Consider the following 71,657-nt stretch of genomic DNA (forward strand, 5'->3'; position numbering starts at 1 on the left):
TATATCAAACACTAGACAAACACCTGCTGGTAGGTTTAGACATGCATCTGCATCAAGCAATGGTATCCAGACTATGTAATCTACTGCAAACTTTGTTAGATCCATAAGAAATGTGATGTATCATAGTTTTGTTTGTTTTACTGCCCTTATAGGTGCAGAGGGGAAAACATATGAAGTAAGTAAATGAAAAAAATACCTCAAATGCAACCCTGCAGCTTAGTTACTGGGTGCCACAAAGTCAACCAAATACAACACAGCTGTGCTCACACAGTCAAATCACTAGGGAGTCACACACAACACACACAAAAGACTGGTCTTAATAAATACCCACAGTGCCCTCTACTGGGGACAGAAAATGCACCTTTAAACTTTGTCATGGGCGATGCTGAAAATGAGTTCCACTTTAGGAAACAGGTGCTCACATCAATAAAAAAATGTGATGTTCCTACATATAATTGCACTACTCTGACCCTCAGCCACACTCAGAGAAACGAATGTAGAATTCAAGTGCATGAACTTCTGGAGATATCTGGAAAAAAGTTAATAAAATAATTTAAATTATGGTAGAGGTTTATCGTAAATAGTTTACTTTCCATAAGTATGAAATTTAGTTGGAAACTTATTTTGATGTCAGTGAGGCTCAGTTTGTGCATTCACGAAAACTGTACAGCAGTAAGACCTAAGTCTTAAGTTCTATACAGCTACAGAAAGATCCACATCACTAAAGGGTAATGTGGACTGTAGCGATGTTTAATGAGGTTCCTGTTGTATAATGTGGAAGTTTTCGAGTAAGTTTGCTTGAGCCTACTTTACTGCACAATTCAACAGAAACTACAGTAGGACACATAGATGAAAAGACTATATTTACAGGTTTCTTTGCTGAAACTTAATTTGAACACAGCGGTGCGGCTAACAAAATAAGTGATAATGCATATTGATGCTAGTAGGCAACTGCACAGAACACAATATTCAGACAGCACAATGTGTGGTCCGCTCTAGCTGAGTAACCAGCTCACTCAGAGGAAGGGAAGCTGATGTGTTGGTGAACATAACTATACTTTGACAAGACATCAATATACATAAGTCTATTTTAATGCAGGGCCTGTCTGACAGCTGCTGCCAGCACAGCAGAAGCAAACATCCCCCCAGGACAGGGTGTTTCTCAGACGCTTTAATCTTAGATGTACGAAATGTGCAAAATTATGATCTTATGGAAATCATGCAAATAATCACACTGCCATCCTCCATTAGTTTGTGACGGCTCTGCATTATGCAATGCAATGCATAGTGTTCTGTCCACCCACCACTATTGCATTCAGAATGTAGAGTGATGGTGTGTATGTCTAATAAATACTGCAGAAGGATACATTTGGACCATCTACCCCACTGCATAAATCAAGACGCTTTCCAACCCCACATTATCAAGACTTCACTTGGCTACATGGTTGGCCCTTCTGCTCCCCGGCAACTGTCAGTGGTTACTCATAAACGTCTTTGTAACTATAGCTTGACGTTTGTCTATTTGTTCTCTGGATTTAAGTCTGCACCACACTGCATCACGGAAAAGTCTATTAACGAGGGACAAGCAAAATACCTACCTACCTCACTTCATGTCTTTTACATAGCCGATCTCTTTACATACACAGTGGAGTGATTTAAGACGGGTCAGAACCAAATTTTGCTGTTCATTGTGAAGTGGTTGTTACAAGCCAAACTAAATTACTAGATAATCCTATAAGACAACGCATTAACACGGATGCACAGCTTATTCGGTAGACTACTGTAACACCTGCAAGTTAAACATGAATTCCTTGAGTTAGTTAGGTTTTGCGCTTAATTACACAAACAGGACTATTTACTAAATCCTCGATGTAGCAAATAAAGTCCTACCCAACCCCTATAAAACATTGCACCAATGTGACAAGAACATTAATAAATTTTTTCTTGCACAGTGTTTTATTTATCTGACCTGTAAAGTATACAACTTGACAGTTAATTAATAAAATCTATTTCCCTTGCTGGCACAATGATGTGAGCAAAATCTGTACTACTCTTATTAAACATTAAAATCACTTTACAACAATTTTGGACACAGTTAGTTAAGTTACGCAGCTAGCTTGAAATGCTGGATCCCGTTGCATTCATCCAGTTATGGGGAAAAGATGTTCTTGTACATGACTGCACAGCATCAGTGTAAAATGAAACAAGCCACTGAACAAGTGTGAAATGCGATGATTACCCAAGTTTAGCTAACTCACCAACATGGGCTAAGCTAAGAAGAAGTCACATTAGGTCGTTCGTAGTGGAGCAAGTTACTTTTCACATTTAAAACCTACAGGTGTGTTTAGTATTTAAATTACCAAATTAAAAATGTACAAAAAACAAAAAGTGTAATAAAAATACAATCATCAAAAAAAATAAAAAGAATGCTCGCTGTCTTAGTGAGATTTTACCAACTTGCCAGAACAGTGCTAACCGACTGTAATCCACTAGTTAGGTGACCTGATCTAAACTAAGCTGGTTTAAATGCTGAGCTGGAGCTTGAGAACTGCTGCTAATGAAATCAGTCAAAAGCTATTCTCAAGTGGAAACTGAAACATGCCCACCATCAGGAGAATTTAAGAAGAACCATACTCAATGCCTCTACACTTCTGGATGGATGTAGTAAGTTGGTATTCGGTGTAAACTTGTGGACTATATCAAAAAAATAAAAAATTAAAAAATCATGGAAACATGGACACAGCCTGATGTGGTTATTCACGGGGGTGAGTTGTGTCACTTTATCAGTTTTGCACTGCCTCACAGCTTGATGTTTGCTACTTTAGAGCTGAACACTTGCATCATTCAAGTACAAGTGGGTGATTTAAGTATTTTTAACCCAAGGGCAGGCTCAGACTGTGGCACCCTGTTGGCTTTTTCAGCAGTTGTAGATGAGTACAAAGACACTGCATATCTGAATGATGGGCAGGAGCCTCCACTGACTAATTTGGACCACCAGGGAGCCAATGTCAGTCTGCACAAGAGCAGTAAACTGGAATATCTGCTTTGGCCTTTTGCATAAACATAAATATTTAATACCCTTTGTGATTAATTACTGAAATGTTTATTTTTTTATTTTATGACTCATGTTTTGCACTTACTGTAAGAGAATCATCATAATACTGAAAAATGTTTCAAACATTGAAGTGACATTGTGACAGATAGCAGGATGGCCTGATGCTTTAAATAAATTAAACAACTAAAGGAAGGTTTAACAACCTATTTACAGATGTATATAATAAACCGTCAATGTAAAACTGCTTATCTTGTTTGGCTCCACAACATCCTATGGTAAATCAGGGTCTCCTAAAGCCTAAAGACTGCCCTTAATATCAGACTCTCTTCGTGAGCCACTTGTTCACAAGATGGGTAACATACACACAGTGCATGAAGTGTTTGCTAAGAGCAGCGGACAACCAGGTGGACAGCAAACTGCAGCACTAAGCTGAAAGTGGTTGAAAGCTGCAGAACTCCAGACCCGTGTTTTGATTTCCAGCACAAAGTTTGATTCAAATTGAATAAAGAAAAATGACTATTCCACAGTATGTGGGAATAATATATTGAAACATGATGTCCTCAGAATTTCCAAAACAAAGGCATTATTTTGCTATGAAATATGTAGTCCAAATAGAAATGAAAGCTTTGAAGGGTTCACATTCAAATTTGAAAAAATAAAGTGCATAGTAAAAATCTATCACAACAGTGTGCGAGTAAAAAAAAAGAACCCAATTTAATTTTCCTGCAGCTGCACTGCTCTACATTTAATGATTTCCCTTAGTTTCAGTCAATGTTTGGGTTAAATCCTGTACTAAGTCACATTTGACGAGGGAGGAAGCAGCCAAATGTATAAACGTTCAGTCTGCTGAGAAGTGGAACTAAGACTTTTTTCAATGTGGGAATTCAAACTGGGCTTAGCCCCTCACAAGCACAGAAATGGAGGTGGAAACCTGAAAAACTGAAATCAAACTGCATGGCAATCGTCTTGACTTTCTGTTTCAAGAGCTGTAACTAATGCTACATTCAAAGTCAGATGGAAATTGGTACCTGTAATCACTACAACACCACAAAATCTTTTGGTCAAAGTTGGTATGATTCAAAGCAATATTAGTCAGACATGCAGCATTTGAAGAAACCTGTGTTATTGCTGTATTTAACTCACTAAACCTTGAATAATTATGTTCTAAAATGGCTGAAAAGAGCAGATTGTATTTATTTATTACAGATTTGCTTAAATATAAGGCACATTATCTTAAATAACGTGAGATGATTTCATGACTTATTTAAGTTGCTTATTGTGTTGCTCTCCTTTTCAATATACTGTATTGTACTTATTATATTACATATTTTATTTTACCATGGCAAGTTCCCGCTCTAAAACTTGAGAATGCAGAGAATGCATATAACTGACACATAAAAGACAGGAAAGATTGTAAACATGTCTTCAGATAAATGTCAGATTATTTGATAGGAAATGGGACATTGTATTTCAAGGAGTTTAAACATGTTAAAATACATATTTCTGCAGAGTGTTGACAGACATGACATGTGTTGTCATGTTGATGACACAAATGAAACTAAAACTCCTCAGGGTTGAGACAAATTTGTTTTCTAGTTGGTGTTTCTGCTTCACGAGATATTACGATGCATTTATCAAAGTCAGAAGTCAAACCATTTCTTAACATTTCTGGAACACAGCACATCTGCTGAGTGAGGAACAAAAGTGCCTGCTTTAAACCTCTTTGGGGAACTGGCTCCCTATTGATGTTTCGGAGCACAGTTTAGCAAAACATTAGCATTCACCGCTGATGCATGACAGCCAGTGCTATTTTTCTTTAGCACATGAATTTGAGCAGTGTGAGATGTCAGTTTCTATTTGACAGCTCATTTGTCAGTTCTTCTGTTAGGCATCATCCTTTCAGTGTACAAGACACACACACCCTCCACCTGTCCTCTCAGGTGGAAACATCTCTGGACCTTCGCCCACAGTCAGTCTGGCCTCCACTGCCAGACCTCCTACACGCATCCACAGAAATACACACACAATAGCTGAGAGGAAACAATGACTGCTGAAACGGATTTTTTTACTCTCCCATGTGAGCGGACACCGGCTTTGTCCACTGAGGCTCCAGCCAATTGTTTTAACCTTTCAGTTGGTTTGTAACCTTATCGCGTAAACCAAAGAAGGCTCTAAGATCCGTGCAATGATTGATTGGTTAAACATTTTTGAATGCGGCATTTGTTTACTGTTGCAATTCAATGTCTCCCTGTCCCACTTTTATAATTTTTTTTTAATAAGAGAAAGGAAATTTGTGATAATAAAGATCCTATCATCAATAAAATCTTCAACTGGCAGAATCCTGTGAGACTGGCAAAGTGACAGACCCTCTCCTGAAACACTACAGAAATGTGTGTTTCTTCCTTAAAAACCTATTAGTGTTTGATCTCCTCTTGTGCCTTCTCCTCTTTCCATAATTGTTTTAGAGATAACGTCCTAGTGTACCTCAAAGAGAGAAGCTGGACAGAGGTGTGTATTTATTTTAGTATGGTGAGCAATGTGGTCTTCAGAGAAGCTGAGCCTCACATCACATTCTGGAGAAGGTTTTGTCTTGTTTTGATCTTTATTTATTCAGGGTAGCTTTGCTTCTACTTCTCTTCTGCACCGGTAACCCCACACACAAGTCTGCTTCTTTAAACATATTTAGAGCTGGCATGGAAAAATGCACAATTTTGTTTAGCTTAGTTTACCTGTCAGTTAAGATAAGCATAGAACACAGTTAGGCCATAACATCCCACCCTGACCTTCACACAGCCAGTCCTTTATTGGTTACTGTATCCCAGGGCCTTTCCATAAACTACAAAACTTGGTTTTAAATCAACCTCTTCAATGGTCCCCTGAAACTAAACATGATTGAACCCCAGCAGTGGACTAAAGCTCCAGGACCCACATGGCCATGGGCAAAAATTACTGGAAGTCTAATATCGTCAAACGTAGGCTGACAACAGACCAGTCATTGCTGAGAAAATCCCACAGAGACAGGGAACACTGTTGGAAACTATTCAAGAATTTATGATCTGCATTAGCTGCAAACATTGATTTTTGAAGAATATATTCAGATGTGTGATGACGGAGGGATGTGTACTGTAAGTGCGGCAGCAGTTTCATGTAAATAATCTTCTTTTCCATATATTTCAATCAATTCAATCATCAATCAAATGTTTTATTTTCACCACACATTGCCAGAACTACATACCATAATACATTTAGTAAAGCTTTAATTTAGCATGTGCAGTGTCTTTTAAATGGAAGCATTTCACCCACACCAGTTTAGATTTATTCCATGTACAATAGATGTGATATGAAGACTACACCCTGACCTCACCAGCAGCCCCAGTTTACTAAATCAGCACTGATGTGAAAGTTAACCAGCACCTCAGATGATTTGTGACCTCATTTCCGGTTCTAGTTATAGCATGTCTGCACTGTCACATCTCATTGCCCTCTGACTGACTCATAACTCCAACATGTGTCCTCACCAGAGATTCCTGTTAAAACACATCCGGTTACAGGAGACTTTCCAAAGACTAATACAGACACTTTGGCTTTCCTCATGCTTCATTTACAGAGGACCTGTTGTTATGTTGTACTGACTGCCCTCTGTTAAACACAACCTCCAGCCCAACAATGAGTTCTCCAATTAGGGAGTTGGTGTAAAAGCTTGGAGTACGGCTAAGGCTTCTCAGTTTGTCTTTCAGACAAGATAGACCTTTGAACTATTACAGAAAATGGCTATATTTTTAACATACGCATCTTAAAATATAAATTTAAAGGCTAGGTTAGTTATTCAGTACAATAAATGTAAGACAAAAGCACAACTTTATACATTCAAATATGAAATAATCAACCCCCGTCCACCTTTCTGGTCACCGCTGGTACCAGCACCATAATGACTCCTTTGCAGATGTTTGATAAGACTCATTCTCTTACCCTTGAGACTTCAGTGTGTGAAAACCCTTTTTGTAAAGACAAGAGATGATTGACTGTGTGTTGTTGTACTGGCATCGTTTTTCCTTTGAGTTTTGAATTTCATTTAACTGCAACATCTCTGAAGCTGAGTTGACTTTGTCTCAGTTTTACATGCTGTTCTACATGCTCTGAAAAGTACTGGCAGTTTTTGCTGTGCCAAAGCTCAGCATAGAGCAACTGAGGAAATAAGGAAATCGAAATAACAACAGCACAAATGGCGATATTAGCTTCTATTATGTGGTCTGTTAGAGCTCAGGCAATTCTATAACATCCTGTACTCACTTTTTTTAAGAAAGTTTTTCTTTTAAGTTTTAAAATTTCACCAAACTTCACCAGTTGCATCCAGTATCTGATATTGATACTTAAGGTGATGTATCATCTGTACTTTTTCTTCTCCTTGAGCTATCTATTTCTTGTCTTGCTATCACACGACAGTTTTCATTGTTTTACATAGTCATGATCTACACATGACCCAATGTTTTTTTTTTTTATGTCAGTCATAAGCCTATAGCAGTGCCCCTTTAGCAACCTACACTCAGGAGATTTTAGGGACTCTCACAGCAATGTTTTTAAAAATCTGACTCATTGTGCCAAGCCATACCTTCATGAGTCAGGAAGGAATTGCTGGATTTCAACCCAGCATTTGTCACATCACCTTTGCTAACTTTCTCTCTTTGCATTGTATGTGGACCTGCACATTGTCCTCACACCGCGGCTCTTGACCTTCTTCAGCAAACCTGCTTTTAGACCAACACCAACATTCTTTTACTTAGAGGAGGAAGAGAAACCCCAATACAAACTTTCAACAACATGCTGTTAAATATTCAGTAAATTTAAGTGTTAACCCTGATGCAAGCAGTTATCTGCATAAACAAATTGTGAGTTTTACTGTTGTGGAAAGCATAAGGATCATTAGGAGCATGTGGCTTTTAGCCCAGCTGGAGGAGCCCGTCATTTGAAGCAGTAAAGCACCTGAATTAACATCAAAACTCACTGTTATTTGCGTACATATGAAACCTGAAATAAACACATCATGACTAAAAATGTACATTAACTTTTTCTTTCCATCTTCATTTAAGGGCATTTTGTGAAAAGACTTGATTAAAATATATCATGCTGCAGTCCCTGTATTACAATTTAAATCGCTTCCTAATAGACACTCTTGTTGCAATAATTGGAACAAAAGTGCAGAAGTGATCATGAGTGCTGGGGGGCTTAATAAGTAAATGTTAATGTGCTGCATCCATAAATTAGAACAGTTCCTCCAGTGATTGCATATGCACAATTTAAGTATCTGCTTTTGCTGCTTACATGGTAGAGTCTCCAGACCCCCTGTTAAGTTCACATTTTAAAAAGGCAACACTACTTGATTGCAATGTTAATCTCAAGCCTGCTGATTTATTTTGGTGGTAGTCAATTTTTGAAACAAACAAAGAGGATGGTAAAAGATTTTAATCAGAGCTCCACACAAATAATCACCTCTCAAAATTAACCAGTCAGCAGCCAGTGATTTTTGATTATACGTGTACTTCTTCGCACACTGAAGTAACAAAACTCAAGTTTGTCAAGGATGCCCTTGATAAACAGAGCATGGTCGTCTATAAACTTTTTAAAATCATATTACATTCTAGCAAATATATTACACTCATGTCAGCAGTAATTTTACAGTTCGGTAAAGTTAATAAAAAAGCATTATAAACTTCTGGCATGACAGCATTTTCCAAGGTGAATCAACAAGCGTGATTAGCCTCTCTCTAATGCTGCTGACACCCAATGATGCACAAAGGCTTGAGGACAAATATATAAAAATCTATCTCTCAAAACTATTTAATGAATGTCCCTTATCTTCACTTTTGACATTGTATATACAGTAACTCAGAGGCAGTGTCATCATGCATCAAGCTGCATCCTTCATCACTGACAGTAAGTGGACAGAAACGCAATGAAGATTAACTAGAGAATAATTTGGTTTTTAAAGCTGCGGTTGAGGTCTTTGTGTGGAAGGACGATCGAGTTGAGTATAATCACTTCAGAAGGGATGGTCACATTACAACCTGAGGGGACAGAGCGAGGCTGTGTTTAGTCTGTGCCATGTAGTACTGAGACATTACATTTTCATTGCAAGTCCCACTCCAAGCATACATGACGTGATTCATTTTATTAACAAGTAGTTAGCTCATGTTGAAATTTCAAGATCATAATTAGAAGAAACTTAATGCACTGTTTTAAAAGATGATATCTGGGAAGCTTTGGTGCAAAAAACATTAAATATATAGACTGATATGTAATGCAAATATTTCGTAATACTTCTTTCACATTGGCTAGAACATTTAAAGACAGATGCAAAAAAATATATGTTCAGCTACTATAACTTAACTTTTACTTTCTGAGGAAATGATTTTAAATTGCTTGACTGCGTACACTCACCAAGAATAGTAATGGAGGGTGTGAGTTTTCCATCTCTGAAGAGAGTCTCACTGTCAATCTTTGCATAGGGATCATTGGGGTTTGGGTCACTTGGAGTTCCTTCTACTCTCGCCCACTTGCCGACGGTGCTATCCCATCCCACAATACTGTTCAAAACACAGCAGTGATCCTTCAGGAAAAAAAAGGGTTCGGGTTAACAAAAACATTTTGAGAAGGTATTTTTTTTTTTTAAATATTAATATTCAAGACTTCATCTGCAGAGAACACTTTGAAGCATCAAAGAGTTTCATGTCTGCAGATACGCTGTATTAGACATACTATATGTGAAATAATACCATATGTGAAATAACCGTGGACATGGTCCAATCAGAGCACTTACAGCTCCAGATTAAAAACAAGGGTTGTTTATATGGAGGTGCACCTCAGCTAACAAATTGTCCTTGTAGACAATATGAAATGAAAGTCAATAAGTCACCCATGGTCTAAATTCATTTTAGAGGCCCCAAGTCATCATTGGAGACACGGGATTAAATTACGCCTGACTCCAAATCGTTAAAAATGACATCTTTGTGAGAGGCACAGGCAACAATATTTCTGGTATGACAGTAGAGCTTAAAAAAATCATTTCAGGGAAGTCATTGTAGAAGTGTGGATAATGTTAGTAATAAAATGATAAGATGTCACTGACATTAAATGGGCAGATAAATTTGCCTTCAACATGATTAGTTTGAGGGTCACTTTAATTCCAAGCTTGATTCTGTGTACTGCAAAGGGTAGTTGGGAATATACACTTGTAGTTCTTATTTGGCCATTGTTGAAAACCTCACCTTAAACTTTAGGGAGTAACTTTCCATATTATTGAGAAGAGCATATAAAATATTCATTTGCATTGTCAATTTATACAGATGGTGGAAGCAAAATTGCAGAGTTGCAAAGACCTGTAGCTCTTTCTGTTTTGTCTTGTACTTTTATCTTGTACATATTGTGGACTACAGTATATTCACCTGTAGATTTGCACCATGGAGGATGATGGATTCTCGAACTCTGACCCCAGCACCAATACTCACTCCAGTGCCAATTGAAACATTGGGACCCAACTGCACAGAGAAAAGACGAAATTATCCTAAGTGTTTGCTACTGCACAACCTCAACTGGTAAACACTAAATTAACTTAAACTCTCCATTTCGGAGGGAAGACCAATGACTCGACGTAACAAGCAGATCTGTATCTCACTTTTTTCTAATAACATATTTTTCACAAGAGGGTGTGCTGTTGATTAACTATTGTGTTCAGTTTTGAACAACCAAGGAACCCTTACCATTGCAGTGGGGTCAATATTGGCAGTAGGATGAATATAGACATTACCTGGGGAAATGAGAAGTATAAATAAACTTGTTTGCATCAATATGAGGAAGGAACATCGCTACTGCTACTAGGTTAATGAATCTTACCACTTATATTGGGCCCTCCCTCCTTATTTGAAGCCAGCCTTTCAGGATGAGTTGTGTGATACTGATTGAGGTACAATCGACTGGCATAAATTGCAGACCTAAGAGGAAAAAAAAAGGATTTTTGATTCATTAAGATTTACTTCATCAATGGAATTTAATGTTTCTGTAAAACAAATTGTAAGTACTATTTAAACTACGTTTGACGCCGGTCTTTATGCAAATCAAGTGTCACTTTTCTCCTCTGACTTTTGACAGGCTTTACATTTTGGCATGATAAATTTTGTCCTGTTGAATCGGATAGTATTTGTCATATTCACTTACCCTGCAGATTTAATCTGGCTCCAGAAGCTAAGTGTTTTATAGACATAGAGTTTGCCCTGTCCTGCCATGGCAGTAAAAATGTCCTGCTCCAGCCTGATGGCCTCTGCTCTGTGCCAGCCATTAGTTGGCTCCTCTCTGCAAGAGACAGATCATCAATTTATGGTACCAAGTTACAAAACACAACCAAGGAAACTGTAGATTACATTCAATTGAAATTAAATATTAAGACATTTGGGTTTATGAATTGAAATATACTAGAACCTAACGATTGCCTGGATTTAGGTCAATTTTCGGTGTAATGTCAAATATTAAAATGAACTCAGGTGTGGTAGTAATTATATCAGCATATCTTTCTTATATATCTTCTTATTCTTATATATCAAAGAATCAAGTGAAACAGTATTTTTAAAACCAAGGCTTCCAGTCTCTCTTAAGTCTCAGCCTCAAAGTGCATTTACAGTATGATAAACTGAATACTATGTGGATGTTGACACTCAGCTAAGGGTTCTCCTTCTACAATCATAAATACTGACAGGATATGCTGACATATGTTGAAGTCTATGGAAACCAGCTATACTTTCTTTTCTTTCGTGTTGTAGTTTTTTTTGAGAATCTCCAAATATTCAGCTGAGTGAAAAAAAAAAAACAACCCAGTGGCTCCATTACCCGTGACGTCTCTTGAAGCCGAAGAAAACCATGAATTTAATGCCCTACAATCCAGGCTGCAGAAAGCTATGAGTGCACAAAGCTAAAATGCATCACTCATACTAACTTTGATGGTGTCAATGCTGGGTTGAAACTAAGGCTGATTACCTAGTAGTGATCCAAAACTTAAGTGGAAGAGTCTATGTGTTCCATATTAATCAGGATCTCTGGTGCAGCATATTATGAGAGTCCCAAGATGAAACTATGTTAAATATTGATGAAAAGAATATTTGAAAGGATTGCACCCATAATGGAAGTTTTACCAAAAAGGAGATGTGAATTCAGGCAAAGTAGCCTCAGAGAGATAACACTTATCATTTCTATCAAGTATCTCTGATGTGGAGAACAGTTTTGCTGACTCAGTGCCTGGCTTGATTTAAGTGCTACTGATGTTAGCAGGTGAATTATGCATAGCGCGGTTTGACCTTTTCCAATATATTTGCAAATGTGTCCTTGTCATGCCAAATGTTAGCTCTACTAAACCATGGTAAATGTGAACACACAAATCAAATCAAAGTTCCAAAATTGTAAAATATAAAACAGACCTCATGAGACAGGAACCTGTTTCTACTGTTGAGCTCAGCTGGTCATAGCAACAAACCCATAGAGCACGAATTCATGACTATGACTAAAATTCATGACTAAAATTCTCACTGGTCAACTTTCTAGCTAACCTAAAGGATTAACAGGGGCAACATAAAAGAAAATCTAAATAGACAATAGAAAGTAAACAAATAAATCCTAGATGCAAACAGGGAAACAACCTTTGTTCAAAGGTAATGAAATCTGCCTACGGGCACCTTTTAAGCACAGTAAATCTGGTATATCTAACTTTTCAAATCCCTGCAAAACCTAAATGTTAAAAACAATAAGAGATTGTGTTCCACATGGTTTCTTAGTTCTGAGAAAGATTTTATGTACAGATTAAACAAATAGAGATGCTGGCAGGTGGATTTTTTTAATTAGTAGTCAAAATGACTACTTCTGACTAAGCTAACCTGCTCCTGTAGATTCTAATGTATCAAAACAGACATGGGAGTGGAGTCACTGTTCTCTACAGTTAGATGTAAAGGTTTGCATCCAAAAAGTAAAACATTATTTTAAAAATCAACAAAATATCAGCAAGTAGAAATGTTCCTTCATCAGAATTAAGTTATAGTTCATTCTTAAGGGAACTGATGTAATTGTGATTATTTTACTTTAAAATGTGTAAACACTCACTGAACATTCTTTTACTTTTGATGAATAGACAACATATATACAGAACTAGCTGGATGTGCATTCTTATTATGTTATAGTTAAGTTCCCTCAAAATTAGAGGATGCAAACTTTTGCACCCAACTTTAATTCTTAGCAAGAAAGCAAATCAGTTTTCCAACTGATTCCTACAGTGTTACTACTCTGACAGACAATGACAATCCTCAACAGTGTCCATATCTATTAGTATATAAAAAGATATTATCAAGCTGTTTCCAAAATAAGGAGTGCATAGTTTAGCCTAAAGTGGCACAGAAGAGGGGAGCAGGCCACATCGACAAAGCATCCTATGCAATCTTGGCATTATCCTTCTACAGCTCTCAGTCAAAGTGCTCTACAGCCACACCGTGCAGCTTAAATGTACCTACTTACCCATCATATGGATATCTGATGAATGTGTACGGAAACAATCATGGAAGGAATGAGAAAGGAAGATGAAAAACAAATGAAGAAAAGAAAAGAGTAAACGGCATTCATATGCAGTGCCACAGACAGATCTCTGTGCGTCAACTCACAGCAACATGTCCTGCTGATTCTTCTGGAAAACGGTGCCAATATGTTGAAAGATGTCTGGGTTAAAGAGGTATATACCACAGTTGATGATGTCGCTAACAAATGTGCTTGGCTTTTCCACATAATGCAAGACCTGGATTAAAAGAGGAGTAGCTGTGATTGCAGGATCAAACAGGGTTAAATGACTATTTGTGGAACACTAGAAGACTTGTAGACCTCATTTGTTTTCTCGTTTTCAACAATGCAGCCATAATTCAGGGACTGCTTTCTGTTTGCCTGATAAGAAAAGAATGGAGGAAGGGTGGTTATATTTGTTGTATTGTTCTAACATAAAAAAAAGCATTTTGATAAATATTTGATCATTGTTGTAATACACTTCTGAAGTACTATTACAGATTGTGCCAGCTTCCAGTATTAAAATCTCACCGTTGTCCCAAGGATAACAAAGCTGTTTGGTTCACCGTGTTCTTTTTGGAAGCTGAGCATCTCTCTGAGAGGAAACGCTGAACAGACATCAGCATTCAGAACAAAGAACGCTTCTGGACTGCCAGAGACAATCTGATCTCTGAAGTGATAAATGCCCCCTCCGGTTCCCAGGGCTGCATACTCCTGCAAATACCTGTGGTGCAGAGTCAGGAATAACAGCATACCTGCAGTCACAAAGCAGTGGTGGTGCAGCTTAAAACGAAAAGTACAAACTCAAGTACTTTTACATTAAACATGTACCTTTTCTTAGCTGCCATAACCCATAGAATAAACAGTTGCTTACACATGTAACTGCTACAGTATGAATGTCCAAGAGCATTTTAGTAAGATTGTCATGAGCTCCCTCTTTTTTTCTTTACGCTTTGTTTACCTGATGGAAATCTTGAACTCCTGCTGTGCATTAAACAGGAATCTGGTTAGTTCTTCATTCGGCTGATAAAAGCCAATGAGCAGAATCTCCTTCATATTCGGTACCTTTCACAAAAAAGATGTCAATTATTGGACCAAATTCATTAAAAGGCTGTAACACAGGGCACTGTGTTCTCTGTGACACGGGGCACTCGCAAAGACATTTTAACACAAACTTGAGAGCACATGCTCTTATACTACTTTTACACTTGGTTAGGCAAGAACACGTTAATTAGAGAACACCAACATGAAATTTAATTTAATGACGACTAACATACAAACACACAAAGACATTTTTACGTTAGTAAACATGTATTGACTTCTTTACCTCTAAACAATTTACTTTAGCTTGTACAACTGGGTAATACATTTACTAATATTTTACTGCACATTGACAACTGTATTCCAGTGACACTTACTTTGGCACATGCTTCAATATGGTGTTGCAGCATGGGCACACCAGCTACTGGAAACAGGGGTTTGGGAACTTCAAAGGACAGCGGCCTGAACCTCGTGCCTGCAGAGAAATACAAATCATTAGCTGCAAATCAAAAGAAACTATGAATTGCTCTGTATGCAAAGCATACCAAAGATCAATATGTATTTTAAATTGCCACTTGTAGTGATTGGCAATGCATTAGAGCTCTGATATTAGATTAATAGAGGTGCAATAATTAGAAAATGAACTGATAATGAATTGATTGTTCACTCTGTTATTTCAAAAATTGGGAAATGAAGATTCTATTATTTAAAATATTTTTCTAGTTTCTATTTTATATAACACTGAAGTGAATATATATATATATATATATATATATATATATATATATATATATATATATATATATATATATATATATATATGTGTGTGTGTGTGTATCTTTAGCACAAAACAAAACATTTCAAGTGAATTGAGATTGCATCATACCTCCACTACTACAGGAATAACCTTTAAAAAGGTCTTTAAAAATTGTCTAAATAACGTTAGTTATGTTTTTGAAGGAACTTTAATATGTTTAATCATACAAGACTTAACTATCAGTTGAAGTATTAAATCTACCAGTTGGGTAATAATGCTACACACAGTTGTCAAGCTGTTCTCTGAAAAGTTATGACGATATTCTTCAATGTTGTGGTAATAAAATATTGAACGACTATCTTTGTTTGTAATGTGTGATTACTGTGATTGTGCCACGTCAGTGATGTAAACAAGCTTAACAGGTCTCTTAGCATTAGCGGGCTTCTCTTTAAAGTCACACAACGAACTCTGAAAACAGGACAAAAGTGATGTTGTTTTCTTACCTTTCTGAGGGCCTCCAATCAAAATAACCGCCTTCAACATCTTAACTGAGGAGCTGTGATATGTGACAGCTGCAACACCTGCCTGAACACTGCTGCAACTGTTTGGGGACTGTTTCCGCATCCACTTCCTACTTGTGACGTAGACGGGACCGCCTTAAAAACACGGAATGGAGCAGTGGGGCAGAGACGGAGTGGCTCTGCGTGTCTGTGCGGCCAAACAACCCCAATGGGCTCAGTCAGTCTGTTAAAAATGTGTATGCATTATTTAGCTGAATAAATTACAGAACTGAAAAAAAAAAGTCTTCACTTGTCACAACAGGAAAATGTGTAACCAAAGTTAATGACAGCTCGAAACCAAAGTAACAGAATTTTCATTTTGTTTTATTTTTGACCTTTAGATGTGACTTGTTAAAATGTCTCACTTGAGAAAACTCGATAAAAGAAATACAGCAGTAATGCCAATGGACCTAGAAGACACATTGTTTAAGTGTAATCTGTCATCATATATGCATAGTTTTTGTCAAAAGCACTATACAGTGGGGCAATTATGACAAATCTATATATTCAATTCAATTCAACTTTATTTATATAGCGCCAATTTACAACAAAGTCATCTCAAGGCATTTTACATAAATCAAAAGATTTAAAGTCCAGACTACACAATTATGTAGAAGCAACCCAACAAATCCCCCTTGAGCAAGCCCTAGGCAACAGTGGAGAGGAAAAACGCCCATTAATGGAAGAAACCTCCAGCAGAACCAGGCTCAGGGTGAGCGGCCATCTGCCTTGACTGGTTGGGGCGAGTGGAAAGTGAAGGGAGAAAAGAAAAAAACAACGAAAAGCAACAACAAAACATTATACAGGTTGGTAGGACACAAAATGAATAGCATACAGTGGTGACAAATAAATGTATAGAGAAAAAGAGGAGGGGAGCTCATTGCACTTGCGGGAGACCCCCAACACTCTAAACCTATAGCATCTTAAGTAGGAGCTAGTTCAGTTTGAGTGAGCAGTTTTAATTATGAGCTTTATCAAAAAGGAAGGTTTTAAGCCTAGTCTTTAAAGTAGAGATGGTGTCTGCCCCCCGAATATATAGACTCCCTATCTAAAAAGTAATTTGATAAACTAACGAAACTATGAATTAGATCAGCATTTCCAATACTTGGTTGAAAATAGTTTGCTGTCAATGGCCTGTGCATAGCATATAGTACACACTTTACACATTTTTCTCACACAACTATAATCTGGTCTTCCTGTTTTTAAGATTTTCCAATGGTTTACTTCTTGTGATAAACCTTCTCTGTTGACATCTTCCCCTGATAGTTGATAATGCTACTCCCAGAGGGGTTTTCTTGATCAGGCTGACTGTTGTAAAGGGGTTTTTCTTTAACAGGAAAGAATTAATCCTTCTTCTACCAAAGTTGTTTGCTGTGGTCCTCCAGCGTTTTTTTTTTTTTTTCAAAGAATGTAGCAAATAGATTAAAAATAGTTTTGGCCACGCCTTATGTTTTGCTCTCTCTCCGATAAAGGGGTTGGTTTTAATATTTCAGCCTAATGGTGTTGTGCCTCAGTGACAGTAACAGATCTCCGGACTTCATATTGACTATAGATAAAAAAAGATTCCTAATGCAAAAATACAACACTTGAATTGAATTGAAGGGCCGTATTTGTTTCCAAATGACCTTAGATTCAACTTTTTTGCCGCTGTTGAATTGAACATATTGTGGAGAGTGCAGCTACAGAGCCATACAAACACAGTTAGCATCCAAGCAGAAGTGCAAAGATATATTATTTAACGATACAGTAAGGTACAGATATGAGTAAGTGTAATAAATGTTGTCATAAGTATATGTAAGGTCAAACAACATATGTACTGTTTTTAATATATAGTAATGGACACCTGGGCATGAGCAGGTGAGGTCAATTGTCACTCTTTTTAAAGCCTCTAAAATTACAAGGCTATTTATAAAGAGTCTTAGATTATCTGACAGTCTACACTTGGGGGTATATCTTGTTTTATTTCAAAGCCATTGCATTTGTGTGCAGAGCAAAATGACGAAAACTGTCACTTCCAAATAATAGTGGACCTGACTGTATACACACAATACATTAAATGTGGCACCTGAGGTGGATCCAGGACACAACAGCTCATAATCCTAGTTTGTTCTTCTGTCATATTACACTGGCTTGTCAACAAAGTTTAGTTCACCTATTTCTGGTCTTTTCAATGTTTATAAAGTAGGTTATACTTTTGAGTTGAGGAAAGTTCTAGCAGTGCGAAAAATAACTCAGCTGTCAGTTTAAAACATTCATAAAGACAACAAATAACCCATCGACAGCTCTAATGGAGGAGTTTACTTTCATATTTCCTCATTAAAACGTAACCTGAAGTAAAACAGTCTCCCGAGTGGTGGTGTTCGTAACTCAAACATATGCAAATAGGATGCGAATCTGCATCAAACAAACACAACAACATTTTAGTCAACAATCACCAGGGGATAAGGTGCTTTGGTACAAGCCCTTCTAGAGGAGCAACGGAGAGATATAAAGAGGTTTTACATCTCCTCAAAAGTTTAAAGGTTTATTCCTTTGCATGATAGTTTATCTTCACCTAAACAGAGGGTACATTAGACTTCCCCTAGAAAAAGACACAAAATACAAAAGAAATATTCAAATCTGCATGGGAAGAAAACCATGTTTATTATACTGAAATTATTTCCCCCATCTGTATTGTTACAGTATAATAAATCCTACAATATATTAAAATATATGCACGTTAGTTTACAGCTTACAAAAACATTCCTTCTTTTGAAAAATGGATTCTCACATTAGAAAAAAAACAAAGATCCTAAAATTTCATTATATTCAACATCATGCATCTTTAGCACAAAATAAAATCAACTGCAAAATACAGTGCACAGTAATACAGCAATTCAGTCTTGTGGCAAAAATTACAATGCAATACCAGTCAAATCCTTCACATGCGCTGCTGATCACACCCAGTAGTGACCCTACTAAGGAAAATGTAAAAAAAAAAAAAGGTTTAAACAAACAAACACACAAAAACATCTCGACTAGAAGAAGTTTTTTTTTTTTACACTTGGCTCACTAGCAGATAAATTATTGTTTTATCACTAAATTACAAAATAGTGTTTTCGCTACCAGAGAAAAGCTACATGTTTTAGCAGGGGGCTGCATGAACTTAAAAATGGCATGAAGGTGAAACATCAGAATAAATGTTAGAAACTGTGGAGATGATGTAATATGCAAACAAAGAATAAAAACAAACTAAAATATTAGCACAATTTTGATAGTAAGTTGATTTAAAAATGGCCAATACTGAATTAAACCCTGGCAAAACCCTGACAGTGTTAGTGCTAGTAGCCAAACCACATGCACCATAAAGTTAGAAACACATTTTTTTTTTTACATCTCACAAAAACCTTGGCTCTTCAGGAGACTTATTCAAATAAAAGTCTAGCATACAAAGTTTGTGCTCACACGAAGTACAGATGCCGGAGTATTTGTGTGATTTATTTAAGTGTAGAAAAATCCCTAGTATTCACAAGCAAAATACTCAAGTCCAAAACTCAATGTCTCCACGAACAAAGTACATATGTACACTTTAGCAGCAACAGAGACAGCGTACCAAAAGGTTTTCATGAAAGACACAAAATATTGTTAATTACTTGTCCTAAAATAAATAAAGGTGAGGATACCTAGCTCTAGCATGAACTATGATGAACGCCTATGATCTCACCCTGTGAGAATGAGAAATCTCTTTATACCTACCTGAAGAAAACAGGAATGCAAATCATGCACATCTACATTATTGTTCATGTCTCTAAGTTAAAGAGGCAATAAATGAGCATTGCTCAGTCTTAACACAAATTGCTTAAAATTACTTAATGCCCCTTAAAAGTCCTCAAAAAGGTTTTTTTTTTTACAGTACCTTGGAGCACAGCTTATAATATTTATCTTGGTTTTCACAACTGCACACTGGAGCTTTTGCACTGCTGCCCAGTACAGATCACTCCTCTGTTCCTCAGTGTTTAGTGGACCACTCACACTATCTCCTGTTATAGACGTCTTTGCGCTTTCGCAGCTCCTCTAGCACTCGAGCCCTGAACTGGGTCCAGTCTTCATTCTGGACCTGTTGGATACCAAGGGCCAGGTGGAGCTCCATGGAGTGGCTGCGCAGGAAAGGATTGTACTGCTTTTCTTCTCCAATTGTTGAAGGACTCTGAAAATGAAGTGCATGCCTTCATCAAACGCAAAGTATCTCATCACAACGATTTACAAACCATTCAGAGATTTTCCAATAATGATCATCATTAACAAGTCATCCTTGGTCAACAAGAATCTCCACAGACATTTAATGACAAGGTAGTTAAAAAAAATAATGTAGTATAGCTGATGTTTGGTGAAGAATAATTTTTCACAGTAGTTCATGTACTAAGTATCTCTGCCATAAGGGACATTTTCATTGTTTTATTGTTTGTATAAGTGATTCTTCACCATAACCCTACAACTGTACAGATAATCTGCTTATCATTAAAAAACAAAAACAAAAATCAAAATCTATCAAAAACAATATCTGAAGAATTAAACTACTCACATGTCATGCACCAATCAAGCAACACAATACAGACAAAACAATACACCCAATCATTTAAGAAGTTTTGGGTAAGGTGTCAAAATTCATTGAGTTGTAAACATGTGAAACTGCCTTTATTGCGATGCTCTACTGATCTACTGATGTCAAGATAAAAACTAATCTAAATTCTGGATAGGAACTTCAGTGAACAGTGAACCTTTGCGCTGCTGCAGACGGTATCACAGACGAGACTCGACTGTGAGAGCCAGAAAGAGGATGAAGCGAGAAGAAAGCGAGCGCTCAGGGCACTGACAACACAAACACTGTATGTAGGCGATAAGCCCTCCTTACCAGGTGCTGGACAACATGAATCCCTTCTGGGATGGCATGCTCGAGAGGCATAACAATAGTGATATATCATTCTCACCGTGCACAGCTTCTGGCCCCGCTGCTGCAGCACCCACTGATATTTGTTTTCCCTGGCATCATTGCGTGGCTCAACCTCAGCAGCAAACAGCAGATTGTCTTCTGCATACTCATGACCTGAAGAATAGCCAGTGGACACAAAATAGATAACATTAAAAAAATGCTAAAAAATCCTCTGGAAATGCTTAAGACTCTATAGTCCCTCAATACCCTGACAATACTCTAAGTGCATTGGTGAGATGATTGGGTCCAAAATTCCCCCCTACTCACCCTATATAGTGTACACTAAGATCACTCAATAGTTAGCAGTCACTTGACATTTCAGACACTTGCTAACAATTGTCACACTGCTTTGTCACCAACAGCTGTTTAAATTGTACAACAGTAATTTTACAACTGGCTCCTTGTTCCCCTTCGTATAGAGTACTAACTCCTCCTTCACAATTATCACTGTCTGTACGGAGATGCCCCCGCCCCACATACTTCACTCCGCAGGCCATCTCTAAAATCTTACTGTCTTCGCCCACCCAGGACAAAACTCAAAACAATGGGGGACAGGGCATTTGAGGCCACTGCTCCCCATCTGTGGAAAGCCCTGCCAGTCCACCTTAGGGCTCCACAGACTGTGGATGCTTTTTAGGGAATCATATTTTAGCTAATTATTTTGTTATATGTTTTTAAATTATTCTATTGTCTTGTCGTCATTGATATTTTTATAGTTTTTTCTATATCTTCCTCGTAGAACTTTGAGATTTGCTTTAAATGTATAGTAAATTATAAATAAAATTGATGAATATTATTATTATTACAAAATGGTGATCACACTATATAGTGAGTAGAGATTAACTAAACTGAAAAAAATGAATACAAAGACACTGCACATTCCACAGCAACCACATCACACAAACACTGACCTGTTTGATACCAAGTCTCTGAAAAGTGAGAACATTTTCTTACCAGGCCATAATAAAGTGTCATCACTTAAGGACCCAACAGTGTCCAGAGATGACAGCATAGTTGTTGCACTGCCTTCAAACATTCTCCCTGAAAACAACAACAGTGGGTTTAACTGATTTCAAGTAATTCCAAGTTCATTTCATTATACATTAATATTCTTAGAGACATGCAAGTGTCGCGCAATTCAATTCTTATTAGTAAAAACAATCATTTAAATACCAGTCAGATTACATAACCAAAAACGTGCATAAATTGCAGGCTTGAACAGCATAGAGTATGATTTGCACGTTGTTATAGCTTTTAGCTGAGAAGACAGTGATGTGTGCTTATTGTTTACTAGATAGGCTAAAGTTGACTGCATTTGATGAGTAAACTCAAATCATCAGAGTTGCTTTGTTTGGCCACGAAGTTCTACTCTGGTCTCATCTGGCCAGATTATGGCCACAGTCTGACTTGTTCATATGGCCCTGAACAAACTCTAAAAGGGCAACAATGTTTTTTTCTGGAGATCAGTATCTTCTTCCTTGCAGCTCTGTCATGCACACTAACATTGTCAATGTTCTCCTGATGGTGGACTATAGTTTATGCCACTTCAAGAGCGGCCTTTTCCAAGACTTTACACCTTGGGGCTCCTCCTCCCGGGACCATTGCAATGTCCCAGAACTCACAAGGAAAGCCAATTTCCCAATGACCCCTTCAAAGACTTTCCAATAATACAGTAACTTCTTTTACTGATATGTTTAATTTCATTCACTTTCTCACATTTTAGCTCATATTTATGAAAAAATATAGACAAATGTAAATGGTACATAAACTTTCAAACAACTGTATGTAAACCATCTGGTGTCTGCACAAATAGGATTCTCTCATAAAATGGGCCACTTCATTGACTAAGAAGGTAATGAATTGGGAGTTTGATTATGTTAAATAAACATTATGCTGTTGTTACAGTTAACATAAAATATTAGCTTGTCCTCATGCAGAGATCCAGAAAAAGGGGATTATAGTGTTGAATGATATCTATAGCAATTTGCATCACCAGATCAATGAGAAAATCAAGTGGCTGACCTGATATTATTAAGACATGTACAGTATTACATGTATAATTTCCACATAAAAAAAATGTCAAAAGTTTTGATTAAAAATTATTATTTCAGTTTGCCCTGTTCTTTAACTCACCGCATCCTGAAAGAAACACCAGGTCACCAGAGAAGAGGCTGGAGGGGGAACCGACCGCTCGGCCATCCAGGAGGTAGATCATGTGGCCCACTGTGTGTCCGGGAGTGAAAAATGCCTTAAAGTGCATGTGACCAATTGTTACAGAGTCTTTGTGCGATAGAGGGCTGGGAACAGAGAAAAAAAAAAAAAACTGATAACAAAATACAACTGAACTTGCTATATAATGCTGCCATTTGTTACTGCTTTAGTTGCTGTGTGCAATATTTAGAGTGACTGTCTTAGGGACTGGCAATTTCTAATATTTCAGGTAATTGTAATATTTTGAGATCTTAAAAACAGATAAACAAATGAAGAACTGAAAAATGTGAGAAACAACAAAAAGCTGATCCATGTTAATCTGGGTATTTTTACAGTCACTGACAAAAACAAACACATAGCTTTTAACTACGTATGACTGATTAAACTACACTTATGGATAACTACATAGCTGTGGCTTGGTTGGTAGAGCGGTCATCTATGAATGAATAAGCTCAGTTAGTAGAGAGGTCATCCACGAACCGTAGGGTCGGTGGTTCAACTCCCAGTTCTTGGCAAAACACTGAGCCCTAAAGTTATCTCTAGTGTCAGCTACTTACTTGTAAATCGATTTGGATACAAGCATCTGCCAAATGAATAAAATGTAAACGTATATGTAACTACATGAACACACTAGTTCATGGTTTTGGAAACAGGCACGCATTGGATGACTCTTGGGCCATAACCCCCCAAGACATATGGGAGCACCTTATCATACCATCATAATATACTGTGAAGTCAGCTGCTACAAGTGCTGACAGTTGGGGCAAGACAGGACTCAGTACTGTATAACTGATTCTGTGGGAGGCACTGTGCAATACTGTGAGAATGAGGACTTACTGTGTGAGGCCAGGAATGTTATCAGCTGCATTTCCATAAACTCGGCATGAGCTGTGAAGCCTTTTCAGCGCTTTGTTTCCCCCACTGTGATCCCTGTAAATGGCACAAAAAGCAGGGGCTTACTGGGAACACCAAGTTGGGTTTTTATCTTGGCATTTTCAACCATACACTTTTGATTTTTGTTTAGGTCGGAATGTAAACATTTGAAAAATACGAAATACAATAGTGGTGTTTTCCTTTTTTTAGATATTAAAAATATGAACATATGAACACCATGTTTAGCTATATTTATTTGACAATTACAATTTGTAATAATGGAATTTTCCAGTCTCTTAATGGGCGTTTCCAACCCCTTCTCATCTCATTTTCATACATAACACCCACACAAATATATCCCTCTATTAAAATATGCATGTGAAAACTATTTAACTCACCAGTGCTTGTGTGTACAGAGTATTGCTTCTAACATAACCCCCTCTTTCTCAAGGACTGCCTGAAAAGTTACAAGGGCTGTTAAAACCTTCATCGTTACCATGTTAAATCAACACTTCTTCAGCAGCACTTTATTCAAAAGCCTATTTAGTTGCCAAATATTGCAGATTAGAAATTATACTTGTGCTTGTAATGGAGACTGTTGTGAATGTTCTTACAAAATAACTGAAAGTAGTAAAAAGACACGATTGTAAGGCAACAAAAAAATTATATTTAGTCAGATATTTTACAATACGTGACTAAGTACTGTAGCAATTTAACACTTGAAGTTGTATATTTAAATTTACCAAGGCCTAAACATATTAGACATCTGCAGAAATGGAATTTATTTTGCAGCTGTGGAACAAATCTGTACAATACTTCCATATTTGTTTTAACAGCTTCAAGTTCAAAAACATTTAAAATAAACTTTTTTAAAACTCAGATTGATCATTGATGCCATGAGAAATCTATTTTTTTAGAGAAGAACTTTATATTTGAGTAAAGAATGTGAAGTTCTACTTCAATTTGAGTATTGAAATCGTGTACATCTTCTGCCTCTGTTTGTTAACAGAACTACAATCCCACTTTCCTACTATTTGGATTGTTCACTTGCACTGAGTTGTTTTAAACACAACCTTTTTGTAATACTATTGTAATGTTAGAACATCCCTGGAATCTCGCCGTGCCTTATTTTTTAAAATATTTTTTATTTTTTTGTCCTTTCGGCTTATCCCGTGAGTTCAGGGTCGCCACAGCGGATCATTGGCCGTGCATTATAGTGTCGTGATATTCATTTTAGTTAGTTTCAATTTTAGATCCAACCCTTGGTGTGGTAGCACTACAAAAATAGAGACAAAGCATTTATTTCAAAACCAGGTAGTATTACAATGAGATATGGAAAATTGATGGCATGTCTCAACTTTTGTGCTGAAATGTGCTCTGAAGCAAGTCAAGTCAAGTCAAGTCATCATCTACTGTTACATAAAACTAACTGCACAGGAGAAAAGTCAGTTGTTTTCTGCATATTAGTGCCAAACTTACACTTCTTGCAAACAACAGCAATGCCCATACATGCAGCTGGTAATAATAGTTACTCACCTGAACTGTTTGAGGATCTGCAGGGTCTACAACAACTGCCACACTGGAATCCGTGTCAATTATAAGGTAGCTGTAGTTGTCCGACAGCACCGATATAGGAATAATTTTAATACCTAGGGGCAGGCAAAGAAATGGCAAATAAAACATTCTGTACAATATTAAGCATATTCATTTAGAATGGTCGAAGTAGACGTGTATTAAAGGTATTCGTATATCATAGTATGTAAAGTGAATAAATATACAATGGTGTTGTATACAGTATAATCCATATCTACCATTGAACTCCATGGGCTGAGCTGTGGAATGTCCAGCAGGGTATTGTTCTCGGGCTTTCCTCATTTGTCTTTTATAGTACATGTATCCAAGTCTGGTCCTGGTGTAGAGTGTGTACCTGGAAAACACAAAGAGCTTGGAAATTGTGTCTGGTAGCTGTGGTATTGGTCGATAATGCTGACCTCAAAGCCTACTTGGGCTAAAAAGGGAAGTTACACATATTCAAGCATTCTATTTAAAAACGTAGGCTGACTGACAAGCTACATTAGTGGCCACTACTAAAAATCACATCACACGGAACCATCCTTCAATTCGGCAAAGTGTGTTCGACTAAACAGCGCTAAGAATGAAGCACTTAAACCTAAGTAGTTGGTTGTGATGTCATTACACACCAAACGATCAATTACAAAAATCGGTCGTAAAACGTATGTTTGTGTAGTAATCTGTATGCCGATTAAATGCGAGGCTTGTACCTTCTAGAGGACAGCTTTAAACCGAAAGATTTCTTGTAAAAAAATTGTCTTCTTGCATTGCAACTTTAAATTGTAACATAATTGAATACAGTTTGGCCTTCGCTAATAATAAAGGCTACACGTTACTAAGCTATGCTAACAAGACACGACAATAACAAAACCTTTTTTTATTTACGAATAACAAACTCACGCGATTCGGAACAACGGCTTCTCCGTGCGAGCCATTATCGTGCTTAACAATGTTCTGCAAGACAAATGTCCTTTGCGTCTGTAGCGAAGACATAAACACAAGAAGCAGAAGGATGCAGCAGCTATCAGTTTAACCATCCAGTCAGAAAACGCCATAGCCTCTGAGGAGGAGAACGTAATGACGTGTGAACACGTAAATCCCGGAAACGAAGAACTAAAACATGTCGTTACTCAAGTGTGAAATATCTACGTTTTTTCCTTTGTCACTTCTGATGGTTTACCAAAAATTTTACGTTGTCTTTTACTTTTTTGTTATTTAAAGTTTAGCTTAAGCCAGGAAAATCTGCTTCCATTCAAAGTTGGTCACTGCAAAAAAAAAAAAACCATTTAAATCAATCTCATAATTTATTGCCCAGAATAATAACTGCTTTAGTTTCGCGACATACCGCGATAGTTCCACCTTTACTAATTATTTGCTGGATTCAAGCCAGGTTTCATTTAGTTTCGGCTTCAAAATAATATTTAGCATAATATTAAACATTTGTTGTGGGACACCAATAAAGTCAAAATGGGACAACATACACCACTAGATTGAATAGTATTTAATAACATCTGGGTCATCTTAAAGGTAATTTAAAAAGAATAGAAAATAGAAAAAAAAATATATATTTTTCAAAAATATAGTTCTATCATTGAGAATAGTGTTTGACAACAAATAAGTCACAGTTACACTCAAGACATTTTTTTTTTTTTGAACATAAGCCTGAGCCTCCATGTTCTCTGAGACACATCAGTAACACTGTGAGTTTCAATGAACAGATCCTATTACGAAGATCACGTCTCTCTCTGGTTCAAAACTCCAGGAGAGAACGGGTTCAAGGGCTGAGCGCTTCCATCTTAGGCTAAAATCACCAGGTAAGTACTCTAACATTCCTCTTATTTCTTAACTTTTCCTTAATTAAGGTTAAATATATTTAAATTATTTATTCAGCTACATTGAAAGCATTCAGTCTTGTTGTGTCAGTTTTTCTAGCGTGAGTGGGTTGTTTTATATGTTTATTTATTTGTTATTAGTACAAAGCTAATTTTAGATAATAAATATAGATCTGTAGATTGTTAACTCTGTCATAATGTTTACACTAAGTGAGTTATTCTGACATAGAAAGGTACAAAATAATAAAGTGCAAAATTGTTTATACGTCATAGGTTATAGTATGTCTCATATTCTCCTGTGTCATGGTGTCATGACACCAATACAAAACATGCACATGTCCGATCACCACTTTCTTCAAGGTTTCTCAAAATCATGACATCTAAAATGGACAGTCCACCACCTTACGAGGTCGCACTGCATTATCCAAAGTATGGAAACTACCCAAATCAGCAACAGTGTGGCTCCCCTCTTCCACCACCCCCATCATACAGCTGCAGTCCAGCCATGTGCCAATGCCCGCCTGGCTCTTGGGGCCAGGAGGGCATCTACCCGCCAGCCGGCATATGGGCAGCCCCCGGCCTCTTGCCATCTGGGATGCCCACCACAGTACCGACTGTGTCTGCCGGAGTGCCTGGATCAAACCCAGGTTCTTAGAAAATCAGCTAGGACTTCAGTTAACTCACACCCCACATTTATATTTGAGTTAACTCTCAAGTGTAATAGAGTTACCAGTTCACTATTCCCAATTCTGCAGGAGACATGGAGGATTTTCTCTGCACCCAGTGGGAGAGCACATCTATTCGGCATGCTTTCATCAGAAAGGTAAGGACTTTTAGTGTCATCTAGCAACAAAAACTTAAACTGTGTTTGTTGCTTAAAGTGTGAATGGCAACCCTGTAAATCTCATCTACATCCCACTAATGTTTTCTTGTGTTCAACAAAACGTGTTGGTTTTGTTTTTGTGGACAGGTTTACTTAATTTTAACAGCACAACTCGCAGTCACCTTTTCAGTGGTTGCTGTCTTTACATTTGTGTAAGTCTCTCTGTTTGTGCCAGTATAATACTCCATGTCACTGCTTAATGTAGCTGTTGGAGGATAACGAACAGTCCTGAGTGACCCCTTGTATATGTGCATTCCTAGTGACCAAGTGAGGCTGTTTGTCATCATGTACCCTGGCATCTACTGGGCATCTTTGTGAGTTACATTTTAGAAACAAATCAAAAATAGGATAAATGCAATTGAATAAAGAAACATAGAAAGAGTAAATCCCTAGAAACAGCAATATGTTCTGTGCTAGTATTCTCATGACATGTTGTTTTACAATAACAATCAGAGTGATTTATGTCTCCATAGTGCGGTTTATTTCTTGGTTTACTGCATTCTCATGTGCTGCAAAGAACCGAGGTAAGTGTGAGCAAGGATTTCTGCATAATATAGAAAACAGCTTTACAACTGTGCTATTTAAGTTTTCATAACCAATAATAATTTTGTTTGCTTAAAATTACTTATTATATTTGTTTCTTTAGGAGGCGTTTCCCATGGAACTGTGTGCTGCTGGGAGTATTTGTAAGTGTTGTTTGTTAGATTATGAGTCAGAAGCTACAATGGTCCAGCAAATCCCTGTGGCAAAACTGGGAACATAATGTGAGCGGTTAAATACTAATTGAGTCAAAGACCATTTAAAGTAAAATATTAGTGACAACCCAGAATTCTGAAAATGCCAGAACCCACTTTCTTTCTAATAACAGATTGTTTTCCTGTTGTTTTTTTTTTAGACACTTGCCTTGTCTTACATGGCTGGAACTATTTCAAGGTGTGTTTTTGGCTCCAACTCAGACTATACACCATGGTATACAGTAAAAAAAAACCACACAGCACACATTCATTATGATGTGTTACTCCCTGTGATGGTATTGTTTTGTTTTAATCACTATATGTATCTTTCGCAGCTATTATGAAACAAAAGCAGTGCTGCTTGCCATGGGGATAACAGCATTAGTTTGTATAGAAGTCACAATCTTCTGCTTCCAAACCAAGGTAGATAGAGATGTAAACTGTGTCTCTGTGGCTCAGTATATCGTAGCTTGTCAGAGGTTGTCTTTGTTGTGAGTGTAAAAGAACTCCTTTGTCTCACATTACAATGGGGCACTGAGTTCCTTTAAATATTTATAACATTTTGGGATAAGATGTGAATCCAACTTCTCTGTCTGATGCAACTCAAGATGAATAAGTTTCATTTTTGACTGGTACATGACACATTCACCCCCGTTTATTACTATTACTTTTAAACCTTATCCCGATCCCCTTTCAAATGATCTTGAAGGCTCTTTCATCTGGCTTGAAGCCTATTACCTTCACTTTGATCCTGTTAATGACTTGTTTCTCATCTCAGGTGGACTTCACCTCCTGCGGGGGATTTCTCTGCATTGCTTCCATTTTGCTCATGATCACTGGGACCGTCACAGCCATCGTCCTCTCCTTCCAATACGTGAGGCCGCTTTTGTCAAATTTATTCTCTCTACTTTAGTTTCTCGATGTGAGGAGTAGGAGCTCAGTAGGGTGGATGTGTGTGACTGATTTCACATTCAAAAGCCTTTCTTCTGTCACTCAACAGGCCCCTTGGCTGCATATGCTATATGCTGCAATTGGAGCCGTTGTTTACACTCTGGTGAGTCTACACTTACATGAATCCAAAGAGAGGATTTTTTGTCAAACTTGTTATTGTAAAGTTATTGTCAAATAAGAAAAAGTATAATAATTCTTATACCCGGAAATACCCCATTGGGTCATTTATAGTATTTGGAGCCTTTTGGACTTAAAATCTAAATAGTTAATAGTTTTTGACATCACAAATCTGAAGTTATTTTGGGCAGTTTTATTAAGCATTTATTCAACAATGTGCAGCCCTTTAAGAAAATATACTCAACAGTTTGAAATACTTTTTTGAGTTAATGTGACATGTGAACAGTATATTAACCTTGGAAAAATTATATTATTTAACCCTTTATTTATAAAGTACATATAAAAATTGTCTTACAGCCACATTGTTTACCTTGTTTTTAGATATAATGCATACAAGCAGGTATTTGTTTATATTAAAAATTTATTAAAATATGTGGCCCTTCACAATAATTTAAAGACTAGCACTATGCTGTGTTAATCTGACAACTTTGATGTTTTTGAATCCTCGCTGGCTTTTCTCATATTCCCTATGGCTGGCTGCATCAGATGAACATGATTTAATAAGTCAAAATAGATATTAAAAACATTTAAGTGTCTTACAAGGGTTCGAAGTAGATCCGATGACCCAGTCATTCACATGACTTAACAAGATGCTGACAGCTTATTATGCTCTGTGCACAACAATTTGAACATCAAACAAGGTTATGTGATAGAAATTGTAAATAAATGTATTAAGTAGGGAGTGGTCCAATAGGTAAGATCATACTGTCCAAATCAAACACCTGGGGATGTACTTCATGATCGATGTAATTGTAATGGGTATTTTGGTCTGTTGGTTGTTCCAGTACTTTTGTCCAGTCTCTCAAGAGCAATTGGATGAATTGCTATGAAATTTTGCATAGGCATTCATAGTACTCAAATAATCCAAATAAATTTAGAATGAAATTAAATTTAATTTAATGCCATGTCAAAAAGTAGTTTGCTTTGGTCAAAACACCATTGTGGCTAAGTATAATGTTACAGAGTTGTGTCAGTGTAAACCTTTAGTCTTGTTTGTGCACAGGTGGAAGATTTTGCTGAGTGGCAATACCAAACAAAATTCATTCAGAAATCTGATTTGACTAAAAGTGCTAAAATGTAATTTTAGAGTTTACAGGAAAAATAAATATGAGAAAAATCTTTGGTTTGTATCTCCTTGTGCAGTTAAATTTAAATTAATTTTTTTTTTAAAGCAAGCTCCTTTTTTAATGAATGGTTTCTTTTCTCATCTCATTGTCTGTGTTAGTTTTTAGTATACAACACTCAGCTTCTTATTGGAAACCGGGAGTTAGCCATCAGCCCAGAGGAGTACATCTTCGGAGCTCTGTCTCTTTACACGGACATTGTTCACATCTTCCTCTTCATCCTTCAAATCAGTGGAACAGTGAACGAATAAACCCATAATTAGAGCACATCTTGTTACTTGAAATTTGTACTTAAATTATATTGTTTGTCATTAAGCATAGTACATGTACGTGTGTGTGCAATTTAGAATGCATTACCAGTTAATTTCTAATTGATTAACAAGTAATTTATCAAACTGTATATATGTCCATATCACTTGCGCACTTTGATTTATTCTTGCACTTTATAAAGCAGGGCAGCCTTAAAGCTCTTTTATCCAAGTGTAAATGAAGACCCTAAAGCTTTGCATTCTGTCTAATTGTGGTTTTAAGATTTTACTTTTTTGTTTTAGCAAGCTGTATTTTGTTAGTTCATCCAAACAAAATGTGCATATTTAAACATTGGAGAAAGTTTTACTTTTATCGAATCTAATCATTACTGATCTAAAAAGGTAATTCTTGTTTGGAGGTAGCACAAAAATGGAGACACAATTGGTGGTTTAAGGGTTTTTATTTTATTGTGTCTTTAGTTAGAAAACTCCTCTATTTACACTCATACTGCTGGAGACCACAATCATAAGTTCTAAGTCTATGCTGGTAGTAGAAAGGACTCAGGTCTGTATTACAGTATGTTTAAAGATCTCTATAGAGAAGAACTTAGACAAACACTGACTTGTTGATTAAAAGACAAATTGTGTGCAGTTTTACAACAACCTGAATTCATTAGCTGACTCTTCCTTCTCTTTGTTGTATTTGTGATTTGTTACTGTATGACAACTATGCATAACAATCAATAAATTACACTCTACTGTTGCAAGTGCTTTAATCTCTCATCTCAATAGTTAATCATAGTGGCACATTAGAGTTACAGGCTGGCAGTAGTTCCTCACACTCTCCCTCTGTGGATTAGCATTGTTTCCCAGCACCAGCATCTGTGTGTTAGTCTGATGATGACTCAAGGTGTCAGACGCTTAGGGTCACGTGGGAACATGGATGTCTGACGTACATTGTGGAGACCAAGGTACAGCATGCAGACTCTCTCCAGGCCTGAGAAAGACATCAGTTCAGTCACTCAAGAAATCTTTATTTTTGCCGTTTTCACATAAAGCATATTCTGATATACTACCAATAATCTGATATATTAACACTCCCTAGAAAACAGATCAGCTCTGTTCAGATGATTTTCAGAGAGAAAGGGTTACACAAAAAACATGTATTGCTTACCAATGCCTCCACCACCATGTGGGGGTGCTCCAAACCGGAAGGAATCAATATATGCCTTGATCTTTTCCAGATCTGTAGTATTGTTAAAAAAAGAAAGTGGTAAGGTTGTAAAAAACAAAAAAACAAACAAAAAGAAAACCTTTACATTTGCAAACTATCAATGCAACAGCATTTTCATTGTAATTCCCACTCGTCACCAACAGATGGAGACAGATATTGCAGATAAATTGCTTGTCACATCTCTACACTTGCTCTTACCAATCTGGTGATGGATGGCCCTTTCAGTCAGCAGCTGAGCGTCATGGATCCTCTGAGCCCCAGACAGGATTTCCTCTCCCCTCATGAACATGTCGTATGAGTTGGAATATTTCTGATCAAAAACAAACATGATCAAAATCAGATGTAGTATCAAGCGATCTACATGTTAAAGAGTCAAAAAAGCCACAATCATTTAAAACAGCTATAAACCTTGTTACTTGAGGCGGATTCTTTAAGGGTTCACTATGGGATAGCTTTGCTACAAAATGTTTCGGTATATATTTAGCAAGGCCAGACGGATGACTGCCCAAAATGGAACTTTAATCACAGAGCAACCAAAAACCTAATCTGCAAACATTTACATAACATTTGTTGCTGCACAGCTCTGTCAATGTGGCCAGTAACTGTGTATGTGTGTGTAGTTGCATGAGTACGTGAGAGACTTACAGGGTTGTTTGGATCAGGCATTGTGTAGAAGGGTCTAACAGCCAGTGGGTACTTATCCAGCACATAGAAGTCTGTATCATACTGAGAAAAAAAGTGCAAAAACCGCCAATTAATAGTCAAATAACTGAGAAAGAAGAAGGACAGTGATGGTTCTTCTTTTCATTGTGTAATATATTAAAAATCATGTATACTTCAGAACATTTTGTTTTTGCCATATGCAATGATATTAAGGCCATGCGAAATTGTAAATTAACTGTCCTAAATGTTCTTCTTTGCTCCACTTCAAGAAACAACAACTCACTGTGGCTCAGGTGTTGTTACGTGATAATTGCTTTGTTGGAGCACAAAGATGAAGTCAGACAGCTGATCTTCATCAGCTAAATGTAACCCATTAAATAATGGCTTTTGATATTTAACCCTGCATGTGTTACTTTTTGTCAGCACAAACAAACATTCATTGTCAAATCAAGAAAAGGTCATACTTTTATAGTTTATAGTCTGACAGTAATAAATATGAACATACCTTTTCCTTGACAAGACGGCCAAGTAGCTTTTCATTGGGTGTACTACAGAACAACAAAAAATATTGTCTTCTAATGAGAACTGTTAGATAAAATAAAGGGTTAAATACATTTATAAGCTAAGAAGACAAGTCTTATAATTTATGCCAAGTAGGTGCTTAGTGTTTCACTTCCTCTCTTTAAACTTGTGTTACAGTTCATTTCACAATTTAATTTATCAAATCAAACCATGTGACAAGATGAATGGAAAGTGGGGCACATGGCTTGTACACTGTTTCCTGACCTGAGGTCATCCTCGTCACCCATCTCCACCCCGGCCTCGTGCAGCATGGCCACAGCCTCAGTGAACTCCAGCCTCAGAGTGGGCTCAAGGAATTTGAAAGGCTCACTGGGGAACTGCTTGTTCACAGTCTGGATCTCTGTCTGGAAGCTGATACAGACGAGCAGACAGACAGACAGACACACACACACACATTAAAACCTATTAAGTAGTTCAGAATTCCAACCTACTTAGAGACAAATGCCAGACTAACCTTACCTACTGCATTTTTCAAGAAAACATTTCAATCTTTTAAGGCCTTACACTTTTGTTTACATCTCATCCACTTTCATGCAATGTTATCATAAGTAGCTCATATAGTGAAGCCTGAAAAAAATATGGAAATGGAAATGGAAAAGGCCCTAGGCCCGACTGTGGCGCAGGGAGGTAGAGCGGTTGTCCACCAATCTCACAGTTGTTGGTTCAATCCCCGGCTCCTCCGGTCACATGTTGAAGTGTCCTTGAGCAAGACACTGAACCCCAACTTAGTTGATTCGGTGAGCATAGCAGCTCCCCCATCGGTGTATGAATGTGTGTGTGATTGTGAGTGTGAATGGGTAAATAAGAAGCAGTGTAAAGCGCTTTGAGTGCCAATAGGTAGAAAAGCGCTATACAAGTGCAGACCATTTACCTATGTTAACTAACGCACAATCAGAAAGACTAATAAACAGAAATGGAGGGGTGACAGACAGCAGTATTTATCCTGTTTTAAAAACACAGGACAGGTAACAATGCGCCACAGAGACCAAGTCATTGTTGCAAAGAAAGTTAAACGCACATGCAGAGTTGAATACGTTAAGTAGGAACAATCTAGTCACAAGATAGTCATCTAACTGCACAGAGAAAGAGGAACAATGGTCACAAGTTCCAACTAAACAACAGTGACTGATGTCAAAAGTACAAAAGGGGCAGCCAGCCGGTCATCTAAAAATAATTACCCATCTCTAAAATATACACAGACAGTTAATCCATTTTTGAAAAGGTTTTAAAAGTGAGGTTTCCCTTTCTGTCCTAAAGCTTAATGATGTAACAATAAGGCCATAAGCTAAACAGAGGCTTTTTTGGCTTAATCCTCATTTACCAGCCTACTGTACTAGTGTTTAGCACTGATTGTAAAAAACTGTAAAAGCACATATAAACATTTAAAGCTGAAAATGCTGGAGGTTCCGTGTAAGCAAAGTTTTACCTACTCACCTGCTTATACGGCTCTTTACACCAGGGTTACCACTAGGAGGCAATGTAGCCACATCCTAACATCTAGTAGCTGGCACTTTATTAGATAGAGTGAGTAGAAATCCCTGACTTATTGACTGAATGACTGACAACATTTAATCTGGATTCCACAGCTTAAATGGTTTTACTAAGATATACATAATATTTCAACTTTCTGCCATCCACAAAACTTCTGATCCTGTCAAAATTCAGTTCTTGTATCGAGGAAGACCACCCGAGCCTCTGGCATCTCATTTACATCTCATTTTGATGGAATTTTCACCTGAACTTAAATATTTGGGTAAAAACACACAAGTCAAAACAAAAATGTCCGCCTGCTAGTGTTGAGCCTCACTGTAATAATCCCAATCTTACTTGTCTCTCAGGCCTTTGAAGATCTGAACCATCGTGTCAGTGATGGAGTCAATCACTTCATGGTAGTGGTAGTTAAAGGCCATCTCAATATCCAAACCCACGAACTCAGTCAAGTGACGGTGCGTATTTGAGTCCTCTGCCCTGAAAACTGAGGTGGTGCAGAGTTAGCATCAATGTCTCGTTTCATTTTACCTTTCATTCTATTATATCCTTCATTGTAAAACACACTGTAAACACAGTGCTGTGAGCACTATAAACTGAATCATTATGCCTTACCTATTGTATATATCATAGTTATGACTTTACACACGTTTTAGCAGGCTTATGCATCTGACTCTCACATACATTCAGTGAAAAAGCTCAGAAAAACAAAACAAAACATAATTCCAAACTTAATTAACATGACATCTGGTCCTGTGTCCTAAAGACCGACCTCTTGTGCCGTTTGTTCCCTTGTGGAACTCTTTAGCTGACTACAGTGGCGCAATTGCTGTGGAACATTTCAACACAGTGACACTTTCGGCCACGGGCATTTCGAGAAGAGTTGATCTCAGTTCTTTTCACTTGCTAAATTGGTGGGACTGTAACTAAGGCAACAGTGGTGAGTACATTAGAAGTAGTGACGACCTTAAGGCCTTTGAGTTTTCTGGTGAAGCAAACAAAGACCTAGGTCCTGGATTTGTATCTTTTTTTTTTTTTTTTTTTATGTTTCCTTTAATCTCAAGCGAGAATTGTGTATCAACCTAAAAGCGGCCAACTAAAAAGGATGGCTATGTATGGAACATATCTACTGTACATGTTTGACACTGTTTGTGTTTGCTCAATTAAGTGGTGGCAATGTAAAGAGCTGGGAATACTCTTAAAGCCTGTACAGCCCTATAAAGTCTTTTACAAGCCCCATTGTGTCACTAACACACTAAGCCCAGCACCAGCACCAGCACTGACCACAGTGAAAGCAACAGAGGGAGGTCTGTTAAAGTTTAACAATCTAAATGCATTTGGAGCCATTTTAAAACTGTCAGCTCCCTTAAACGGGTCTACAGTTTTCACAACACTCCTGCTGCTCGTTCCGCTGTTTGCCGTAATGGAATGAAAATGGACAGATGGGAGGCATTCTTACCTGGACCAACACAGAAGACCTTGTCAAAGTCAGCACAGATGCACATCTGCTTGTAGAGCTGAGGAGACTGGGCCAGGTAGGCGCTGGTTTTAAAGTAAGACACAGTGAAGACATTTGCTCCACCTTCACTGGCAGCTAAAAGTGGACAAAGACAAGCATTAGATTTGAAGAGAGGTTTTTATTGCCCCGCGGCACAAAGTAACCTTTATCGGTCTCCAAGGGCCGATAGAGATTTTGACTCAGTGGCAACTCGGCAAAAATCGGAGGTTTCTCCCTAGTGACAACACAGTGATTTGTATCATAAATTAGGGACATTTCTACGACACAACCTTTCTGATTGCAAACCGCGGCATGCTAACAAAATGTATTAAAACGTATACATGAATTAATAAAACGTTAATGCAAACACAAATATTTTTTCTAGCATGTGTTACAAAACAAACAAGTACACTCAAAATATACTTATCCGAGATGTACATGACACATTTATACAGACGTCAGAGGCCTTATCTGACATTCTCATGTGTTCAAATGTTGGGTGGGAGTTTGCACGGCACGAACGGTATGTACTCTGGGTGTTGGCAGGCAGGAAGATGTGGTTTTTGCAGAAAAGAACACCAAGCTGATATACAGGTGCCGCCAAAATGAAAGAGCGGCAATTTTGAATTTTGATGTGCCAGGCTAATCTAATATCATTGGCTCCTCAAAAAAAGAGGAAGTGAGAGTGCAGAAGGTTTCGTCACAGTTCAAATTCAAATCTGAGAGGCATGGGTGAGGCCCAGATCAGGGGAGTAGGGTACAGGACTCATGTACTGTGATGTAAGAAAAACACAACAGCATCTTTATTTGTGTTTTTTGGTTCAGAATAACATTCAAATTGAACCGTGCTTCCCATTGCACCTAAAGTTATCATTAACAATAATAAACACCTCTAAGCTTTCAAGGATTCCCAACATTAATTAATTTCAGCTGGAGAATAAAAAAGATAAACTTGTGCATGTAGAATACAAAGAAATCCCTCACACCTGAGAAAATGACAAGGACAATTGAGATGCACTGCATGGCTTGGCCTTTTCCATGTTGAGGAGATTTTGTTTGAATCCTAAGTATGTTTCAAGTGTCCTTACAGTGACGTGGGGCCTTTTGGGAGCAAGGTTAAGGAAAGGCCTCCCCTGTCAAATTACACGGCATTGTGTAGAAATGTGAAGCAGAGGAACTGATGTGAGAGTTAGTCAATGATTCAAAATTCCCACAGGACTGGATGACAATCCTGATTGGTCTGAAACAATGTAATTCTCTCTAAGGCTTTTTTTTCTGTTTTTACTTAACATAGATGTGCATGACATGACTTTTTTGGATCACAAAAGTCAATGAAATCACGATAAAATCTTCAGCTGAACATCAAGTGTGGTTCCTGATTTGAATTGTAGGCTAGAAGGAAGAACAACCTGAACAGGAATTGAACCTTACAAATGTCACACGATGACTCATGAGACACCTGTAGATGCTGACATGGAAACAAGTGTGCTGCTACTACTGAAACATCTCATCAAAACGATTCCATGCATGTTAGTCTCAGGATCTATATGAAAGACAGTGTGTTTGTACCTGATATGATTTTTGGGGTCTGGATCTCCACAAAGCCCTTTGTGGTGAGGGTGTCTCTGAAGAGCTGGCACACACCTGACTGCAGGCGAAAGATGGCCTGGCTGGTGGTTGTCTACACGAGGGAGGGACACACACACATACACACACACACACGCCTACAGATTAATTTAAGTTAATTGCATAATCATAACATATGTGATAACAAGACCACCTATTTCTGCTCATTTGACAGCTCTTGGCACATTTATTTGCTGGAAAGAGCAAGACGTGCATCCAAAACCACAGCCATGGGAATTTTAAACCTATGGTTACAAATATAAAAACTTGTAACCAAGGTGGAGGCGTAGAACTGCTTTAAGTAAACTAGATATTACTATAAAAACCTAAGCCCCAAATCCCCCTAAAGACTGCCGCAGCTAGCTGACAGAGCATGTCAAATCGTAAGAGAACACTCCCTAAAATCCACTGACTCATCTCAAATGACCACAAGCTTTCTACAATTGAGCTTTACTGGCTTCCAGCTTCAGTTATTATACATCTTCATGAAGAGAAACCCTGGCTCTTTTATAATGGATTCACAGGTCGTTCTTAATTAAAAGGTTTCATCTTTTCCGCTTTTCTACCTCTAGCATCTGTACAGTCCTGAATAGGCCTTGTCTGACTAACAGTCGGCAGAATGGAAAGGTGATATTGTCTAAATGCTGGCAAGCTCATTAATCTGCAGACAATGCCTAAGGGCCATCTGGCAGAAACTTTTCCTTTACGTCCAACCTGAATAGTTGGCAAAAAGAAGAAGTGAAGACAGGCGTAAAACTTTCCCACTTTAAAACACTTTTACCAAAATTCTGTGAACCAAATAAACTAGCACCTATGACTCATGTGTGTCACATATTACATATAGGGCTGTGTCCCCTGTTAATTCAGGGAAAACCAACCTAAAACCAGTCTGTTACTAAGATTCAAAAATTAGAAAGCACTTCCTGTTTACATCAAGTCTGCAGTGAGTAGATGTCAAGGTGGGTAGCGGTTAGTACGCCTTGAAACTGTCAGTTCTTCTGATTGAGTCCTCAAAGTGTGCAGCCTCAAAAATAGACCTAATGGCAAAAAACCCCGGTTCAAAAACCCAGCTGTGGTGATCATCCACCACAGGTAGGTTTCAACACACAAAATGAAAGTTCTTCAGGTCACTAGTAGGCTCACCTTAAATATTCTGAAATGTAATTCCACTAAAAAAAATCATTTGTCTTAGTTTTTGGTACATTGAAATGTGTGTATTATCCCTTATTTTCCCTTTTTTATTACAATCACTTTAAGAATACAATGCACTGTTTAAATTGCAAAATGATTCAATATACTCACTTTTCAATGGGGAGAATTTGTCGCTTTCAATATTTTATGTAATAAACTGAATAAGTTTACATTCTGTTACTCAAATAAAATATGATACAATAAAAGATGTCACCTTGGCTAACAGAAAATGCTTTATAGACCAAACAAATGAATTCACATAATTAATAATTAATATGACCATTAGTTGCAGCATGAACACATGGAAAAAGCTTCCAGTCCCACAGTGACTCTATAATGCTGAGAGAGTATTACTGTCAACTCCACTGAACACCAACTAATATGAGAGAATACTTTCCTCAAACTGTCCACGAGTCCAGATGACTTATGCAAACTAAATTAAAATTACCCAAGTAAACTTTTTTCCTCTATTTTAGTCAGAAGCATATTGTGTTTAAGTATGGTCAAGTTACAAAGGGAATTCCTAGGAACTAAATTATTATTAGAGGAGTTTTATGGTTCCCCACTGGAGTGTCTGTTTGCCAGTGTGGGAACCACTTTATAGCTTCACTGGACTCTAAAGTGCAAAACTGATGACAGACCCAAGTCTGTGAGCTCAAAGTGCACAGTGTTACAGAAACAGGTGTTGTTTCGAGGCTTGTGAGCTACACAGCTTTGTGCTGTGGTATTGGTGCCTTCCTGCCTACCACATCATCCATGTGGGAGGCACAGATCAAAACAATGAGACACTTTGTAGCTCTGTGTCTTCTGCAGTGCACACAGGTTTAGCACATCTCCCACACTGCACAAGATTCATAGCATCAGCCCACTAAATCACAGACTTGTTTTTCTCTTTAGAGTTGCGAGCTTTGCTTTGCTCTCAAAATACACACAGTAGCTCATAGGCATTTTCTTTTACCTTAAACAAAGATTTCTTTTTCCTTCGCTTCTAAGTGTTTTACTGTTATTTTTTTATCTAAAGTAATTCTGATTGCATCCAATGTTAAGACAATTTAATGGAGAACAAAAATTCCTAAAAGGCTAAATGAAACAGGTGTGGCTTCAAAATACCTGAACTAACACCTTTTTTAATCTTCCCAGACAACTTCACAAGCCTCTAATGTGAACATGCCACTTGTGAGATTACATACATCAAGACAAATACTTAGGCAACTTACCCTAAGATCAATCACCCGGTTGTCTAGCTTGGTGTCCTGATTGACGGTGGCTCTGCCTTCCTAAATGCAACCAGAAAACACGTTATTGTTTGCATCATCAAAAGCCCTCCGACTATAAACCTATGTAATGCACAGAATAACTAACATTTTCTGTTTATTTCACATAAGTATTTGTAACCAATTTTTGGACACATTTTGAGCTCACGAGGAAGAAAACATGCAATACTCATCATTTTTATCATAAAACCCCCACTTCAAATATCACCTGCTGGAAGTGGTAAAACCAAAGACAACATAATCAACCTGTAAATGGGCTACTTGTGCTACATTTTTCCTAAACAGAGCTGAAAATAGAGCACTGTACAACTGCCATGCTCATACAGGTGAAAATGCAGCAGCGTTGTTCAATGTAATCACTAATACAAGGTCAACTACAACAAAAGAAATCTGCAATGTGGGACAACAAGGCAATAACAGAGGAAAAAAAAAAAAAAAAAAAAAAAAACTTATTTCAAAAAATGGAAAAGGTAAATGTTTCATCACAGGAGGAACCACTGCTTCCAGGGTCATGGATGTCAGGCTTCCTCACAGGACCCGCTGGGGTTTGAGCTAATAGCCTGTGTAGCCACATCCTGCTCCAAACAGCCCCACGCAGAGGGACAAAAGGTTAGACGGGCACAGAGTCAGACAGACAGGGCTGTTAAGGCCCGTGTCTCTTGGGAGGGCAGGTGCTGCGATGAGTGTGTGACTGACATGTTGAATCCCTGCCGAAAGCACCTGGGATGCTGCTGCAGCTGCAGAAATTGGCCTGCTGTATAAACAGACAGGCCTCATCTGTCTCTGGTTTGGTGGAACTTATTTATTGATTTTCTTCAAATTAAATGATATGGCAAACTAACAACAGCAGTTATTAATGGTATGCTGATTCAAAACCATAAACTATAAAATAAAGGACAACTTACTGACACTACATTCCCAAGAATACAAGAGCACAAATATACAACTTTATTACTTGTTGAGGTAACGCAGTGTGTCTACCATCACAGAAGTGGCACTTTGAGAGCCCACAACTAGTTCTGCTAACCTGTTCAGTATTTACCTGTATGAGAAAACATGAATTCTACTGCAGTTAAATGGTTAAACAGGTATGTATGGTTCATAGATACTGGAATTGAAATTTACAAATGAAAACTGAAAAAGTTAGGGTTATAATAATTTTTCTTAAATGGAATCAGTAACCGATCAACAGTTTATCAGACTGAAGTGCTGTTAAGCCACTGACTGACATCCTAAAACAACAGCCTCAAAGTTTAATCAATTCTTATAAACACACGTAAACTGTATATGGGGAAACGTAATGGCTTCTTAAATGCATCACAATTCTCTCAAATGATTCAGCTTCGATGCACTAAGCTCCTTAATTGGAATTCAGAGGGTTCGCTAAACTCTGGCTGCCGGCTCTTACAAACAACGAGCGATGAAATCAAATTTTGTATGAAGAAGGGTGAGTCAAACGAGGTGATGTTACACACTGAATGGGATGTTAATCAGTGTGAGCTATTCCGCTCTTGATCTTGTTTAATTTAACCAGGTTTAATTACTCAATCCTTGACTCTCTCTCCCCCTGACAGCATCTTCACTCTGAATGCTGAAGTTTTTCTATTGCATGGATTTGATACAATTTTGCTCTTCAATATAACGTAAATGAAAACTTAATTGTTAATCATGTAGTCGTAATTATATATATAGTCAGAGCCAACTGATCCTTGCACATCACGAATTTGAGACAGTGAATTCTCCCACACTGAATGAAAATCAGCTCCCATTTCTCATACTGAGAGGTTGGTGTCAGGGTATTTTCAATTAAGGAAAAGTCTGGAGAGTCTACAGCTGTTTCCTTTCTTTTCTGATAGCTGCTTCTTTTCACCTTTGTAATGTTCCACACCTGAAGTTTTACAATACACTCCAAGTGGATACAATTTCTGTTTTGCATTCAAGACCCAAAATTACAAACTCAAAATTTAGTGGCATTTAAAATGTCCTACAACCAGGGGGAACTACAATGTAGCGCTTCACTGAAAACAGTGAATCAGATCAGTGTTAGGTGTCAGTCAGTGCTTCACGTTAGCAGGCACAGAGGAAATAAATGCCATTGAACTGTCTTGACTACTGAGGTTCTCAGGTGAAGTACACTTTCCAGATACCCTCATCCATCCCTACATTCATCCTCACCTCTTCACCCTCTCCATCAGGTCTGACAGCATCCTCCAACTGCAGCGGAAGACGAGGCTCTGCCTGGCTGATGACAAAAATCTGAGAGAGGAAAGAAACAAGAGCATTGAAATTCAGAGAGTGACAAACCACCGATGTTTCCATTAGATGTTCTGACATTTGAAACTGCCTGGACCCAACATGCAGACAAAGAGAAATCAAAGTGAAAGTCACAGATTGTTTCATCTGTGAAAACCTAAGCTATGGTTGAGAAACTGATTTCTGTGTTAAAACTTCAAGGATCCTGTGCTGCCGACAAACATGTGCAGGTGGTGGTTACAAGCTTAAAAACCTGCTGAATCTAATGCAATCCTCTGAGCCCTGAAATACCTGCTGTATTGCACTTCGGTTTAGCATATGATTGCGTTGACTGTGTGCTAACAGTTTGTCTGCCAGTTAGGTGGATTAGCCATTAGGATACATCGGCATTTATTACTTCATAATAATTTTAGAAAGACCGTATAATATTTTATATTGGAACCACCAGGTAGTAATAATGTTGTGGTTGACCGGTGTAAGTGCAACCATTACACTGCAACACATACTATATAATCACATGTAATATTTTGGAATAACTAATGATCATGCGCTGCAGTGGCTGAATCCTGAGTGCCTTACTGTGTTTTAGTTTGCATTCAGTACTTGCACTATAACATCTGTGCACTTCTGGTCTGCACAGATGTGTAATTTCCCTGCTTGAATGGCATAAAACTTGTGTGCACACAAAATGTTACATTTTGTGGGTTTTAATTTAAATGAGGAAGAGAATTGTGGCACACAAAGCAACGGTATCATCTGTTCTCTTTTTACATGGCTAAGTGTTAAGTACGGTGTTTGATGACTGTAGTAAAAGTATGCCCACCCTCTCAATGTGGAGCTCCACGTCCTGCTGGGAACAGCTCTCGATCTTCTGCTCCACTTTCCTCACCAACGCCTCCACGTCTACGATGCTTTCCTTGGTGATGCTGGTGGTAAACAACAGATAGCACTTAGAAAGAAAACTCATCTGTGTAGGAGGCCAAATCCATGAGAACAATATTTTCATTAAAGTCTAAGGGATGCTTGCTGACATGCACTTTAGTTTTTCACGGTGTGATGGGCAATCAGTATTGTGGGATACGATTTTGAGTTGGGTAGTGGGGGTGTTTGTTTCAGTTCATCATGCATTATAAAAAAATATGACAATTTCAATGAAATTTGTTAACTGGTTGGGTTAGAGATGGGGAGTGAGGAGCTAGCTGAGATACCACAAGAATGTGTGACTTTCATAACTAAAAAGGGCTACAACACTTTCTCTGCTTAAAGTAAACACCTGCCTACTTTTGTTAGGCTCAAACTACCAGTTTGCAATAGGGTGGAAAATGTTTCATCGTTTCCAAACATCTTACTCCAGACAAATTTGCCTCATCTTGATTGGGTAAAATTCACCATTACACCACAGTCTTACTCACCTCAAAATGGGACCTCAAAATGAATTCTGTCATGTATATTACTTCTTCTAAAGGCAAGAAGTCCATTTCACTTCAATTGTGTGCCACAGCAAGAGGATAAATTCAATTACAATATATTATATACAACATAACTGCACAATCACACAAATGATCATAATTTTTATGTACTTTCAATAAATTCTCTCAATCAGTCATCTAATAAATTAGCAGAAGATGGTTGGATGGCGGAACTTTAACAAACAGAAAATGCTAAAATGTTGCACCTTACACCACACTTTTAACCTCGTGGGAAGTACCCAGCTATACTATAAAACACAAACTAACACCAGTGCATGAATTCCCCCATCACACCCTTAAGTGAAAGTAAACTTCAGCATGTGAGGAGAACCCTTATTCTATGGCTGTTTTTTGCAAAACAACGCACTATGTTCCCATGCAGTCTTTTAACTGAAACCTAGAGTACGTCAGAGTTGTGAGAAACAACACTGACTGTCATGCTGTGCAAGGCCAGATGGGAAAGCTGGTGAAATCCTCATTACAAGCAGTAATGAGGGACAGAACCCTGGGGTCCTGCGGTCCCTTCAGCCCTACGACAGCTGCCACCATAGTACTTCCCCTCTACTAGAGATCATTTAGACAAATAAATCCCCACATTAATAACCTCCGCAGTAGGGTGCAATGGCTGGTGACCACACATTCAGAACAAAATGATGGAACTGGACTGTTGAACTCTAGACTGACATCTGACAATATCACATGGAGGTGGGAAATGCAACTCAGACAGTTAAGTGAAGTGAGACACTACAGTAGTACTAAATCAGTGTCCCAGGAAAACTAATTTTACTGAGATTATCGTAGGTCCAATACCACTTGGTATGAGTACCATTACTAGAGATTCTACTAGTATGATGACACTGGCATTACAGTAACTATAGGAGCCTGATGGGTTGCTTAAAGAATAACTTCTGTCATTTTCTAAATTAATGGGATGTTCAACATTGCCCACTAAATGTGCACACTAAAACCAGCAATGATCTTGTCTACCATTATATCACAGGAAAGCTGCCTGGTGTATCTCAGACCACCTTAAATGTAATTGCATCCTATAGCACCTAGGGTACGGGTTATTTTTTTGATTACAAGTGGAGTAAGGAAACATGTCAGCCAGTGCAGTGGTGTGTCTGACTGGTGTGGCTGAAAACTAGGGGTGGGGAAAAACAAAAGACAAAAACAAGTTGATGATTGACAAACACTAAACGGTAAAAATTGCTAAATTAATAAAACTAAATTTGTATGGCTGCTTAGCAGCGGTGGGCCATGGAAACTTTTCTCCCCTAATACTATGGTTGAATCCACTCTTTAAAGTACTTAAAGCTAATCCTGTATGAGGATAAAGATACCACTCACAGTGGACCAAACACATTTTGGTTACTTCAAATATCTGTGATCAAAACTAAAATTATTTTTTACTGAAACCCTAATTTATTCAAGTAATTAGGAATTTAATTAAAGCTACAACCTTCACAGTACACAATAATCACATGTGGTTATTGGTATTCCATTTCCAGTGGCCAAATTAACCACAGTTCTCTTCTGACCTCCACTCAGCACTCCTCAGGTACTTGAATCGAGGGCTGCAGAGCCTAAGGATTACTTAATTAAATTGTGTGAATGAGAGGAGGATGTCTTGGACATATAATATGTAAAAGAAGAATTCCCGAGCAATGCCGCCCCTGCCCTTAGTATGATTATAAGGGGATTTACTTGTAATCCAGGGTCTTACTCAGCTTGTCAATCATCACACAACAGTGTGTGAAACTAGCCTGGGCCCAGAAAACCACAGAACTGATAGTGCACCTGTTCTTTACGATTTAAATCTAAAAGCCCGTAACATGTTAATCTTAATAGCATTGCTCAAAAAATCTATTGGCAAAGTGTTGTGCTGTAGCGTGACTTGGAAACTGTGTCATCACTTTTATTTGCTTTGTTGTCAGGTGTCTGTCCAACTGTTCAACCACAACATTGCAGAACCAGATATAGAGGAACTACTGCAAATAAAAGAAATGATTTGGCCGTTACAAAAACAGTGAAATGTAACTGATCACTTAAACACACCAAAAATAAATAAATAAATACATTCTGCAATGTTAAAGACTTTAAAATCACTGGTCCTTTCGTGTCTGTGTTCACTGCAACAAAGCAGTGCAGGATGATGGCTACTAATGCTGAATCTCAATGACAGCTGGGAGCAGGTCACCTGAGTGACTTGAGAGGAATTTTGGCTTGGTCGGGGGATTTAGACACTTCTAACAAAGTGGGGTCAGTGTGCTCAGGCAGCAAAGGTCAGGACTCTGAGCACCAGTGACCTTGCCCTCATTAGAAAAACTCACGTTTGGGTTTAGTTTCCTGTACACCTTAACATACTGCAACAACCTGTCAAGAGGCTTAGAGGGTTTCATTTATGAACCGTGAGTCTAATGAATTTGTGTAAAATCGATTTGTATGCACATCTGAGCATTCAAACATTTAGTAGATTCAACTTTGACATATGATTCACGTATGTGTTTACATATACTCCACCATTCATTAGTTGCCTCTTTCATTTTGTTTGTTTGTGAACAAATGTTGCCATATTAAATGGACACAAATGTGTTAAATTAAAATAAAGTTTTACTTATTTTGATGTAAACGCCTTCTAATATTATGCATTTTTAGATAGTAAGAGATGTCTGCTACTACAATTTTGATCAAAATGATCCAGGAAAGAGATGGAAGCCAGGGAAAGACAGTTGTCCTCTGGTCAACCCACAGTGGTCTCAACACTGATGTCACTGTCTGGAACATTTGATGGAGTCTGATACGTCCCCTCGATGTCAGTCAGTGACATTTAACAGCTGCAATCAAACACATTTGTCTCAGCTCTAAATTTTCCCTGGGAGGATGAAACAGCAGACATTTTCTGTATTTTCACTCTTCTTGGCAACCATCTGTGAGACTGACAACTACCACTTAATAGTAGGCTTGTTTTAAACAAGTATAAGTACTGCTGCAACTCCTGTCTTGCTTAAGTTCTTTACTATCCAATGTCATAACTGCCATTTTGGTCAGACAGATTAGAGATGCGGGTGTTGCCTTCTGCATAATTTAGCAATATCCAAGGAGGTGCCTTCTAAGTACTTCATGATAATCTTCCCCATTTACAAACATATATCATATGCATTAAACATTGGGAGCAGTGCGAAAACAGTAATCATGTCATTTACCAAAACACTGTATCTTATCGTGAATTACCCAAAATACATCAATAATGTGGATTAAAATTCCAAATACAGAATTATTTCACAAATGAGCCGCCTTGAGAACATCAGCATAAGGCACCATTATTATCAGCCTTCTGGCATTTAGCCCTTTTAATAAAGTGCATATCCGCAGATAGCGGAGTTCATTCAGAGATTTTGGCTAATAGACCACAATTTGGCTGCTAACGTGACTAACGATGCTCGGCTCTCAAGTATTTCTTCCTTCTCTGATCTGAGCTTTCATATCTGCCGTCTCGACAGGAACCGCTCCATTAAGACACTGCTGTATCCTGCACTGTTAACAGCCAACTTTTGTTGTCAAGTGAAAAATGATTGATTTCCCCACCCTCCACCTCACTGAGAATGTGTGAAAATGGTTCACCGGACGATTAGGGCCCAGGATTTTCCCACCATTGTTTTTGCCTCTCTGACAGGAAGAGCAGTCTTGGTACTCACTTTGCAGCAAACTTGACCATCTGCTTGCTGGCACGATCTCCCACTGCGACCAGTGCCTGCACGTTGAACTGCTGTTGACGCAGGACCAAGAAGCATTGCTTCCCTGAAAACAAAACAACAACAATAGATAGTGCCGGGTTGTTAAGACATCTTTCAAGCAAGCTTTATAGGCTTGTCACAATAAAAGCTATGGAGCTCTCTGTGAAGCAATGTATGTTTGTTCAGTTAAAGGGCTACGTGTCATTCAGGATGAAGAAAGCACCCTCGGGCTGTATAGATCCTTCTTGTCATCCGCAGGTAAAGTGTCAAACATTCGGGAACAGAGCCTTCTCTTTAAAGAGTACAGTGTGGAGAAAAAGGTGACTGCAATCTTCGTACTCACGAACACAAACGTACAGACCTAAGAACAGTGTAAACAAGTTAATCAACCAGAACTCAGGGCAGTAGACAGTTGGACCACCCAGGTACTTTCATGATGCCTGTGAGACAGGGGTGGGTGTTGGGGATACCAGTGATCCCAAAATCTCACCAAGAGATGCACTTCATCCCAGATCAAATAAGGATGTTATTCTGCTCACAATGACAACTTTACAGAGTGCGGAGGGAATTAAGAGATGAGTAGAGAGGGAATGACTCGATTTTTTTTCTTCAAGAAAAAATGGTTAAAAGTTCATTAAAGCTTCAAGCTTATTTGCAACCACACAGTAGCAAAATGACGTGATGTGTCATACAATGGTTTAATAACCTGGCAAACCTCAGTGAATTCATTGTACTCAAACAGTGTGGCTACATGGCTGCCAGTAGCTAGAACCTAGCTATATGAGTTACCTGATCTTCTAGGTGGGAGTGACATGGCTGTCTGAAAATAAGATGAAAAATACCCTGGGGTTGTCTAATGCTACTTAACATCCTAAGGAATATATTGAAGAACAATTCTCATTTCTGAAGAAGAGTTTGATATATATTTTTCCAACAGAAGCTGCCTATTTGGTTTGAGGTTTCTGATTGCTAATTACCCTAAAAAAAATAATGTCAGTCATCTGGAAACAGCAAGTCAAAGGCTTAAGGATACTGCTGGTTGGTCTTGAAGAGAGGAGAGTAATGTGAAGAAGTGGCCCAAGGGAAGAAGTGACAGACATTTCAGTATAGTATACAGAGGATTAGCACAGAGGTCACCTAATACTAGCAATTTGTGTTTTTTCTACACAAAAAGTTTCTCTAAGCTGAAAAAAGGGGCACAAAGACAGGCAGCGTGGGGGATGATCTCACCTTTGGCTCTGCTGGTATGGACTCGGGCACGCAGCCAGATCAGCTGGTCGACTTTTTCAGGAGTAAGGTCTTGGACCCGTACCAACGTCCTGTCTGCCTCACACACACACACACACACACACACACACACACACACACACACACACACACACACACATTTTTATTACATCAAAGAACCCCCATTTCTATATGTCTCTAAAAAGACTCTTACTCTCCTGCTCCCTCCCAAAGGCATAAAAAAAGGTGAATAAGCATGCATGTGCGTGTAGAAGCACACACAATAAAATGCTCAAATTACAGACGTACCCAATAAATAAGACACACTAGGAGGTCTGCTGAAAGCTGTCTAACTCACCTATTCACTGTGAGCTTTATGACAAATTGACTCTAGTTTCACCTGTGTCAGTCAGAGGCGTGCTTTCTCCTCATTATCGGCGAGAAGAAGAGGCAGACACTGAGACTACAACAGAGACAACAGAGCCGCCCATTTGGCTGAGAACTCTGCGTCAACCCACATAAAAGCACTAACCCTCTTCACCCCCCAATGCACACTGTCCCCATGGCTCAGCTTGGCATGCAGGTGAGGGAGGCCCCACTTTGTTCTCTGCCACTGGAGCTGAAAGAGCATCCAGACAGATGGACGACCTCAACAAGTCTGCCTGCTACCTTGTTCATCTGGGAGTTATCACATGCTATTAGTTACTGCAATTATCAGGAACATCACTGCAATCGTTATAAGAGAAGGAAGCAAAAGCATTTTTCATGATGTTTATCAGCTGGAATAGTGATAAATCAGCAATGTTTGTCAGACAGACAAATGTAATCTGAGATGCTCTGGACGTCATCTTATATCAAAACACAGAATTTGAGAGTTATTGCATGGTTAAGGTAATTTTTTTCACCTCTAAAGTTAAATGTGAAATAGGGGGCTTTTATATTAAAGACTTACAATGATGACTTGCAATGTCATGTGTGTTTTTCACACATAATGAAGACAGGGATATGTCAGCTACCCAACCCTGACTGTTCTATCCTGGATAGTTTACTATGGTTTTTACCATTAACCCGATTTTAAATAAAGATAGCATGGTCAATCTCGCCTCTAAAATAACAAATATTATAGGTAAAAAAGAAAGACAAATAAATAAGATTACACCCAGGAAGATTAAAAGCTCTCAGTATATTTTCTGGGGTAGACTTAGATTTCTTGCTAGTTTCAAATGATTGACAGGAAACTGTATAATGCAGTGTGGAAAACCACTAAGCTCTGGTACCTTGAAAATTATTAAAACATGATGTTTGTTCCAACCAGAGGAAGTCTTTTTGTCTGTTGCATATACATATACTGTATTATCTTACTTTGTAAATCTTTATTTCTCACTAATCTAAAATCTTGGGGAAGTGCATATTTTTCTTTTACTATACTCAGACCATGAGGAAAAAAATCATAGAAAACAAAGAAGCAACATGACCAAAATTTCTAGTTCTAGGAAATGTAACAAAACAACACTACTTTGAGAAAAACCCGATATGATCACATATTACAGAAAAACTGGTATATTAGAGGTTCTTTGTGGTGAACTAAGTTATGGCAAATCAAACTATGGCACTACTTCTATATCGCTCCAGTTCTTCCCCTTTCAAATCTTAAAGCCAGCAAATTAAGTAATATTTGTTTGTTTTTTTCCCATAATATTCATAATGCTTTCCAATATTTATTTGTGTTTTTAAGAAGAAGTAGCTTCAACACTAACCCAGTTTTTGTTGTGACTGGACCATAGCTGACACCCCATATCGGTCCTTAGCAAAGTCCTGAAACAATAAAAGCAAAATGCACAAGGACTTCAGATCAGTAATTTCCTTAAAGAGCTAAATAACACATCACACTGCTTTTAGCATATGCACACAAAACTGTTATTCAAAAAGGCAGTTGTGCTGCTTTGATTTCAAAAGCGTCAGTCTGTCTACTACATCTGACATTACCGACAGACGGAGCAGATAATGATTCTTATCACGATCTTACAAACAATTTGTAGAACAGACTTCACAAACAGTTAGTGTGCAGGTATTTGCATACAAACTGTTGCAAAGTTGGGAAAAAACACACAGAAAGAAACAGACTGGTCTTAGGGGATATGTAGTGTAATGTGGAGGGGACACTCACATCTTCCTCTGTGCTTTGTTGTTCGGCAGCCTGAAACACAAAGAAATGATAGGGGTTTAAAGGGCATTGCCAACAGCCAGGAAATAACAACCAGAGGACTATCTATTAAATTTAAACACAAAAAAATGTTCAAAAACCTTTTACTTCAAATGGAGCAACTTAAAACATTTTTCTACAACAGCCATGTAAATTGTGTTTTCATCTTGTGGTATCAGGAATTTGAATAAAATTAATAAATCATAGCTCAGCCCTGGAGCCAAGCCTTAGAAGCTTGGAATGCAAGGCTCTTCTACACATTGCTCTAACACATCATAGATAATGAGTAATGGCAGCAGGAGATATTGCTTTCTAATAGAAACAGTGTAAGTGGACAGATATTCTTTATCACTGCACTGACTTCCAGGCAAATGACTCCTAGAGTGGGATGAGATCAACTCTTGGCAAAGTTACAATTCCATTTTCTATGCAAATTGATATTGGTGTATGGAAACGGCTGATGGGAGCGGAGTGAATTGAATCGCCCATCCTTGATATGATAATTCAGTCACATGATGGATGGTATTGCAGCTTATGATCAACTGAATATAGACCTGCTATTGCCATGGAGCAACCAACCCACACTGGAGCAACTTCAGTGACAGCAGAGAAAGCACACAACAATAGATACAGTAGCACAGATTAACACTCGCTCAGTAAACATTCAGCTCACCTTTCAGGTCTTCCCCTACTATGCCACACTAATAATACGGGTAGCAACAGCTAGTTTATTCAACAGTAACAACACCTGCTTCTTCCATGAACCATGCTGAATACTGTAGACAAACTGCACTGAAACAGTTGCACTACTTGTTTTTATTCTCACAAAGACAAAAGTATTTTATTGTAAAGGTCAGATGTGTAAACAGTCTCTAGTGAAATTAGCTAATTTCACTAAACATTAGCTCAATGTGGTGGAAAGATTTACATTTTCAGCACTTTTAGCCTAGATGACATCTGGAAATATTGCACTGCTGACTAATAAAACCTTCCTTTGAACAAACTGCCATAGAAGAACTATCTAATGTTAGTTTTGCAGCCTTCTTATGGCTTATGAGGGGACAAACAGACCAAAGATAAATCAAGGTAAATTGTTAAATGACATGCAGAGATTTCCATTAAAATGTTGTGCGCTGATGGCCTGGAATTTGTTGAGTTTAAATAAATATTACTCTAAAAATTAGAGTTCGCCTACTTAACAAATCTTAGTATATTGCACCCGTTACGCAAAATAGCATCTTTGAGTTGGTAATAGCATTACTCCCTCATCAACACAACAGTACTATGCCAGTTTCTGATTGGTTAGCTCATTCAACTTGTCTGGACATGATCAGGACAAGTTTCATGACAAAGAAACCAATAAATATTGGCGATCTGTATCTCACTAGTGGCATCTTCTGCCCAGCAGTCGAAAAGGAGAACTTGCAGGGTTTTTTTTTAAATGTTGGCGTTGTTTTGTCAGTATTTTTTTTTTTTCACTACTACTGGAGGAATATGGACCAATTCGAGGTAAGCCACTTTTTTGCTGCATCTTCTTCTCTCATAATGGAACCTGGTATTTTCCCAAGAACTTTCATTGAGTAAGGAAGGGGTACACAATTTGAAAGGTTTGTGGTGAAAAAACCCCCCCCAAAAAAACAGTGTGACAAAATTGCTCATAAATATCCAAAACCATTGGCATGTTTTGCCATCTCACGTATGTTTGTGAAAAGAAATGTGGCACTCCAGTTTTGGAAGTACAGAAGTACTCTAGCACTGGACAATTAAACAGGTTCATTTGGAAACATGCCTGTTAAAGGTGTTAGATAAGGGGCCACATTAGATTTAGTTTTTTATTTAATCAGGTTACTATTACTAGGTTCGTTGTGCTTTCAGTCAGAGTTTAGGATCTGAAAAAAACTATTCATAAGTCTTTCTGGAAAATATAAACTCTGTAGTACAGTAAGTGCAACCTTTACTGTGTGAAATGGTTGCAGAAGGAGTAAATGTTGTGAACTCCATGTAGAAGAAAATAGCATTTTGTTTGGGTGAACATAAACAAAATCAAAATGGCAGGAATACCTAAACAATGGATACTCTCACCCTCCCCACTGGCTACCCTACCCTCCGCGACCCACAATGCCCAGCAGACCTGCACGTCAAAGCCTTACCAGCTGTATGAGGGGGCGGCGGATGTCAGACAATAAAGCAGAGCAAAAACAACAACACTGACCAGCTTGGCTTGTTTCTCGGCCTTCTTTGCAGCTTTCTCCGCTTCCTTCTGCTGTTTCTTCAGGGCTTTCTTTGATTGAGCCTGCTGCTCCTCCTCCATCACCCTGAAGCAGGAAGAAACACACAACACAAACATTTCAGTCAACTTCCACTGCTATTTCTCCTGCATCTCATAAGGAAGTTGTTGACTGCCTGGGAAAATTAATTCCGAACCATCTCCACCTCTAGCTTTTACAACCTCAAATCTAAAGAAGTTGTGGTGATGTATAAAATGCAAATAAAAAGAGAATGCTATGATTTGCAAGTCTCACAAACCCATATTTTGTTTTCACAATAGAGCATAAACAACATATACTATGTTAAAACTTAGACATTTAACCATTTCATGGAAAATATTAGTTCATTTTGAATTTGATGACAGCAACACATCTCAAAAAAGTTGAAACAGGCAATAAATGTTCACCAATCTGTGACAAACTGCATCTATTATTATCTTTGGGCTCTCAGGTGGCACTGCATTAAAAACAGGCATCATTCTCTACTGGACATAACTGCATGGGCTCAGGACCACTTCTGAAAATGACTGTCTGAGAACACAGTTTGCCGTGCAATCCACGAATGTAAGTTAAAGCTGTATCATGCAAAGAAGAAGCAATATGTGAACACAATCCAGAAATGCGTCCATGTTCTCTGGGCAAAAGTTCATTTAAAATAGTCTGAGGCAAAATGGAAAACTGCTCTGTGATCAGATGAAGCAAAATTCTAAATTCTTAGTGGACTCAAGGAGAGTGACCATCCAGCTTTTTATCAGCAGACTTTTCAAAACCCTCATCTCTGATGGTATGGGGAAGCATTAGTGCCTATGGGGTGGGCAACTTGCACATGTGAAAAGGCTCCATCAATACTTAAAATTACATAGAGGTTTTAGAGCAACACTGAGCATATGCTCCCGTCCAATCGTCTCTTTCAGGGAAGGCCTTCCATATTTCAGCAGTACAATGCTAAACCACATACTGCATCTATCACAACAGCATGGCTTTGTAGTAGAAAAGTCAAGATGCTCAATTAGCCTGCCTGCAGTCCAAACCTTTCACCAATAATAAAAATTTGGTGCATCATGAAACAAAAAATCTGCCAAGAATGCACCGTTGAGCAGCTAGAATTATGCATTAGACAAGAATGGGACAACAATCCTCTCCTAAAACTCCAGCAACTGGTCTCGTTACTTCCCAGATGTTTACAGACCGTTGTTAAAAGAAGAGGGGATGCTACACAATGGTAAACATCACTTTTTAGAGATGTGTTGCTGGTATCAAAATTAAAATGAAATGGTAAATTATCTCTGTTTTAACATCTGATATGTAGTTTATGTTGTATTGTGAATACGATATGGGTTGATGAGATTAGAAAATTATTGCATTGGTTTTTATTTAGGTTTTACACATCGTCCCAACTTTTTTTGAACTGGGGTTTGATACCTTCAATCTATTGTTCACAGCTGTAGACTATGTGAAGGGAGGTTTGGGAGTTTGGACAGCAGCTACAAGAAGAGACAATAATTGCTACATAAACACCATATCTTTAAGAATACAGTAGTCTCAACAAGACTTTACTAAACAATTAAAGATTGTGAAGAATACACATTATTTGAACATGATAGCATTTAGTCTTATCTAAAACTAAAGATTTTTATTTTCTAAATGGCTCCACAGCAACCCGACGTGTTGATAAGCATGTGCCAGTAGTCTAAACAAATACAACAGTATTCCCTTATCTACATGTAACAATTCAAAATACAGAAAACCAAAATCAACATAAGTTATTGAGGAAATTAGTTTTTAACACAAAACTTCCATCAGAAAGCCACCATAACAGCCATAAACAGGCATGGTTTCATAGAAGATACAACAAAACAATAATAGAATATTTAAATCATAGAAAACATAAAAAATGTCTTAGATGCTTTACGCTGGCCTACATCAGTATGAAATCAGAGCAATGTCTGTTATGTCTGAGAGGTTGAGACAGAGAATGACTGTATGAATGCTGTAAAACATAAATGCTGCATTAATTCTTTCTAATTCTTCTAAGTCTTTCTAAGTACTTCTTCAAAAATTCAATGCAAGTGAATGAATGAATGAATGAATGAATAAATGAATGAATGCTGTAGCCAAACTGGTAAATACTTACACATACTTAAGACCATTCGTACACAGAGTTTTCTAGAGGCAACATGATTAAGGGGTGCGATTAATCATGAGAGAAATTATCTGTTATTAGAATGTTGTTTCTTAGGTGCTGATTATTTTATTACTTTGAAATCTACACATTTCGATTAAAAGGCCATTTATAGCCTTTTTTGAAAGACAATCAATAATAAATCTATCTGGCAAATGTTTAATAAAGAAGACTAAGATATCAAAGTGATGGAGGATTACTGTTACTTATGGTAAATCTGTGGTAATTGTTTTACAGATGGCCAAAACTGTTCATAATAGTCGCGTAATAAAACCCTGTTTCACCAAAACCAGTGAAGCTTCATTTTCACATTTTGTTCTTAACTTCATGTGTAATCAGTGGTAAGCGGGCACAGATGATGCAAAGTGATGTTTAAGGATGATGTTTTTACTTCCATTCATGGTAAATTGTGGGAGTGGAAATAAGGCTCATGCACTCATTTCCACAATGACTGAAATTTTATAAGCAAAACAGGTGTACCTGTTTGTTTCTTGTAAAAAGAATGTTTATGCAAGTTTCTGCTCTTGTGCATAGACACAGTTTTAGTCATAATCTAAACAAAATTGTATGCATCTGGACACAGGTGTCTAGATCTGAAGGAAGCTTACAAGCAATGTGGAAGCTGCTCCAATTTAGCCACAGGAAATAACAGGAACCAAAGGCCAACTATGAATAGCAATAAAGCCTAAACAAGAAATGACTATCACAACAGATGATAACTTCCAAGGGAGGAAATTTAATATTAACACTACTGCTCCAACAACCTGCAGCCATTTCTTTTATGATTTCCCATGAGAATAAACCTGATTATTTTACTTAAACTAAGGTCCCAAATTTCTCATCAAAACCTTTGTATCTATGGAACAAAATAACAAGCATATTGGTAGGTTGTCTTAAAGATACATGATGAAGCACATTATAGCAGTGTGAAGAGTGTGAGGTAGAGTAATAAATATGCATTTCATAACTACTTTATTTATAAATCTCACTAAACAGTTTAATCTTAAACTGAATCAACTATCTTTTTAGCCCTTGTCTGAAACAGGTTTGCATACTTTATAAAAATGTCAGATCACTATATAAACAAACTTAGAGGCTCTCTAATCTGTACACAACTAATTTGTTACAACAAAGACATGTTTTACAGTTAAACATTATCAACCTATCGCATTTACCACCAGTTAGTTAACGCTGCACAATGGCTTATGTGCAACAGGTGCATTGCCACCCATTCACACCTCGGTTTTAGACTTTGACAAACACCATTGTGAAATGGTTAACATTACTGCTATTTCCATATCATAAAAGCACAATAAATTGTTAAAATTAAATATTATCCACGCTCTAAGGAAGCTTACCAAAGTACAATGTGTTAAAATGTAGTAGATATAATATAATTAGGTACACTTTTAAATATGTTTTAGTTCAGTCTGTCAAATTGAGGTAACACACAAGTAACTCTTGTAAAATGTATTGGTTTTTAATGTGATCAATGAAAAGGAACTAATGGTAGAGTAACGTAAGATTAACGCATTCTTGAAAGTGAAAATGAAGAGAAGTGGACATAATACAGCGCTGTAATGTGAATGAACACCACCTGACATGTTGGGATTTGCAAACTGGTATTATGAAGTTGAACAGACATGTTAGCAAAACAAAAACAAAAAAATTGCAATGAAAACTTAACCATTGTAAGGCAGAATAGGACTCTAGTAGTTTTTCAACACATAGGTTAACAATTTGCTTATTTCAAGCAAGTTGTAATAGGCCGAAATCACACAAAAACTCAAAAAGATTTGTGAGCACATATTGCACCTTGTATATTAAGTTAACGTTAGCCAAAACCATGTGCAAACCATTTTTTATGTGATTTGGTTTTCATTTTTATAATCGCTTCATTTGCTTTCATATTCTGCCTGTAGATACATTCACAATAATGAACCCCTATCATGTAGCCTCGTCTTGTGTTTAGTTTTATACTGGTGATATTTTAAAGATTTTGCTGGGATGGATACAACTTTATGTCTTCCCTTAAACTGTCTCATGACGCAATCTGCTGCATGATAAGGCAATGCTAGCCAGCTAGCTGCTAACCTGCTAACTCTATAAAAGCGGGATGTGCTGGTGATACTGTGAGATTTGTGCCTCTTACGGCATTCTTACCCTTGAACTTCGTCTTTAGTCATATCGAGCTATATTCTTGGAGAAAACTGAAAAAAGGTTCCACGGCTCTTTAGACAGCGAGACACACCACATCAGCTGTTCAGAGCATGGACGAGCAAGGGAAGGACCTGTTTTGACGGAGAACCGCATACCGGATGCTTTGGGTTCCGGACAGAAACGAATGATTAAACTGTAGTTCCGGCTCTCTTAGGATGTCAGACATCCACATGAAGGTAGAAAAACATTGAATATATACATAATGAAAAATGACTTTAACCTGAGAGTTAATTTGATTGTAAAAGCAAATTTAAGAAAGAAGGCTAACATTATACCAGTTAGAAGAATTAGCAATCATAACTTAAATTCATCCACCCATCATCTGAACTGCTTATCCAACCAAAGGGTTGTCAGGGAGTTGGAGAAGATCCCCGCTATCTCAAAACTAAAATAAATTATGTAAATAAATATATGCTAATTTATCACTACTAATGCACTATTTTCCAGGATATATGTTAATTGAATGAAAATAATGATAATAAAAATGGTGACTGGCATTAAAACTATGACAGTGTAAAAGGCGTATTTCGTGTGATTTTCTGTAGGGGCCAAAAAGGATCAGGATAAATTAAACAAGTTATAGTGTTCGATCTAAAATGTCTAGATTAGAAAGTACCTTTATGCAGAAAAACCTTTACATGTGCAATTTACCTGACAGTATGACAAAGTAAATACACGATGCAGACAAAATGTATACTTAAGCTAAATCAACATAACACATCTTGACTGCACAAAACTAACAAATGACCAGCATGAATGGGCTTTTTTACACATCCGCATGCACACTAAAAATGACACTCTCCATGAAATTGCTTTCACGCCTTTGGTTAAGTGCACTAAGTGCATCCACGTATGAAGTGACCTTTGCAGGGATGGCAACAAACAGCGAGTGATGGTGGCTTGAATACGGTGGGGGTGTCATCAAAGATTTTCTCAGGCTGTTGGTCACAGGAGCTCTTGCTGCAGGAAATGGCCTTCCTGCTGCTCACTTTCCAACCAAAACAATGTAACCATTAGCAGAGCAGGTCACTGCCCAAAAGGAACCTGTGGTATTTGTGTTCCTTTCATCCTTAGTTTGCAAAAGGCCTTTAAATAATCCCAACAGACAAAACCTAAACGAGGTCCTGTTCAACCTTTACAGTGTTTTCAAGTTTGAGACTTAGATGTACACTGGCAATGAATGACTAACAGAAATAGTTTCCTGTCCACTTGAACAGCTTTGGCCTTTGACCCAAAAAAGCAAACTAGTCATCACTAATACAGCATGTGCATGTTTGTTTTAACTAATACATTACTATCAGAAAGTATTTTTGCAATATTGCACAGGAAGATGATGTTGCAAGAGATGGTCACAAGATTGTTACTATCATAGGAGGGTTTAACGTATAAACAGTAAACACTTCTGCGGGGCAGCACTAGAGATTTCTGTTGTCTAGCAGTATTTATTTTTTCTCCATCACATAATCTCTAATGTGAATCTAGAATTACCTTCTTGCACTGGCACTTTAGATAATGTAGAGACAACATCTATGCAGGGTATGTTTGTTAATTATGCGTCAATGGTAAGTGAACCTTTAAACATACAGTCAGTGATTTAAACAAATGATGAAACAAATGAAATGTGTCGGACCCCAGAAACATAAATCTAACATTCACTGCAGGAACTATTGTATTATTGTGTTCTTGTCCATTATATTCACCTGTGTCTTTGCCGAAGTTGTGAAGATTAATCAGCTACGGTCAATTGCGTTCCCCTTTATCAGTTTACCTTATTGTAATTCTACAATGTTCATCTCAAACACAATTCTTTACACATGACTTCTAATATGTTCTCAGTTCTACAATAGTTCACAAAGCAGATAAGGAGGATTCCTCCGACCAAATTGAAATGGTAATTACAGATATCACCTTTTACATGCTGAAGCAGCAAAGCTCCTATGCTAATTATAAATCATTTGGGCAGATTTCCAATTGAAAAAGCACCTCTTGTTTTACTGTGAGAGACTAGAGCTTCCCAAAAACCCATTAACCTTGTGGCCCGATGAGGGCACTTTACACCTTTTTACATGTAAAGAAATGGAAATACAGCTCCATTGGAGCTTTGAATGGAAGCCAGCACTGCATTGCACAGTTGCCCTTTGACGACTTCATTCTCCATGACTTCTATTGTTGGTGGCTACTGTTGGTCTCAGACCTGCACTTCAGTCTCTGGTCCCCAGACAAATTGAATTGAGGGTGTGTTTGTCATTTTTAATATAACAATACAATTCCAGCAGGTTTATTGATAATGATATATTACATTAATGAGTAACATAGACTTGTTCTGAATAGAAATAATTAGGTTTTTTGAGTCAGGGCATAGCTAAGTTGACCCCTTCAACCATCGTGTGAGGGGAATGAGAGCAAAACTTGTTTACAAGCCAAACATAATAGAGGCAGTATATCTTGCAAAATTGAAAAGAAAAGCAAAGGGGTCAGAGGAGAACTTAACATGCTATTTTCTTTGTGGAGCAGCCATATGGGTGCTAATTATAACTGAAGATTTTAGCTTTTGTGTCATGTCTGCTTAAGATGTAAAAGTGCACAGATGTTCTAGCAATTACAGGGCCTGTCTGCTCAGTGTCCTTCTGCTTTTTAGTCAGATCAGGTGGAAACATTTGTGTTTAGATACCCCTCAACCCCACCCCATGCTCCTTTCTACACACACACACACACACACACACACCTCACCCCTGACGATTACCCTTGAGGGGAAGGAGAGCTGGTTTTAAAAAAATGCACAGCACACAGTAAGGCACACAGTATGAATAACTTTTATTTTTAATCTAAAAAAGTAAACAGGTAGAAACAGCATCATGCACTAAATTTGACAAAACTTACAACGTGAATCACAGCAATAAATAATAGCGTTCAGAAATTCACACAATCTAAGTGCAAACACACAAATGCTACAAATTATTTACAGGTTTTTAAAAGCAGCTAACATCTCTGAGAACAGAAAAAGATATTTTATGCCTGAGTTCCAACACAACATTGCATGCTGTAAAGATGCAAACAGCAAAACGGACTTTAATGGTATAGCTGAATGAATGGAAATAAGGCACTGCCGGAGGGTAAAATTGGTTCTGGTAAGCATAAAACTTTAAAACATTAGAAAAAAACTCACAGGACACACAGCAACAAGGCAAACAAATTAAAATGTATAAAAATCTTTTTTTTTTTTTACATATGTACAAAATGTAGTATGTTCTTTAAAAAGAAAGCTTAGGTTCTCCCCTCCTGAGTGTATCAAGTCACAGAATCTGAGATTGACCGTTAACTTGACAAAACACTTGAAGACTCAGACTCAGTTGAAACGGACGAAATTGGCCCACGCTTTTTTGTCATGAGATTCACTTTCTGACTTGATCTGCTGTTAACAGTCAGTGCATTTCTGGCTGTTTTTTTAAACTTAACTCCCAGGAAAGCATAAAGGATGGGGTTCAGGCAGCAGTGAAAGTAAGCCAGGGCCTCAGTGACAGAAATCCACTTCTCCACCACTTGTTGCAGTACGCAAGAGGAGGGGAGCACATTCAGAATCGCGAGAGTGTCCAAAAAGATGCCAACACAGTAGGGGAGCCAGCAGGAGAAAAAACACACAATGAGGATGACTGTGGTCTTCAACGCTTTCTTCTTCAGCACCTGGCCCTTGCTGCCTTGTGACAGCTTGGCAATGATGATACAGTAGCAGATGAGGATGACCAGGCCAGGCAGTATGAAGCCCACCAAGATGTGCTGAAAGCGGAAAACAACTGTCCATATGAGATTATCATTTTTGGGGTAGGTGCGCTGGCAGATGGTCCTGGAGGCTGCAGACTCCACGCTTTCATTTGTGAGGTTGAAGTTTGAGGACCCTATGCTTTGAACTCTGGCAAACACCATGTCAGGTACAGTCAGCACGGCTGCAGGGAGCCACACACCCACATAGATCACTCTGTTTGCAAGCAGCTTCCTTGTGGCTTGGCTGTTAGTGGCCCGCACAACTGCCAAGTACCTGTCCAGACTGATGAAGGCCAGGATCAACACACTGCTGTACAGGTTGACTGTATAGATCATGTGCACAGACACACAGAGGAAACTTCCAAAGTACCAGGTTGTGGCTGCATCCACGGCCCAGAAGGGAAGCGTGAGGACAAACAGGAGGTCTGCCACAGAGAGATGGAGCCGGTACTTGTCCGTCATATTTTTGCACTTTTTCTGGTAGCCCATGACAATAACAACTAATCCATTGCCAATGATTCCCAGAATAAAAATTATTCCGTATACTGTAGGTAGGAAGATCTTGTTGAAGTCGCTGGTAATCGCACTGCTACATGGCTCCTGGAATTCAAAGTCGAATTCCCCAGAACCATCAGTGATGTTGTCAGTACTACTGTCATTCATATCAAAATCAATCTGAAAAGAAGAAGGGAGGAAAAAGTTGAGACTATTGAGATAGGTTTAGGTGATTACATTACTTGACAGCCATAAAATTCTTTTTTAAATTTAAATTGAACTAGATGGAGCTGTCTATAATTCTGATATCCACATTTGCTTGTTCCCCGTGTTTATTTAAAAATAAATAAGTCATAGTAAAACGAGCCCACGTTTATTGCCATTAAACAACCTTAAAGCAAATCTGCCACATATCACGTGAGAAAAATAACAAGTAAAAAACTCACCATGTTGAAATCGAAAGACCACTGTGCCTCTGTGTTGAAAGCCATTTGAAAAAGGTTGCTGTCGGTGAGAAGCGGGCTGAATAAATAGCCTGCACCGGCAGTCCCGCACTCCCGCCCCTCCCCCCGGAGGAGGAGCGCGCGGACTACGCTCGTTTCCAAAAACAGTTTGACTATAAAGTCAACTAGTGCGCCTGTGGTGAGGGCGTCAGTTTGTGAAACTTTTTGAACCAAAAACTATCTGTTATCTGTTTGTCTTAAAACAACGTGCGAGGCTGACCCGAGGCCCTGGAGACAAGGTGCCGGAGAACACTGGCCATAAGGGTTCTTCTTTAGTTAGCTAATGACAAGTCTCATGTCTTTTGTAGGATGTGAACTTTAAAATGCTTTGTTTAAAATCCAACTCAATTTCTCTTGTTTTTCCACGCAGTAGGAGCCCTGGTAAATTAAAACAACATTGATAAGAAAGTTAGAAATTAAATTGTGTGCTCTGCATAGGGAAGTCACTACATGAAATGTTTGGAAGTAGGAGTCAAATTTCAATATAGCGTTACATAATAAATATTTACTACTCTGCTGCCACAATAAAGAAGATGTTTAGCTTGCTAATATAGGCAACACAGAGCTAGAAATACTACTACTACTACTACCGAGCTCACACACATGTCCCAATTTCTGGATCAGGTGACACATCCTCAGCCACCGTTTTTTTACTTTGCTGTTCATTCTGCATAGAGCAGAGAGTGACATTTAGATTCAACACCTTCTTCCAGTCTCATATTGCTCTCTACAAATCACTTTACAAATGTATCTGATGACAGTTTTGTATGAGAGGAAGTTCAAATCTGTCCTCACCGTTATACACAACCTGTCACGTTTCAAGTGCTGTTATGGCTGCACTACCAAGTGCTAAATGACCCCCAGTGGATCTGAGAAGAGCCACACACTCCATAATGGGGGATTTCTATCAAACGGCTTTTGAGCTCCAGCGTGTTGAACATTCATTCTCGTACAGGTTTGCTGCCTCTCTCTCATTTCAGTTAGAGAGGCGGTGACAGGTCCGACCTACATGAAACTCCACGCCCTCCATCCCAGACGACGCTGACAGTTTTCTGAAACTGAATATCTTCCACGGGGTATGCAAATACTTCTTCATGACTTTGAAATATGAGAACAGGGATAGATTCAGTGTGTTGATCTGCATCATTGATTTCACTGACGTGATCTTGTCCCAGAGGAATACAACTATAGCTGCATGACAACACAACATTTAGGTTAACAACCATCAACATCTAGGTAACAGACCATCTTCACATTTTTACCAAACAAAAATCTTTCTCCTCTTAATTTCTTGTATGTGTGTATTTTGGGATTAGCTATTATTATTGCAGAGGAACACTTATATTACTGCTGAAGGCAGAGATAAGATTTACCAAATGGAACCAGAGTCACATGGCTAAAAGTACAATACCCTTTAGACCACAGTAACACCCTGAAATCCCCCAAAATCCTCCACACTTCACAATTGTTGTTGAGGAAATGTAAGACTGTAGAGATTAAAATGAGGAAGTTTAATAAATTGTTGCAGTCACAACTGAATCATAAAAACTCCCATTATTATTCAAATAAGGGATGGAAACAGATGTTATTTACGTGGTAGGTGGGCTATGTGCCTGGCTGAATAGAGCTAAACAATAGTGACTTTAAGTTTGCAGAAAACACAAAATGCAAAAAGTGCTTTGCTCCTCTTCATCATACTGAGAAAAGTGAACCACTTCATATAATCCTTTCCTGATCCAGTCACCGGCTGTGTGCTACTAAAATTCTCTGGCATGAGGGAACCTGTTTATTTTTCATCCACGCAAAAGCAAAGGAAACACTCACACAGCTGAATTTACAATCACTATTAAAAATGCAGCGTTGTAACACCACATCGGTGCAGACAAAAACAGATTATGAACTTACTGATTATTGCTTTAATGTGATAACACAACATTATTGAATTATTATTTAACAATCAGCATTCACAGACATATCAGTAGTACAGCACTGAATTTAAATGAAGGTAATAACCCCGTGTTTGGAATCATCAAAGCGGTTGTAGACTAATCCTGTGTGTTTGGCGTCTTCAGATCTGCCTGCAGTTGAACTCCTGAGGAGAGGAACAGGGAAAAAATGCAGCTCAGAGAAAGGCCACTGTATTGGTATGATGCTCTTATCAATGCCATTCAGACACAGACAGTTGCTGTCTGTTATCTGTCTGCAAAGATTCTTTTGGATTTCATCTTTGTGTTGAATTACATACAGTATTTCATTTTTTACATTCCCTAAATCACTTTGACTACACAGGGAAATTCCACTGACTCACTGTTTGATGTTGCTTTTTGGACGTTTTCAGAAGTTATTTCTTCTGAAGCCTTCATACGTTTTTAAAAACTACAAATTTGGCTGAGTTTTTCCCCAGGCTGTTTTTAAATTCAGCGATGTGTGTCTGAAATAATTGAGGTAACATGACTTTAGATCACTTAATTGTGCTTAAAGGAAACCTGTGTGCATTTTCACAACGCAGTTCAAAGATTAGATTAACAAGAATAATCAAATTACTGTAACACTGGTACTGGTGGATTGATGGACGATCCATAAGTGGTGTAACCATGGTGATTTTGTAATGCATTTCATTGTGGCTGCTTTTTTAAAAAAGTGTAACCCACATAAAAAGCTTGAATAACAATTTTCAGGAAAGTGCAACACGTGTGTGCCCTGTCTTTGTAGTTTAGTAGTAACAAGAGGTAAAATCAGTGCACTGCAATCAGTCTATTTTTGCTATTTACCTTTCATCTTCTGCAAGTCTCTGTTTACATAGAGCTTATTTTGTAGGACTTCAACAAAAGAGATTTCACTCTTTTTTTTCTTTTGGCTTCAGCAGGATATCTGTGGCCTCCACTGTCAGTGAGAAGATTCAGATTGTTATCGGCTCAGAATACAAAAGACCCGTGAGCTACTTAGAATACAAATCACAAGAAGTGTGAACGACGGCGAAGGGTGCTCTTCAGTGAAGAATGGCTATTGAAATGAGGCAGAAGAATGCTAGTGAGATAAAGAGAAGAATGAGCAGTGCTGTTCAGTCAACACCGGCTCTCCAGTTCCAACTCATCCCAGCTCCCTTCAGCAAGTTGGCACGAGATCATCTTTCATAATGATACATCTGCTCAAATATCATCTTTTCCTTTTTTTTTTTTTTTTTTTTAAATGATCACATGGAAAGTAACATCTAGCCTTTGTTGTTGAAGTTAACTTTGGGTGTTGCCCATAAATACACAAAAGGTTTTGAGTAACTCCAATACCTTTAATCTCTTGTCTGAGCACTGAAAAGTGGTTTACATGATTTTCAACTTCATAGATGCACAAAAGAGCTGCGTGTCCTTCTCAGTGCATTGCATGCATTGCATCTTTGTGGGAGTGTTACAGTGAGGTTGTGTGTGGCTATATTTGCGGAGCTCCTTTTCACTGCCACTTTGATGTAGTGCACCAAAAGCATCCTCTACTTATTAGAGCACTATTTGTTCCAACAGGTATTGTTACCCTCTCACCATTATGCACACTGTCAGTGAAGTGATTCAAGCAATCTGTAGTGACATTACATCTGTTTTGTGGCATACACTGTGTTTTCATGCCCTTTAGGAAAATCCTACAACCTCCGGAATATTCTCACGAGGTAAAGTGTGGATTCTGCTGTTTTTAAATGACTCAAGATGATCTGAATGTCCCTGCGTGTTTGTGCATATAGTTATGTAGTGAATTATTCACTCTGGAATGCATATTTTTTTTTTTATCTATCTATCAGTCATGGCTCTATCTCAGTGCTTTTGTTTTCCATCTCTCCATAGTCTAAAGTTCTGCTGAGAGGGGAAGGTTTATTGTTGGAGGGGGTGGGGTGGGGTGGCTGGTGGTCCTCAGCCAAGGAGGGAAATTTACATGTATCTTCGTGCTCTCCAGGCCATTGTTCAGGTTTTCTTGTGTCAGGACGAGATGATTCCAGCCTTATTGAGTAAAACATGACACTTGAAAAATTAATCTCAGTTGTAAATGTAGATACGGTGCAGGAGCGACAACAATCTCGGGTCTCAGGCCTTTGTGTGATTTGAGTGACAGTTAGTACTAGTGGAAATAATCATCTTACAATGCTGGCACATATAAATATTAAAGATTATATTACAAACACACATACACGGACACACACACACACACGCACATATACAAACACACACACTCTTAAAAATATTTGTAAAAGCATCCGGTTTGCTTGCATGCTTAAATGTTTATGTTGGAAAGAAAAAGATTGCATATGAACAATAGACTAACTTTAAAGACAAAGCTTGCTCCTTATCTTTGGACGGCACCCTCTTAAACTTCCTACTTTGCTGCAGGGCAGCATGTGTAACTGGTCCATTTGGAAATGCTTTCTTTAACCTCAGTCAAGGTCACAGTACCCCAGTGATTTCAGCATGAACTGCGCACAGCGGGCACAAACTCAGCTATGCGGAAATTACATGAGTGATTACTTACAATACCCCATGTTTTAGTGTGCTGTACCTTGATGTGATATTAATGCAGAAATTCAATGAAATTCCATGTGATACATTTGTGTCTTCACTTAGAGTAGTGTTAACAAGGTGGATGGATTCATTACTTTCCTTCTCCGGAGGCAAGTTGAGTTAAACTTCTCACTAGAGGAAGGAATGACATCCCAGCTCCAGTCTGAACCTCACCACCTAATTATAAACGCATTCTGAGTATTCCCCATCCAGGATATTAATGGAGGTGTTAAAAAGCAAGTTCTGAGGGTCCATGTCAGATTAAAATATATTCATCATTCTGGCTTACTGTAGTGCTGAAGTTATTTTGGGTTCATAACACACAAGTGTCTTGCCTTTAACGTGAAGCCCAAGTGATATATTTTCTTTTCTTTTTTTACTGGAATACTAACAAGAGTCACATGTCTGACAACGTTGGTGGGCAAAAACTAGAATCAGGAGATTTTTTTTTTTTTTTTTTTACTCCAGAACATTTTTACGCTGATTATGCTGCATCCTGCAGCTGCCTGTCCTGACATGGAGTCCCTGCAGAATTAGACAACAGGGCATGAACCAATAAAAACCGAAATGGGTGACACTGCCCCCGAGCTGTTCAGGAGAAATATATATCCACACGTGGCACAGTTCCAAAGCAAGTCACAAGGCTGCTTGAGAAATGAAGCCAGTTGTTGCATAGGAAGGGTGTTTTCTATGAGTCCATGATAAATGCAACCAGGGTTTCCCTTTCCTTTTTCGCCAACGTCTCCACTGTGGTTTTTGCTTTGCAAGAATATTAAAACGGTCTCCAGCTCTATAGAATAAACAAACACAAGGCAGTGTCCCCTTCTTGGATGATTTGAATGCATTCATTTGTCCAATACTTCAGTTGTTCAGTTAACAATCAGTAACTTTCTGGTTTCCTCAAAGAATTGTTTGTGTCATTGCTTCTGCACGTCAGAGACCAGTTTCAGTCACAATCTGAATGATTTTCTCATGTTACTATTTTCCCCACACACTGGGAAGTCCCTCTGCTGCATTTGTATGCAACAGAAGATCACACTGTGAGTGTTCTTTCAGGCTCTCTGCAGGTGGAGGTCCTCCATCTGGCCCGTGTGGACAGTGGAGGGAGCTCAAATGCGAACAGAAGCTCGGCTCAGCCCTGATCACCTCAGATAACGGGGACAATAGGCCATATGACAACAGATAAGCTTTCCAGAGTCGAGTGACTGGAGGAGGGAAGACGGAAATAAACCTGCTGCCAGGCCAGATCACTTCATAACTTCTAAGATCAAGAGTCATGAAGCAAAATATTCCACATCAGCAGCATTTGTTTTAATCTACAAACATTACCCAGCGCTGAAGTTTTAATTTTAGGCTGCATGTCTATCATGTTTATCATCATTAGTTGAATTACTTTAAACCAACATATTTCATCTGCAAAGATCTGCATTTACTCCGAATCCAGTCAATCATGACATATGATAATACCTCAGGACACTTTAGAAAAAAAGAAATATTATAATAATAAAAAATATTTAGTAAGCTGGTATTATTCTGTTGCTTAACGTCTTTGTTTGAGAAGCACCAGACTAAACATAGCAACTTTTTATTAAATTTCAGTGTCAGATTGTTGAAGTGAACCTAACATTTGACCTTTCCAGAGAACCTCTGTGCAAAAAGCCCCATTGCCTTTGGAGCTTTGTTTTAGCACTGATTTATAACACCACTCAGCAGAAGAAGTCAAGCTCTATTTATTATTTAAAAAACTCTGATGGAAAACTGATGAGCTGAATTCGTGTATGTGCATTCTGGGATGAGTGAAATAAGGCTTTGGTGCGGAATGAGGGGGACAAGTGTCCAGCACTAGACCAGAACAAAGCATGAGTGGAGAAACATCTATCAGCTGTGGCCAGAGGGATACTTTACCACCCCTGTGGTGCCTCCATGTCTGAAAGATGACACTGTCTACAGTGGGTGCCTGAAGCTAGCAGAAAACAAATAGTTGTTTTATTTTCTTCTCCCTGTCTACAGGAAGAGGCAATAGCCAGTAAACACCATCACTGTTCTTTAACACACGAATAAAAAAGAAAAAAAAAATGTTTTTCTGAACTCACTCTCAGTTGATGAGTCAAAACTATGAATCATAGTCTGCTCATCAAGTTGGAGCTGATTGTGAAGCAATTTAAATAATGTGCCAACATTCCATTTTACCTGGAGTAAATGCTGTTTATGGAGATGTTGGAGTTTTTCAGATTATGGTTAGATGGTACAAACAAATAAAGCTCCCTGTCTGAAATGTGTATTAGTTCAAACATAAGAGCCTCATAATGCCATTGAAGGGGAATCTTGCATGGTTTTTCTTCATGTTTGTATTGACGTAGACGGGGAGTGCCCCTAGTGAATTGAAAAAGAAAATCCCAGGATTTATAGATAAACTTAACATCCTTCTGTGCCTCAACAGTCCTATGATAGCATTTCCTCTTGGAGCAAACTTTTCTGATGAATCCTAAAGGCGCTCGCTTGGGACACGCGGCCCTTTGTACTTGGCTGCCTTTGGGTTTATTTTTTCAACACAATTGAATTCTTTTCTTTTCTAAACACTGCGAGGACTGTAGATCCCTCCAGTGATACTGAGTGTTGCCTTTCCTACCCCTGACTGCCCCAAATCTTTGAGGATTATTATGTTTTCGTGTAAACAAAGATGTGGAGTAAATAATACATCTGGATTTGCTGTGCCAACACTACCATCCACTCCTCTGACGTTTTGATTATTTAACAGGCCCATGCTTTAGAGATGTTTATGACAGGAAATAGGATGGGCACTGGTCACTCTGTCAGCATACTAATAGCACTGTATTCCCACAGGAAGATTATTGATCAGGCTATGACAGGCGCTATTTGTTTCACGTTTTGCTTTGAGTATTATTCCTGCTAGGAGAATCTGTTGTCTCTTCTCATTATGCTACTGGAAACAAATTAAGCAGATCCACACACTCACACCCTGAACAACAATGCCGAAGGAAATATACCTTAATTAATTATTAGCAGCACATCGCTTATCAACACTGTGAGCTTCAATGATCGCATTTACATAAACGTGCAAGTTTTCAACTTGCTCTAGATGGCTTTAGTTTAGGTGAGTAGCTTAGGTGTAAATGTACATTTATGCCTTTAAACTTTCCTCTGACTTCCCAATATTAAAATATTTCTCAGCTATTAGCTGAAAATCTCCTCCAGATGACATCACCCAGAGGAGTTTTTCATCATTAGGAGTTCACATGATGTCATTTGGGGGAGCTCTGGGAAAGCAGCTTGACCATAGTGTAAGCTACAAGATGACATAACCTGAACTGAGAGTTCCTCCAAATAATGTCATCTGAAGTCATTTTTTCAACTAGAAGTAGAGAGATGTTTGGATATAGGGAAGTCAAAGGGACGTTTAATGGCATTTATGTACATGTTCTATGCAAACTATAACCAAAAGAAGCAGGTTTAAAATCTGTGAAGGCGTCCTTCAAGTAACCGGGTTACAGTCTGCTTTTTCCGGAAAGCTAGTTACCGAAATCGCGGTAGGGGATTAGGGTAACCTGGTTGATTACATGTATAAGCGTAATCAGGTTTCTAATCGGTTTTCTCTAACTGCGCATGTGCGTAACCGCCGGCTGCAGACAGTAAGCTGCAGGCAGCTGAATGAAAATAAATGAATG

General features: G+C 38.2%; 5 protein-coding genes across 7 annotated transcripts; 1 reads left to right on the forward strand and 4 right to left on the reverse strand.

Moving 5' to 3' along the window:
* Positions 1-8,500: 8,500 nt before the first annotated feature.
* Positions 8,501-16,069, reverse strand: gmppaa (GDP-mannose pyrophosphorylase Aa). 2 transcript variants are annotated; one of them, XM_067516835.1, is made up of 13 exons: positions 15,935-16,069; positions 15,052-15,149; positions 14,595-14,698; positions 14,165-14,357; positions 13,955-14,014; positions 13,741-13,871; positions 13,598-13,612; positions 11,264-11,398; positions 10,943-11,040; positions 10,810-10,856; positions 10,495-10,587; positions 9,491-9,659; positions 8,501-9,117 (listed from the first exon to the last, which is right to left on the reverse strand). In XM_067516835.1, the coding sequence occupies exons 1-13, from the start codon at positions 16,053-16,055 to the stop codon at positions 9,017-9,019; spliced, it is 1,365 nt and encodes a 454-aa protein (XP_067372936.1). In that variant the 5' UTR covers positions 16,056-16,069; the 3' UTR covers positions 8,501-9,016. The 2 variants fall into 2 exon arrangements, with proteins under 2 accessions (XP_067372936.1, XP_067372937.1); XM_067516836.1 differs by lacking the exon at positions 13,598-13,612.
* Positions 16,070-18,598: 2,529 nt separating this feature from the next.
* Positions 18,599-26,693, reverse strand: pnkd (PNKD metallo-beta-lactamase domain containing). Of its 2 annotated transcripts, XM_067515659.1 has the most exons (10): positions 26,517-26,693; positions 25,856-25,971; positions 25,581-25,693; positions 24,443-24,501; positions 24,009-24,101; positions 23,094-23,257; positions 21,915-22,001; positions 20,959-21,074; positions 20,003-20,177; positions 18,599-18,948 (listed from the first exon to the last, which is right to left on the reverse strand). In XM_067515659.1, the coding sequence occupies exons 1-9, from the start codon at positions 26,669-26,671 to the stop codon at positions 20,004-20,006; spliced, it is 1,077 nt and encodes a 358-aa protein (XP_067371760.1). In that variant the 5' UTR covers positions 26,672-26,693; the 3' UTR covers positions 18,599-18,948; position 20,003. The 2 variants fall into 2 exon arrangements, with proteins under 2 accessions (XP_067371760.1, XP_067371759.1); XM_067515658.1 differs by having other exon boundaries at positions 18,599-20,177; positions 26,517-26,692.
* A 37-nt stretch (positions 26,694-26,730) lies between these two features.
* Positions 26,731-32,332, forward strand: LOC137132748 (protein lifeguard 3-like). The gene is made up of 12 exons (XM_067515660.1): positions 26,731-27,430; positions 27,809-28,095; positions 28,204-28,271; positions 28,419-28,483; positions 28,592-28,645; positions 28,805-28,855; positions 28,978-29,017; positions 29,227-29,264; positions 29,401-29,488; positions 29,844-29,939; positions 30,066-30,119; positions 31,419-32,332. The coding sequence occupies exons 2-12, from the start codon at positions 27,822-27,824 to the stop codon at positions 31,566-31,568; spliced, it is 978 nt and encodes a 325-aa protein (XP_067371761.1). The 5' UTR covers positions 26,731-27,430; positions 27,809-27,821; the 3' UTR covers positions 31,569-32,332.
* Positions 32,008-58,781, reverse strand: dars1 (aspartyl-tRNA synthetase 1). The gene is made up of 18 exons (XM_067515656.1): positions 58,623-58,781; positions 54,223-54,325; positions 51,975-52,004; positions 51,565-51,622; positions 49,811-49,903; positions 48,542-48,644; positions 44,198-44,300; positions 43,297-43,377; positions 41,065-41,124; positions 38,600-38,711; positions 36,992-37,126; positions 35,872-36,019; positions 34,249-34,395; positions 33,968-34,010; positions 33,445-33,525; positions 32,998-33,109; positions 32,740-32,811; positions 32,008-32,562 (listed from the first exon to the last, which is right to left on the reverse strand). The coding sequence occupies exons 1-18, from the start codon at positions 58,643-58,645 to the stop codon at positions 32,471-32,473; spliced, it is 1,596 nt and encodes a 531-aa protein (XP_067371757.1). The 5' UTR covers positions 58,646-58,781; the 3' UTR covers positions 32,008-32,470.
* Positions 58,782-61,476: 2,695 nt separating this feature from the next.
* On the reverse strand, positions 61,477-63,530 carry cxcr4b (chemokine (C-X-C motif), receptor 4b). Its single transcript, XM_067516839.1, has 2 exons — positions 63,380-63,530; positions 61,477-63,113 (listed from the first exon to the last, which is right to left on the reverse strand). Exons 1-2 carry the CDS (start codon positions 63,422-63,424, stop codon positions 61,995-61,997), a joined length of 1,164 nt encoding a protein of 387 aa, XP_067372940.1. The 5' UTR covers positions 63,425-63,530; the 3' UTR covers positions 61,477-61,994.
* Positions 63,531-71,657: the final 8,127 nt, after the last annotated feature.

Source organism: Channa argus, chromosome 9 (genome assembly GCF_033026475.1).
Source record: "Channa argus isolate prfri chromosome 9, Channa argus male v1.0, whole genome shotgun sequence".
NCBI classification, from domain to species: domain Eukaryota; kingdom Metazoa; phylum Chordata; class Actinopteri; order Anabantiformes; family Channidae; genus Channa; species Channa argus.

Excerpts from the sequence above, each read along its gene's own strand:
- gmppaa (XM_067516835.1), bottom strand. The coding sequence starts at position 16,055 with ATGCGGAAACAGTCCCCAAACAGTTGCAGCAGTGTTCAGGCAGGTGTT. Across the intron at positions 15,150-15,934 it reads GATTGGAGGCCCTCAGAAAG|GCACGAGGTTCAGGCCGCTG; the intron begins GTAAGAAAACAA and ends ATTTCTCTGCAG. Across the intron at positions 14,699-15,051 it reads ATATTGAAGCATGTGCCAAA|GTACCGAATATGAAGGAGAT; the intron begins GTAAGTGTCACT and ends TTTTTGTGAAAG.
- pnkd (XM_067515659.1), bottom strand. The coding sequence starts at position 26,671 with ATGGCGTTTTCTGACTGGATGGTTAAACTGATAGCTGCTGCATCCTTC. Across the intron at positions 24,502-25,580 it reads CAGATCCTCAAACAGTTCAG|GCAGTCCTTGAGAAAGAGGG; the intron begins GTGAGTAACTAT and ends GTAACTTTTCAG. Across the intron at positions 23,258-24,008 it reads AACATTCCTGGCCTCACACA|CCCTCTATCGCACAAAGACT; the intron begins GTAAGTCCTCAT and ends CTCTGTTCCCAG.
- LOC137132748 (XM_067515660.1), top strand. The coding sequence starts at position 27,822 with ATGACATCTAAAATGGACAGTCCACCACCTTACGAGGTCGCACTGCAT. Across the intron at positions 29,018-29,226 it reads GTGTGCTGCTGGGAGTATTT|ACACTTGCCTTGTCTTACAT; the intron begins GTAAGTGTTGTT and ends TTTTTTTTTTAG. Across the intron at positions 29,940-30,065 it reads TCGTCCTCTCCTTCCAATAC|GCCCCTTGGCTGCATATGCT; the intron begins GTGAGGCCGCTT and ends GTCACTCAACAG.
- dars1 (XM_067515656.1), bottom strand. The coding sequence starts at position 58,645 with ATGACTAAAGACGAAGTTCAAGG. Across the intron at positions 38,712-41,064 it reads ACCGGGTGATTGATCTTAGG|ACAACCACCAGCCAGGCCAT; the intron begins GTAAGTTGCCTA and ends TCCCTCGTGTAG. Across the intron at positions 33,110-33,444 it reads TGCCTGATCCAAACAACCCT|AAATATTCCAACTCATACGA; the intron begins GTAAGTCTCTCA and ends GTTTTTGATCAG.
- cxcr4b (XM_067516839.1), bottom strand. The coding sequence starts at position 63,424 with ATGGCTTTCAACACAGAGGCACAGTGGTCTTTCGATTTCAACATG. Across the intron at positions 63,114-63,379 it reads GGTCTTTCGATTTCAACATG|ATTGATTTTGATATGAATGA; the intron begins GTGAGTTTTTTA and ends TCTTCTTTTCAG.